Source organism: Oryza sativa, chromosome 8, assembly GCF_034140825.1.
Source record: "Oryza sativa Japonica Group chromosome 8, ASM3414082v1".
Taxonomy (NCBI): Eukaryota; Viridiplantae; Streptophyta; class Magnoliopsida; order Poales; family Poaceae; genus Oryza; species Oryza sativa.
In genome coordinates, this window is record NC_089042.1 from 16,619,442 (window position 1) to 16,688,876 (window position 69,435).

A 69,435-nucleotide genomic window follows, 5' to 3' on the forward strand; every position below is an offset into this window, starting at 1 on the left:
GTATGCATAATTAAAAAGAGTGGACTTTCCTCATAGAGTGGACTTGATATATGTGCAATATAAAAATATTATAAGAAATAGTTTGTTTGAAGAATGGAAATACATTTGAATTATGTTCACCTCTATAATGTGATGTGGACTAGGGTTCCCGATCTTCCGAAAGGTTCAGTCGATTTGGGCGGAGTCACGACACAACTTAATCCGGCTTCTGAATGAACACGCTCTTGAGCCCCACAATCGTAGCACCACGTCTCCTCTGGTTAGCACCCGTGTCGAAACACGGATGACCTGCCGAGAAGGCTAATCCCTGTTTGTGAATCGAAGAACACAAACAAGAACAAGGAAGAATACAGCCAAAATTGCAGATGAATGATTAAACTCACAAGTTGGGGTCTTACAAACCGATCTAGCGGCGAAACTGTTCTTGACAGAATAATCTAAGCAAAACCCCAAACCCTAAAGGTGACGGGGGGTACTAATATATAGAGTTTATGGTCGTGCAAAAAACCCTTGACTTAACCCTAATGAGTTCCAACACGATACACGGCCCAAAGGCCCAAATACGGTGACGCGGCACCGGAACAGATTTTGAATGTCAAATTGTTAGATCGATTCCCATTGACTCAGAAAGAATTTGGACGTGGAACCATAACCATTGGAAAGGTTATCTTCTTAGCTTTACATCCATATAAAGAACTCCCCAATCCGAGCACGTATGCGACCTGGGCACTCGTTTTAGTGCAGACTGGTCCTGAACTCCGAATCGTACTCGAAGTCGACTTGTTTTGGGCCTCCACCTTAACTTGGACGTCCTTGATGATCATCCATGCCTCTAAGTCCCTCTCCAAGTGTCTCCTTGTCATCTTCATTGTTCCTAATCACAATATAATCATTAGGTAGCAATCTATTCTCAAAATCATATAAAGGAGAATATAGGAACGAGCTCAGCTCTAAATTCAATTGTCACGCACGAACTCTTGTTATTGGTCCTTGAATGACTGATGGAGGATTGTTGTTGTTGTGTGTATTCGAAGGAGTGATGTCCTTATCATAATGTGTCCAAACAATTACATGATAAAATGGGGCTAGAAGGATGCATGGTGCTTTCATCATTTCTCATTTTCTATGAAATGCTTGATGAAAGGTTTTTTTTTTTGGGAGTAACTACTACTAAGGACCATTCTATTGGACATCATTCTATCCAAAAATGGTACCAGCATACCCTGCCTATGACCCTACGGTACACCCCTCTGTATTTTTCCCACACATCACTCGTGTGAACCCTCCCAATAACCATGTGCCCATGGTCCCTCAAATCCCCCTTCCACATGCATGATGTTCTAGCAAGCCCCTACAACCCATGAAAGCAGGCTTTGGGTCTACGTCTAGATTGGTTGTGATCAATAGCATGGGCTGTAAGCCCTAGCTGGGTTGCACATTGGCATAGCTAGGCGATGCATGGCCTCATGTCCAGGCTATCCACTAAGGTCCAATATTGCTTTATGAATTTAATGATGTTATGGATTGATTGCTAACATCCATCTCTTGAGTACTTCCTCAGTTCCTTATGATAAGATGTTTTGGGTTTGTCCAAAATCAAACTTATTCAGTTTGACCAAGTTTTTATAGAAAAGTGTAGCAACATTTGTAACCCAAAACAAATATACTACAAAAATATATTAAATGGTGAATTTAATAAAACTCATTTAGATTTTTTAGAGGTTGCTATGTTTTTCTATATATAAACTTGGTCAGTAATAAAGAACTTAGAACAAACCCAAAACGTATTATAATATGGAATTGAGGGAGTATTTGTTAAAGGGGACATACTTACAAGTATGTGTGTTTGGTGCGTGTGCACATATACGTGTCCAGGCAATCATAAAACAAAGGAAAATTTCTATCGTGTCATATCATGAAAAAAAACATACAAAAGGAGAGAACAATCCCTTTTATAGTGGGGAGCATGGGAAAATTCACGATTTGCTACCCATTTCACGGGGCTTTGATAAAATGGCTTCTCCCCCGGTGCTAGTGAGCTCCTAGAGCCTCGAACATAGGGAGAGGGGAGAGAGCTCTAGGGGAGGGGCATAATATGTAGGATCGAACACAAGAACCAAGCCTACTAGAGAGGGTGAATGGTAAGAACACCAAAAACCAAATCTTTTTGTGAAATTAAAAGAACCCTAAAACCTGATGGAGATGTATCAATCAAACTATCAGATCAAAGCTGGTCAAACCGAACCCTAGCTGCTGGTCAGACCACCCCGATGCTGCCAGTCAGACCATCGTCTTGCCACCGGTCAGACCGCCCGTCGATCTCCTCGCCAGCTTGTTGTTGTTATCGCCGCTGCCGGTCTAACAACTCCTATGTCGTTGATTAGACCATCAGGATCTAGAGAGAAACATACCGAAGATGCTCTTGAAGAGAGGATTAGAGAAGGAAGTGAGCTAGAAAAGTTTCCCAAACACTCTGCGTTTGTTCTTGACGTGTTCTTTCACATAGTGCGTGTGTGTTTTCTTTGTGATTGCAGATCTTCGGCTTGTGGCCAACACCCTATACATGTACTTATCTCGATAGACCCACCTGAAATTTTTACATTTTGGTCCTTTTTGAAAACTTATTTTACAAATAGACCCCTGAGAAAACTTAAACCGGAAATGGTCCTTTTTGGGACGCCAGAGTGGCTGGCGCCGTACCCCAACATGGCGGCGCCAGCCACACTGGCGCCGTGCCCGTGCCACCGTGGCAATAGGGCTGTCGTGGAGGTGCTGACTAGGCCGAAGGGGGCGTCAGCCAAAGTGGCGCCGCCCCTCATAGCACGGCGCCAGCATGGCTGGCGCGCCCCTCCTCTGCGGGCCCCACCAACTTTCTCCCCCCCCAAAATTTTCGCCAAGTCTGTTCTGCCTCCAGGCAACGGCTGGGCCCCCCCCCCCCGACCACGGCGCCAGGGTGGCTGGCGCCCCCCTCCTCCCCCCCATCGAAGCCCTTCTGCCTCCGGGCCTCGGCTGGCGCCGCCCTCATGGACCACGGCGCCAGGGTAGCTGGCCCCGCCCTCCCCCAGCCCGAAACCCTTCTGCCTCGCGGCACTGGCTGGCGCCGCCCTTCCCAACCGCGGCGCCAGGGTGGTTGGCGCCGCCCTCTGCCTCCCTGCAAATTGAAGATCCATATTGCACAAATGTACCAATTCACAGTTCGCAATTCAAATCACAATTCACAGATTCGTACAGACTAAAACAGGTTCCAATTGCACAAATCACAATGCCAAAAGTCCATCACATAGTCCTCACATAGTCCATCACATATTCCACACATCAAACAATGCCAAAAGTCCATCACATATCCCACACATCAAACAATGCAAAAAGTCCATTCTATATTCCACACATGAAACAATGTCAAAAGTCCATCACATAGTCCTCACATAGTCCATCACATTTTATATCACATAGTGCACCACATATGTCATACTACCAACCAATAGATTAACTTCATACAAATTACTTCTTCCGTTGGCGCCGAATTGCTTGCGAGCCCGGAGTGTACCTACATTTGAAAATCCAATGTTTAAAACATTTTAAAAACAAAATAAGGGAAATCAAATAACATTTGAGAATGGTAAGCTCATTTTACCTCTTTTTCGCTGCCCGAGTGGATCGCAAATTGTATTGCGTGGGTTGCGTCCCCTGAGGCGCGTCGGGAAGCTGTGACATGTCTATCTCCTCGGCGTCTGGTGCGACGTAGTCCTCATCCTCCTCGTCCTCGTCGTCATCATCGTCGCTAGGTGGAGCCGGCGCCTTCCCCTTTCCCCTCCCTTGCTTAATGCGTGACGACGACAAGCCACCAACTCCTTCACGCTCTTCTATCCTGATGGAGTGTCGAGCAGTACTTGGACGCGCGGATTGAGGTAGTGGTGGTGGTAGTCTCCCCGGTTGGTACACGTCGTCCAATCCAACCGACCTGCAACCTAATCTTGCTGCAAGTTTCCGGTACCTTTGACGAACTTTCTGCATTTCAAAAAAAAAAGAAGTTTGTTAGGCATAACTCAAGTAATGCAAAGTGCTAAATAAATTTTACCTCTAAAACATTGCGGAGCGTGTTCTCCGTGTCCTCACCACCCCTCGGAGATTGGAGGGCATGCCCCATTTCATTCACACTCCTGAGGAGCTCTCTCAACTGAAAGCGTGAGAAGATATATGTTGGGGTCTAGGGTGCAAATGGAAGTAACTTTGACAAATGCAAGAAAACTTACGACTCTGTCTCTAAGTGGGGCGTGCTCCATTTGATATCCAACTCTAGTCCAGACATCATAGGGATTCCGCCCCTCATCGGAGTCGCGGTCATCCTCTATGTCGGCTTCCGTCCAAGTAGGGCGGAGGAACAGTCTATATGTCCTATGCAGCCAACGAAGGTACTCTGAGAAAAGATGATTTTGGTGTATAGTCTCGATGTACCTATCGTTCCTTCCGGCTGTTCTCCATTCATCAATGTATCTATTATGCTCTAGCCCCCAGTCTTTCACATTCTTTGTTCTCACCCTGTCATACCTAGACAAGTAGAAGGTGATGAAACAATAGTGAGCATCGACAAGGGTTAAATGGTACAAAATTGAACATTGACAATGAAAGCAAACAAAGATAAGAAATATTTACTTGTGTAATTCAACTCCAGTTGAGATGTCCTCAACCGGCCAATCCTGTTTCTTCCCGAACTGTCACATGACACGGTGCGGAAGGTGGTACTCAACTGCCCAGAAACAAATCAATGGGCACTGGTACATGAAATAGTCAGAGTCTCGATTGCACATCGAGTTCAGGGTCAGGCTTGAAGCCTCATTTGTGTGGTATGGTAACCACTCAATCTACAAAAGTTGAAGAGATGTCGTTGGTTAGTATCTCAATTAAAGAAGTAAATGTCTAACTAGAAGTGATATTGGAAGTACTTACATGTTGAGGCTGCAAGCAGTCCATCTCATTGACATAATGCTTGTATGCCACATCCCGGTGAGCATGTGCAGTGGCAGTACTCTCAAAAAGGTAGGCCACTGTCTTCTCCATGTCTGGCTCATTGTAGGGCCAAGGAGTGAAGCTTTGCCTCCACTTAGGCCTTCCAACCGGTAGTCTTAACCACATCCACATCTGAATCAATAGCACACAACCACTCATGTTGGATGATGGTGCCTGACGACAACAGGCCTCACAGAGCTGTCTATATGTCCACGCCAACACTGCTGAGCCCTAACTGAAACGGCCCAGATCACCAAGGTTGGCGACCAAAGGAATCCATATCGCCGAAGCAATGTCACCCCCAGCATCAGGAAACAGAACCTCTCCCAACAAGTGCAAGATGTATGCACGGGCATAACACTCAACACGCCATGGCTCAGCATCGTCGTCAAGATGTGAGAAGTTCTGACTCAGCCAAGACAGGGGTATTCCATTCTGCTTCTTCTTCCCCCCTTGCCCCTGCTCAATGTTCAGTGGAATGCCAAACAGCTGCTGCACTTGTGCATGCCATCCAGGAGTCTCTGTCCTGCCCGTCACGGCATGCCCCCGTAATGGGAGGGCCAAGATCATAGCCACATCCTGTAGAGTGATGGTCATCTCACCACTGGGGAGGTGGAAGTTGTGTGTCTCAGGCCTCCATCTATCCACAAGTGCTGTCAACACAGGAGCGTTGAACACTGGCATTCCTCTGCTCACGACCAAGGCCACCCCGAGCAACCCGGCAGCCCTTAGGTACGGGATGTACCTATCGTCGAACACTGGGGAGGCATGAGCTCTGACTCGGAGCGGTTGAAGTACCTGCATTAGCAATTGTAAATCAATTAGTTAATATAATGTCAAATACACGCTACCGATACTTATGCACAAGTGAATCAATGCCGATTCATACCCTCCCCGCCTCGATCGCAGCCCCGCGATGACGGGCCTCGTAGTACGCCTCCAAGGCTGGGTAAGTCGGCGGTTGTCCCTCCTCGGCCATCCTACATGAAAAAGTAATAAATTCACCGTTAGTTACCAATGTGACATATATTAAAAGAAAATGAATGCGAGAACATGAGTAGGAAAACAAAATATTTACCTCCCTAACACTTATTTTTTTTTTGGACTTCTTCTTTTTTGGACGCTTAGGACACTTGGTTTTCTTGTGACCCTCCTGGTGACACAACGAGCATCTATTTTGCACCGGCGCAGCATCAAGTTGAACGCATGAAGGTGGTTTCCTTCCAGAACCACCCAGACCCGAGTCTATTTCGTTCTTAAATCGTTTCGATCTCCTCTTCCCTCTTGTTTTAATCTTCAAATTTGGGTCAGCAACAAATTCTTCACCATCGTACGATGGCCACTGTGTGGGGTCGAGGTATGGCTCAAAGCGACTTGCCCATGTGTTCACAACGGCTCTTGAAGAGAACTGATACGGCATTCGGTTGGGAGATTCCTCATCAATTGCATGAATCAGATAAACGTGTATAAGATATGAGCAAGGCATATGGTAGAGCAATGGCCTTTGGCAAGAACATGAGTTCCCCTCACCTTCAACTTTGAAGGCTCTTGCGCCGAATCTAACACCACCACGCGTTATACCACCCCTCTCTGTGACCTCGTATGTCTTTTTCTGCTTATCGAAACACCTTGTAGTGTGTTTGTTCGCCTTACTTTTTTGCACCTTCATCTTACTGTCAACCTTGGTGGACCAACGCTGCCCTAACTGGACTCGCTTCAAAGCTTCATCATGTTTGTTCACAAAGTAGTCATTGCACTTCATGAACGTAAATGATACGATGGCCGTCACTGGAAGCTTACGAACACCAACTAGCACGCTATTGAACTGTTCGGCCATGTTGGTTGTCATGTAACCCCACCAGCGGCCATTTCTATCGTATGCACGAGACCACTTATCTTTATCCAACAACTCATCTTCAAGCCATTTACGAGGACCTTCGGGAATACGCTGCCTTAGTGCCTCAACATCCCTCTCAAATATCCACTTCTCGTCAATCTGACATATCCTTAGGAGCTCTTTTGTCTGATGCTTGTCCGCACCGGCCTTGTGGAAATTAGCACTGAAGTGCCTCATGCACCACCGGTGGTGAACCGATGGCAATCCTGGAACAGGAGTCATCATGGCATTCATTATACCAGCATGTCGATCTGAGATAATACAAACCTCCCTATGCGGCCCAACCACAACCCGTCGGACAAGATCGATAAACCAGCACCAGTCTCGTGAATTCTCTTTCTCCACCAAGGCAAAAGCTAAAGGTACAAGTTGGTCCTCCGCATCAGCTGATAATGCAGTCATCAAGGCACCACCGTTTTTCCCAGTTAGGAAGGTTGCATCTATAGCTAGTACTGGCCTACAATGCTTAAAAGCCTCAATGGAATGACCAAAGCACCAGAATGCACGCATAAAAATTTTCTTGGTCACTCCATCAACGTTGACAACCCTATCAGGATGAGTATCGATGTGGTAGACCATACTGGGATTCCTCTGCTTAATGGCTTACAGCAAAGTGGGCAAACGGACATACGCTTCACCCCATTCACCGTAAATGAGCTTCATAGCCTCCTCTCATGCCCTCCAAGCCTTGCCATACTTCACCCTACACTGGAAAACCTCAAATATATACAAAGCTAACGCAGAAGCAGAGAGTGTAGGTTGCAGTTTTATGGCATTGCATAACCTATTTGCTATGAACTTTGATGTCAGTTGCCGGTGGCTCCCTGAACCTTCGGCAATAGCACAACTATGTTCCTTACCTACCCGTGATATCCTCCACGTGCCACTAGACCTCTTAGTTGCATGGACCTTCCATTTGCACCGTGGGTTTTCACATTTAACAGTGTACCTCCTATTTGCGGCAGAATTGACAACACGGTATGGACGATGGTGCACGATGGCGTACTCCTGGAGCCATAGCTTCAATGCGACCATGGATGGGAACTCTAAACCCTTTCTGAGACCATCCACCTGGAATGGTTCTGGCAACTGATCTAGGTTGATGCCGCCATCTAGTAGTGCACCATGGGCATGTGTTAGGTCCCTAAACTCAGGAATGTCCGGCTTCCTCCCAAACACCTTCTCAAACGCACGACATTCCTCTAATGCTAACTTGTCATTATTAGTAAGTGGAGGGAATGGACGGTCATCATCAGAGTCTTCAGCAAATTCAACATCATATTGCTCAACACTTGCCTCCTCGTCAACATCATCTCTATTGACTTCTACTGAGACAGAATCGTGACCACCACTCAATTCGACATCAAAGTAATTATCTGGATTCACATATTGGCCTGCTACTTCTGTCGGGTATTCAGGGTTGACTCCGTACGACGACCAATGAACACTCGCCGACAAATGTTCACTTAGATCAAGCCCCTCTTGTACTAACTCCCTTTTCATCACCCTCGCTGCATCCACATCATCAGTACCGCAATGTCTCTTTGATGGTCCTGCCTCCCATAAATCATTTCCAAGCAAAAGTCTCTTCTTCTCTCCTTCCCCCTCCAAGTCTTCTCGTACCAACTCACTCTTACTTGCACCCCCTCCACGACGAGAATAATATGTCACAAAATTCTTCTCAACGTAATGATAAGAAGGAGATTTGTTTAGATCCAAATTTTCTACGGTACGAACTAACTTTGATGCAAACACCTCTAGAGATCTAAACTAAGACTCTTTTACCAAATCAAAGTAAACTTCCCATTCCAACTGACCTATCACATTTAATATATACTTATGCCCTTGACCAACATCGTATCTCCCATAAAAACGAATCTCCACATTATCCTCGGTCCATCCAAGAACTTCTTTCACTCGTGACCTTAGTTCATCTAGAGTTGGGTGGGTGGGAAACAAAATGATCTTCAATGACATATCCTCAAACTCAACATGTCCACCAACATAAGGTTCCACCACTCTACCACCGTAGTAAACACGAACAAGTCTATCCATCTACACCAAAAAATCAAATGTAACTTTGCAACAAAAATTAAATCTTCATTCCTAAACGTAGTCCAAACCGACATATTATAACCAATGCATAACTTAAATTGTCCCAAAGCTACTACTCCAAAAAAATATTTAATCCACCTACAACTATCAACAAGTTTACTACTGCATTACACATCGAAATATTACAAATACTCTATCATACAACCCAAACCTCCGTCATGCCTCAACCATAATTTTTCATCCATCCATCCAACCAAACCATCCAAAAATTAACATTACCACATATATGGTTAAAAAAATCATGACACCAATGAGTACATTGCAAACATGTAGCACTACAACAAGCCAATCCTAAGAACAAATGCTAAAAATCACAAATTTGGGTAAAAAAGGGGTTCTAGGGTTACCCACCGATCTACAAATTCAACCAATAAAAACGAAAAAAAAGAGGGGGGAATGAAGGAGTCTACCTTTCTCTTCGATTTCCACAAAAAATCCCGCGAAAAACGGCTTCAAATTGAGTGGATTTGAGGTGGAGAGGTGAGGGGGAGAGAGAGGGAGAAGAACAGCAGCTCGCTGCTCGGGCTGGGAATGGCGAAAATGGGAGTGGGGAGGAGAAAGGTGGTGGGGCCCACGGGGTTTAAGGCACAGAGGAGGGGCGCGCCAGCTATGCTGGTGCCGTGGTATGAGGGGCGGCGCCAGTGTGGCTGGCGCCCCCTTTCTGCCCAGTCAGTACCTCCACGACAGCCCTAGTGCCACGGTGGCACGGGCACGGCGCCAGTGTGGCTGGCGCCGCCATGTTGGGGTACGGCGCCAGCCACTCTGGCGCCCCAAAAAGGACCATTTCCGGTTTAAGTTTTCCCAGGGGTCTATTTGTAAAATAAGTTTTCAAAAAGGACCAAATTGTAAAAATTTCAGATAGACCCACTATATACCAAGTCATGTTGGAAAACAAGTCTCATGCATATGACAAAAATCCTGAGTAAATAAGAAAGGAGTTCCAAATCAGAAAAGAGAAATAGAGTCCTATTTCGACCCAGTTAGGATTACTCAGACCGTATCCATACTTACATTCCTAGTTCTACTTGGACCAGGTAGGCAATTGAGGATATAAATACAAGCCATAGAAGCCTAATACAAGCAACCCTCGATCTTGTCGAGTCACTACTTGAGGAAGCTAACAACAATTAGTCGTCGACCTCCATGCCTGAGCTTTACACCGATACACACGCGCGTGCATGCGCGCACACACATATACATACATATATAGCAAAACCGCCTCCAGCCAACAGGAGTAGACATATTACCCATAATCAGGGGACCCAAACCTATATAAAAATCCATATCTCCTTTCCTCTCTTCTTCACAGATTCATTTGCATCCTCATATCAGTCAATCCCTACGTCCTCTAAATAAACCATATATGTACGGAAATTGTGATCGGGGTATAACCCGTCAACAAAAAGTATATGTCACGGTGAATAATAACGTAAATCTTATGATATAAAACTATATTGATGTCCAAAAATTAATGGTCAAAGATACAAATGTTTAACTTATGACAAACATAAAGTAAGATGAAATGAATGGTTTCTCTTTTCTGGTTTTGTGAGGCCATTGTCAACTTGTGCTAACACGTACTCTCTCCGTCAACCCAACATTGAATGGGACACGATTTATTGTATTAGGATGTGTCCCATCTAATTATAGGTTGAAGGGAGTATGTTTGTGTGTTGACTGGTGTTACATACGTGTGGGTACGTTTTTAGTAGGATTAGGTTAGATTATGTATTTATACTGACTCTAACATGTATATGTTAGAGTGTGTTAGAGCGTTGATAGTCATGTACATTGTACCTTTGATATAATCATATCATAAAAAAACAAAAAAATATGTCCGAACTGTAGCTTTAAAAGTAAAATTTAGAAAATCGCATTTTTATAGCCAAAGTTGTAGAAAACAACGTGTATTATGACAAGTGGCATATTTCCACAAGTTTTATGATATAAGTGTTTCATAAAACACAACATCTATCTATCTATTTATTATTATATACTAAAAGTACACGAAACTTCCTACAAACGCTCCTAAACCGCCAAGTGGCGCTCTAATAAATTAGAGAAATCCCTAGAAATTCTAATAAAAAACAAAACATTTAGCCTTCGGTTTTCACTTAAACTGGTGGACCCATTATTTTACACCGTTGGATCATATTTATGAAAAAGAAACAGTAATCCCTCCGTGATCTGTTGTCCCTGATAATCGCTTAGATTTATATATAGAAAAAAGAACGTGCTACGTGAGCCTTACGTTCTGCACGCGCGACGAAACAACGACTACATATACGTCGACCTCTTTCACTGGTGATCGCCCTGCACCAGAAGATCTGCGCCACAAAAACAGCCGTGAGTGCCATGAGTCCATCGATGTGGATCCATCCAAACTCTTGAGTCCCCAAACATATACTGCTCCGGTGCAATTTATCAATTAAGATTTGGTTCAAACTTTGATCTGCAAACTACTTTTGCTGTTTTTTTTAAGAAAAATCCCGTTCAAACTTCCAAGTTGTTTCGTTTCTGATATGAAACGACATCAACTAATTAAGGGCTCAGCTAAGCCATCGGATGACCCCTAAGTTCACTTGCACCAAGGTAGATATGATTTAGCATGGCACTCTATAAACACTCATAAGTCGAGGAATCCTATAGTATCAATATTATAGCCCGTGCAATGTAAATTTGAGGAATCGTCTAGCCAAAAAATAAATATATTATTATATATTATATACTAAAGGTCCATTAAACTTTCTACAAACGCTCTCAAACCGCCACGTGGGATTCCTACAAAAGCTTCTAAACCGCCACGTGACGCTCTAATAATTTCTGAGAAAAAAAGAAAAATATCTAGCTGTTTATTTTTAAGTTAAAACAGTTGACCCGGTAATACTAACCATTACATTAAATCCACCGATCCGATCACCCTTTTCTCTTGGAGCTACAGGTACGTATAAAACGTACGAACCACCACATCTGCTCCTCCCACTCAGTATTCTCTTTCTTTTTTATTTTTTTATTAAGGTTATGCACCATAATTTGTTACTATAAAAATTATTAGATCTATTTTTACATGGAACTTTAATTTATATATGAATGATCTTGGTGACATAAATAAATAATTACTTTTTTAAGCCAATCTACACATTCAATTTATGACACGCTTAAGCGAAGCCATCCATGACAAATCATTTATGATAGCTCTCATACTAACGAACGGATCAAAACGTAGAATGTTTGAGATATGTCTGTAGGGATAATCCATCAAAGAAGTAAGATCATCTATGACAAGTGTAGTTTTGATGAATTACGCATATGACCTAACAGATGATAAGTCTCCGCTTTCCTCACTTCCTCTCTCAGTTTTCTAGCTAAAGAGTTAAAAAAAATCAATAATTAGATGGCTAAATATTTTTTAACATATTTGATTTTTTTTGTTTGATCCATATTGACCATGTTTTGGTACATAATATTATACATTAAAAGTCATGAAACTTTCTACAAACGCTTCTAAGCTGCCACGTATAACCTATAAATGCTCCTAAGCCACCACGTGGCACTCTGATAAATTAGAGAAATTCTTAAAATCTCTTAGAAAAAGGCAAAAACTATTGAATTTCATTTAATCCGGTGGACCCAATATTTTTAACCATTAGATCAATCTCTAAAAGAGACGTGGGGCCTCTTCTGCTCGATGCACCACATGGGTTGCTGCCGGATGGGCACCGCGGTGGGCAACGGCACCGTCGACGCCCATGGCGAGAGCTGGGAGGTGGAGCAACTGTATGTGTGCAATGACAGCGTGCTGCCCACCGCAGTGGGCATCAACCCCATGATCACCGTACTGTCCATAGCGTATTGCGTTGCCAATGGCATTGCTGACTCCCTGTCCGGTAAAACGACTTAATTAGCTCTAATGTTGTTGCAAATTCTATCAGTATACGCATATGATTGTTATGAGCACCAGAATTATGTGCATGCGCCTTTGTCGTGCAAAGTTGTGGATTATTTGTAATTATCTCCATGAAAAAGAAAAAAAAAACACCGCATCTTTCTGCATGGTGGTAGAATTCATCGCTCTTGGTAGTCTAGAATTCATCGCTCTCGAACATATCTTTTCATCATATTAGATATGCACAATACTCATAATAAGTACATATCTTTTCATGTAATTAAAAATTTTAGTGCGCATGGAGTCGTAAGTACGGTATGTTATCCGCGGTCCCTCTTTTTCTCTTTATCTGTTCCCTCTCTTATTCCTATTTTTATGCAATGTTGGTTAGAAACCACAAATCTAAATTGATATTTTTTATCTGTTTATATCGTTAGATAATTTATGACTAAATATATGGTTAAAGATCATATTCATTATATTTCAACTTTCAAAAAAGTCACATTTTGGTTATAATTTCTGACTTTTATATATGTCATTTAGATAAATATAAAAAATATGAAAAAATAATCATATATATTTTTATCAATGTATTCACAATAATTAAATTAGATCAACAACGGTAAAAGTAAAATAAACTTAACTATGAGTGGTGTTAAAAAAAATTATTCCCCGCATTCTAAAACTATGGTAAGTCAAAATAATATAATTATATTTATCTATTATATACTAAAAGTCCATTAAACCTCCTAAAAGAACTCTCAAGCCACCACGTGAACATCCTAGAAACGCTTAAGACTCCTGATCGGTCACAGTTTTGCCCCCATCGACATTAATGGGAACACCATCAGCATGGGGGCCAAATTAGCTTGTGACTACATGTGTGATAGGGGCCAAATTAGCTTGGGAGTACAGGTGTATATCACAGATGACCGAGCTAAGAGCTTTATCTACCAATTATTTTAGAAACTTAAAAGATAAAAACTATTTAGTATTCAAACTACCATGATTGTATAAATGGCTAATTCTTTCAAACAAAAAAGATAAAATAGGGTAAGCATGGTAGGCTTCACATTTAAGATTATGCAATATAAATATTGTCACTAAATGCCCAATGGACGTTAGCTAACATAAAATCACAAACAGTGATCGTTTGGATCACGTAAATTTCTAATGTTTAATCATAAATTTTAGAGCAAAAATATTTAAATCATGACAACAATCATACCACAGTGCACGGAACAAATGAATTGTCTCCCACACTGCGAAATCAATTTAGACCCGAGAAGGCTTTTTTGTTTGAAATATATATAGTGTTACATGCACCCAAGGTATCGATTAATAACAATGAAACAATCTAGCCAACATATAGAAAAAAATAGCAGGTGCATCTCACCAAAGATACAGTAAGTTGTAAAATATGTAGCCAATTTTCTACATACTAAAAGGAACACCAAAAGTAACTATCAAGTTCTATTGATCGTTGGCAAATAGTTATACGGGCACAAAGATTTGTATGTACCATTACTTTCATAATCAATCAATGTAAAATGTCAACTTTAAGCCACTTATCCAACTTTTTAATTGAATGAACAATTGTGTTCATCGCACTCATAAACAAATGATCTTCACGGGCATTCTTTTCACATGTTCCTCAAATATGCACCCTCCTATGTGACGAGCTTGGCTCAGACTCATGGGCCACCTTTAGAAACAACTTTTGTAATGTTTTTACACAACTATTTTAGTGGAGTACTTAACCCACAAGATAGCATTGAAACTTTTATAGAGAGAACTATTTTAGTGAAGCACTTAATCCGCAAAGGTAGTATTGAATCAATCTACTCCCTTGGCTATAGGGGAAAAAACTCATTTTATGTCCTAACGATATTTTATTCTTTTTTAATTTTTTTTATGCTTCTCTACATACAAGCCATATTTCGCTTTGACACATCAATAAATGAATGTCAATGATAATTAAACAAATTTACTAAATTCCACAACTTGCATGTATAAGCTTCTAAGGTATCAATACAAAATCAATAAATTAAAGACAGCAGGATGGTAGAAAACTATATTTATGAGAAATTAAAGTTTCTTAAGATTTTTTAAGAAAAAATAAACAATGAGCATTCAATTAAGAAGGGAAATACATAACTTTAATTTAAATTCATTTTGTTAGACCTGTTTTCGAAAAGAAATAACAAGCATGCCCGTGCGAATGCGCGGGCTACCTTCCTAGTTTATTTAAATTGTGATTAGTTTTAGCATATATGAAATACTATCAAGGAACTCAGTTTAAAATTTTATATCCACCATGGTTTAAAATTTGAAGTATAGTCATACTCAATATATATAGGAGTAGAGTTTTGTGAAACTTGATAATTATAATAATATCTGAGAAAAGGTTAAAATAACTAGGTTTTATGATACTTTGTTTTTTAAAAAAAAAAAAGAAGTAGGAGCTCAAGTGGCCGTTCCCAAATTGATTTCTCGCCTCCACTCGTTTGTGGGGGTGATCCAGTCGCGCGCTCCTCCTTCCACGCGCCAAAACCCCAGCCACCACCACCATCTCCCGTCCCGTTCCCACCAAAATCTCCCCCTCCGATTTCGCGCGGCTGCGGTGGTGGTGCGTGTGCTGCTGCCACTGACGTTGCGGCGGGAGAGCGCGATCGATGTCTGTGCAGTGCGCGGTCCGGCCGCTCGCGGCGCTCCCGGCGGCGGCGGGCACGTCGCGCTCGCGCCGCGTTGGCGGGGCGAGCCATGTCGCTGTTGCTGCCGTGCCGTCTTCGCCCCGCCGGCCGAGGCGCGCTGCCTCCGTCGCGCCGGTCAGGGCGGCCGAGTCGTCCCCGCCGGCCGCGGCGCCCGCGCCGCCGTCGTCCGGGGCCGCGGCCGGGAAGGCCGTCGTCCCCGACGAGGAGTTCACCCTCGCCAAGGTGAGCCACCGGGGGCGCGTTCTTTAATTCTTGCGGTAGCAGCAGCAGCAGCAGCGACAGCAGGTGTTGAATTGTAGCGGCGGCGACGAGTTTCTGACGGCGAATGGAATCTCACTTCATGCAGGTTTCGTTCGGTGTGATTGGGCTAGGTGTCGGTGGCACCCTCTTGTCGTAAGTTGGGATTGCACAATTGTGCTTGGCATTATTCAGAATGATGAAGTAGCTTGAAAGGCTTGATTTGGTGCGTTCTTGTGATTTCAGGTATGGATTCGGGGCGTATTTCAACCTGCTTCCTGGTTCGGAGTGGTCTGCACTTATGCTAACATATGGTTTTCCACTCACCATCATCGGCATGGCATTGAAGGCAAGAACTATCCCCCATGTGACATGTACAAGAGGAGAGGCAATGAGGCATATGACATGTTGAGACATATCAATTGTATTTGTTTAGATTGTTTGACCATACTGGTCAACTTAAGACCTTCCTCAGGAAGGTGCCTTTTGGCAATTAGCAGTCATTGGCCTTTCATTGAGTTTGCACCTTCATATTACATACTTGAAAATAACTCTGCAGCAATAGAATGCAGTTTACTGTGTTGGAGTTTCAGATGAGCAGCTGTCCTTAGTTTGGAGTTTAGGTTGAAGGTTGTCAGCTTCTTTGTTGCAGTGTGCACTGATTCTTAAATTTTTCTACATGCAGTATGCTGAACTGAAACCGGTGCCTTGCACAACCTACGCCGATGCTTTTGCTCTAAGAGAAAAGTGTGCTACCCCTATCCTCAATCAGGTACTATTCAATTTCCATTATCTAGGACATATGCTCCACTTCCACTGCTCAAATTTAACTATTTATTCATGGTGTACTTGAGCTGTTTATAATCTGTTTTCTTCTTATTTGGAGAAAAATAAGGCTACATGATGAGTACAATCCTCTTAGTGGATTTCTTACCATTGGTGCCAGGGGGGATTTAAGTGTTGAAAATTGTAGGAAGAGGCGTGAGTAGACATTAGCGAATTTGTGGATTTTGGAAAGATAACACCGGCAATAGTATTGATCTTCCAGCTTTACTTACCTCTAGGTCAGGAGTGATGTTACACGTTACAGATACGGTGATGAGCAGCACCTGGATGAAGCACTGAAGAGGATCTTTCAATATGGTTTGGTAATTCCTTTTTTTGCCCTTTTTTACTAACTGGACATTGTTTTGGCTCATCTATTTTTTATCAATAATTCCATGTTCTGTTATTAGAAGTTTTGCAAGGCAAGAACTTCCTTGCTTTATCCTACTTATTGATCTGCCTTCCTTTTGCACAATCCAACTGACAGGGTGGTGGAATTCCAAGGCGTAGTGCACCTATTTTACAAAACATTCGGGAAGAAGTAAGTTCCCAATACATTTATTTTTTTCTGTGAAGTAGTCTTTCCAAAATATTGCATAATGTAAATCACACATATCATTTTCATAGTTTATATTTCATACTCGTTGGAAGAGTTTAATTACAAAATGGACCCCTCAAGTTTCACAAAAGGTTACTTTGGTCCATCAAGTTTAAAAGAAGCCACTTTAGACCCTGCTTGGGTGAGCTTCAGATTTATCTGAAGCTGATATCAAACAAACCCAACTAATCCTGTAAGGATGATTTACTTAACATGCCATCCAAGACCGGTCCAAATTGTTCACACAATATCTGCCGCATGTGAATTGGCATTTGGCACCTGTTACTTCAATGTGGACTGTAGGATGTTACTGAAACAATTCCTACAGTAACATCAAGCAAAGTTGATGATTCAAAATATTTGCCTGTAAAAGAATATAAATGGGCAAAGTAGCGATTTTTAATGGCCTAGACCCTTTTACTCTAACCAGACTACTAAAAGGATTAGTGCAGTGATTAGCATGTCAAATGTCAACTTGTTACATAATGGCCAATTTGTGGTGTTCTTGAACTATAGATACATGAAAAGGAGGCAGGAAATTTAAATATGAATATCATAAATATGTATTTTTCTTGTGGGAAATAATTCCTCATTGATGTTTCTGTGTCCACCATGCATCTAAAAATCCTGCATCCCTCCATTTCTAATGGAAGTTTTGTCCCAATCGATTGTATCATCATTAAAGTCATGACAGATGAACTCAAATGATATTAAGTCAAATTAATAGCAGATTTTTCAGCTAGCATCAAATGCTATTTCTAGATCTCCGTAGTTTTCCTTGGTCATTGTTTCCTTTGTTTAATGGCTTCAATTAGTACACTGTTAGCACTGATCTCAGGGCAAAGGCACAGCCAATGTTGGTAAGAGTGGTGCCAAAGATCCTTTGGCTTGATTTTATTTTTATTGAAATTATTGTCAACTTTTGTTCATTGGACAAGGTAGTACTAGGCCTTAGAGGGCTCGGCCCCTTCTTTTCTCTTCGAGACAAGCCTTAGGCCCTGTAGTTGATTCTACTTTACCCAGTTAATGAACATGGCCCAGTTATATGTTAATGTTTCCTAGTTGTTCTTCATCTGATATTCCTCAAGTGTAAATGATATAGCTTTTGGCTGAACTCATGATGAAGGAATTGCACAAAAATAATTCAGACAATCTTTGAAACTGTCCAAATGCCTTGTGGAGATTCCAATGGGTTATATTTGTTTATTGATATCTCCAGTTTTACCCCAAAAAACATCTTCGTGGGTTACAGAAAGAATGTCTTGTTCACTGGGTGCGATTCTTGGTTAAAGGACTCAGTAGTTTTCCCCTTGTAGGTAACTGATGATGGGAAGTACAGTTTAGTACTTGTATTTGAAGCCAAAGCATTGGAGATATCCGATTTTGAGAAGAGACAGGTGAATCCCCTCTCCTAATTTCTAAATATAATACAGCACGGCTTCCATTGTGGACTGAGATGCATGTGGTATGCCTTTGTGGTCAGATCTAGATACATGTACTAGTCTTAAGCTCTATACTAAACTAATCTCATGTTACAAATACATGAATTTTTAGCAGCTTTGGGTTGTGGAAAAGATGAGGTTCAAAAATTAGCAGTAGAAGAAAGTGTAACCCAAAACTTGATGCTCAAAAATGACAAAATTCTGTGCCTAGATAGCTCCCATAAACTATTTCTTTGATGTACTGTGTACTTGGGCGAGCTGTTCGAGAACAATACATACTGTCGTCATGCTTATGATCCAAAATAGAATTAAATATTAACATTACTGATTCCTTGCAAACATTTTTCCCACGCAGGCCAAATTCACATCCTTTTTTGGTCCTGGGATTAAGGCAGAAATTGGTGAGTTGTATTATTTTTTCTTTAGCTCCATTAGATTTTGAAGCTTGGTTTGTCTATATCATCCATTGTCAATTTATGTTTCTGATGATACAGGAAAAGGTGGTGATGATCTATATGAAGTTCGTCTTATCTCAGAAACTACTTAGGAAACACACAGGACTCGCAGTTTCCTTTTCTGCTAATATACCAGAAAAATGTTTTTTTCCCTTGTTCCACTAATTTGTGTATATGATGTTAGTATTCTCAGAGTTCTGCCATTATATGCATCATGGCTGCTTTTCTGTCTACTGGTTATAGTCTGTGTGACGGAGAAATAGCATTTTTCATGTGCTTTTGTGCACATGCACAAATGAAAATGTGGCTGTAATATGCATGTAAATTGACTGGATTCACAGAGTTCTCCATACGTAGTAAAATAGTAGCTGACATTATTTTGGAAATCTTGGAGCAGTAGAATTATCCTGGTTTCTTACATTCATAAATTGTCACAATTTCTGAAATATCGTTTACCAGGGTTAATTGAAGATAGTTTATGGCTGAACTTATGTTCACATGCAAACAAGTGAACTTTTCAGTGAAGGACTGGAACATCTGTAGAAGATGTAGAAAATATTCCTTCCTATGACAGATCTGAGGACCACAGAAGATGAACAATAACACAAACCATCTCTTTTTAGGATCTGATCTGGATCTGGACATAACTGACTGCTGGCAATGGTATATCCTTCTTATATGAGCATAATTAATTACAATCTCAACAGGACCAGAACCTGGACCAGAAGATAAATTTTTACCAGATGGCAGGGCAGAAAACTGAATGTTGCAGAAGTCAATTGTTTTGAATCCAATTCCATCTACAGAAGCTTCAGGTGAATCCAGAGTAGATTTCAAAATGACAGATCCCCTGACCAATGAAATCAGAATGGTTGTTAACAGCACAATACACAGACTGACAATAGCAGTTTCATCTGTAAACAGGCTGCACATGCAAAAAGAGAAGCTACTTTTTGAGGGTAGAAACCAGTGCATGGGGCATGTGACATATGGATGTATTTGTGCAATTTCCACTCAGGTGATGCAAGTCATATGCCTCTATGAGGAACACATGTTTTTTTTCTCTAATTTAGGCCTAAAAAGGGGCGTTTAGACTGTGATCACTCACTAAGTCGCTACTGAAGAAAATGGTTAGTAGGAATGTAGGGTGATGCTGATGCATGTCATGGTCAAATAAGGAATCTTATGACCAGCCAACTATGTTATTGTCCTTTGAAGAATAACTAACAATTTCGTGATCCCATCACTAATTGAGCTCTGCTTGATCCATACAAGATTTGCAATGCTGATGTGTCCTAGATCTCCATGGCTGTGTGCGTCCTTGATGCAAATACCAAAGGTGTTCTGCACTTCTTCATTTAACTAAGTAAAAATGTGGATCTAGATCTTCCATGAACCAGGTTGGAAAAGCTGAAAGAACGAAAAAAAGAATCATACAAGAAAGTTTTTCATCGACAACGTCTTTTGGCGTCGCAAAGAAAGTTTTTCATCGACAGCGTCTTTTGGCGTCGCAACCTTCATGAAGGCGTTGTTTTTGGAATTTCTGCTCTGTGGTGTTGTTGCAAGCCCGGTGGCGACCGGCCTCGCATAGCAGCGGCCGGTTCGGTGTTCGGCTCTCCTCTCTGTAGCTTGTGTTGGTGCGGTTGGCATGTGGTGTCGGGGCGTGTGTTTTGGTGCACATCTTTCCTCGACAGCGAAAAACTTTCTTGTAACCTTTTTTTCCCTCTATCTTAATAACATTTGGATGACCTCCTTCGGTCATCCCGGCAAAAGAAAAAAAAGAATCAATACAGGCATTAAGATAGGGATCGATTTTTTCAAGGAAAAAGAACGGCTACTCTAAGCCAACGCCATATCAATGTAATGAACAGAAATACAAAACCAAAATGCAATGAAACTTAAACATTTTCACCCCCCACATTTCTTCAGGTTTGGCATTACATTTTCTTCACAAGCTCAACCGTTCGTCTTCCCATAAAACAAATCACACTCACAATGCTGAAATGCTGAATCAGCTGTCACGATGCAGGCAGCTGCAGCCAAAAATCTACGAGCAAATTGAGAAAAAGCAATGCATGTTCTTCCTCCACGCCGTCACGTGCATCGGAGTCCGTGCACGGCGCGGCATTCAGATCTTCCTCCCGCCGGCGCACGCGCTGACACGCCGGGGGGGGGGGGGGGGGGTTGGTGAGCTAACCAGCCTCGCTGGTGCTCATTGCATTGCATGTGGGTACAATTTGCCATGCTGTTTTGTTGTTCAGACCTCTCATGTGGAAGCATGCCTCCCTCCCTCCTCCTCTGCATGCCTGCAGACTGCTACTGCTAAGATGCAGGTTTTCTCAATTAGGCTTTAGATTAATCTTTAATCTTCCTTCCCCCCAAGTGTCACATTACCCTTTACAACTATCTTCTAGTTGTCTCTAATGCACTTTTGATCTCACTTAACCTGTGGACTACTACTAGGAAAGATTGTTAACCAGATCAGCCTTTTGACAAAAACCAGGGCCAGAAGGCCATCACTTTAACTGAAAGTGTGTTTACATTTAACAACTCAATGAGTACCCAACTTCTAGCTAATCATATAAGGAGGAATAACTTTATTGTGGATTTCATTATTTTTCCAACCTTGATATGGTACATTAATTTTCTTTGTGTGTACTTGATGGTCAAGGCACACATATGAAGTTCACATGACATCAATGAGATTGATGCTATAAATATGTTGTCCAAGGTCCATACACAATATTCCAAACTCCCTTTCTTCTCCATTTCTCAAAGGAACCATGAGGAGTAGTACTACCTTTGCCAAGCCAGCTGTGGCTATCCTCTCTGCTCTGCTTCTCCTCTTCTTCCTTCTTTGCAACTCTTCAACATCATCACCCCATGAACAACCTTCTGTTCTAAGGAGTAGAAGGTTGTTGTCGCAATGCGATGGCACGGGTTCATGCTCGACACGTGTGGACGGGCTTGGAAGGTTCGAGAAGACTCCGAAGGCGGTGTTTGAGAGCTTGAAGAGAGTTCCCTCAAGCAAATCAAATCCATCACATAATTAGTTCACCTCTTGTAAGTAGCAAATGCTTTGAGTTAGTTTTCTTCAGTTTTTGTCCTCACTTCTTGGGTCCTTTTTTTGTAGTGGATGCCTTCAGGTGATCCATTCAGTTTTTAGATTTCTAGTGTAGGTGTCTGGTTATGTAATTTGTATTTTGATGGCAAACTCTAGCTACCTCAATTGCAGCCAGTCATGTACAGTTTCCAACTAAATTAATTTGTTGACCCTTTTGTAGACTGCTTAATATTACAGGAAAAAGGCATAACAAAATGTAGTGAATTTGTTCTTCTTGCACCAGATTCTGAATATTTCTGTGCATCAAATCGATATGATTGCTTAGTGTCAACGCTTCATTTCTCTCAGCCTTCATGCTAAATTGCAATAATTTTTGTTGCTAATAGCAAAAACATTTGGGTGAAATGTTAAACAATTTGCTTCCCAAAACAAAATCTGGAAAAGTGGGGAAAACTTGGAGCTGTAATAAGTTCCCAAATGGCAGTGACTCTTGTGTTTAGATTTATACACTTCGCAAGGTTCAGGAAGGGTTTACAGAGGCAGACGAGCTGTTAGATGATGAAGTGTCAGAACTAAAATGGTAGTCTCATCTGCCACGATAATCAACCACTCGTGGTAAATTCTAGATGACAACATCGACAAAACAGGTTCAACACAAGGAATGCCAATGGATGAAGCACAAACCCAATTGCCTCATTCTGATGTGATACTGAATTTGTAGTTGCTACCCACCCTGAAAACCTCAGCTGTTTGAGAATGATAGTGCGTTACTGTTTATAAATCTATTATTCAGTATCATCGTGCTTCAGAAGAAACTACAAAAATCCTTTTTATATATATATCATGCTTCTGCATAAACTAAAACAATGGCATACTGCATTACAGAAAGGTGAATAAAAACAATAGTGAGTTCCAAATACTCTGAATAATGATAGTACTCTACCTGCACTTCAGTTTCACCCTGTACATACCACATTAACTAATCACGTCAGAGTTTCAACTCTGATGAAGACAGAACAATGAACATCTTCAATATACTTCCCTTTCACATGTTTCAAAACCTCCTGCCAGACTCCATCGAGTCTAGAACCAGGCTTGTGTCTCTCAGCGCAACAGCACCAGCGCCTTCATGGAAAGCGTCGGTCTCTGTCCATCCCATGTTGTGTGAGTTTTCATTACCGTTGCTTCGTGACTCGGCTAGCAGTTGGAAGTGAGCATGAGGCCATATAGCTGCGGATGAAGAGAAACATAACACTTTAGTAAAATGTTGTCGATCAACGTCTAAATCATCATCGATATATAGGAGGGGAATGTACCATCAGCATCAAATGGATATGGGAAAAATTGCAGGTAACAAAACGAAGCAACTGTGAGACCTGAATAAGGTAGAGAATGAGATGAATTACATGTACTTATCTTGAGAGCAAGAATGTTTAAAGTGGTACAGAAGCGTTGAAACTACAGACCTATAATGCCGCCTGCAAATACATCTTGCCAGTGATGCCAGTAATCGTCAACCCGAGAGACTGCCACAAGTGATGCAACAAGTAGAGGCAGAAAGACTAGGCATAGTTTTGCAATATGCCCTTCACGTTTAAAAGCTTTAAGTTTGCCTGCTAAGTACCACGCAAGAAAACCCAGACCAGCAAAAGCCCCTAAAGTAATGAAGAAAGTATCGAAACAGATACATCAGATTATCTACCAACACATAGGGAAGGATAACATGTTATGGGTATGGCCATGAAATAGCAATCTCCAAACCATTACTTTATAGAGAACAAACTGCTGATATGGGGATGCATGATAGAACAAAAAAACCAAAATACAAACAATTTGGAAGAAAACAAGAATGAGATTAAAAAAATTAATCTGCTGGCTCCTGGCACCTGAACTCGCAAATACAACCTATATGCATTAAGAGATGCATTCAAATACAATTTCAATTGTTAAAAAAAAAAAAACTAACTGCTCAATAGCATGGGATTTAAACTAGTAGAGAAACAGTTCATAGTTAAACCTTCTTCCCAGCTTTCCTACATAGTTCCCAGGAAGCCAGGAGCACATATATACATGAGATATTAATATTGCAAGAGCAGTATCAAATAATGCTCAGGTATAAAACCTGAAACAACCACTAGACTAAACAGCAGTGATGCAAAATAACCATTGGAGAAAATCCGTGGAAACGTACATGATGTAGAGAGTGTGGGATAAACTGATGTAAATAAATGCATGTCACAACTCACAAGTACTCAAAAATAATGAGGAGCACCACAAAAACATAAGGCATAAATCATAATGAAATTTGAACCAATGAGAAAATTACTTACAGTTAAGTTACAACTTCAAAAAAAAAAAACCTAAAGCATAAGACATCATATCTAGAGTACAACTGTGCACTGTTTATTACCTGAAGAATGCCCACTTGGGAAGCTCTTGTAGCCTTCCTTGATGACACTCCTTTCTCCATGGCATATGACATCACCAGTGACATTATTGAAATTCTACAAAAACAAAAATAATTGATTACTTTTAATAAGGTAAAGGATGTTTACCTTGTTTCTGTACAATTTGCTTAATCTATGGCACAAAAAATAATTCTTTAAGCAAGTAAATCATAGAAGTAAATGGAATCCCTGTACAGGTCATATTAATCTGCATGTCCTTAACATAAAAGGTTTTATTTTCCATAACTTCTGTAAAAAAAAAAGAAATAAACAGAACTAAACCAAGTACATGTCGATAGGAATGAAATTGCTTAAGGAGAGAAATCAGAATTTACAAAAGGATATTACAGGCTTTCCATCAGGGAAACAACGCCAAAAGAAATCTGGGCGTGGGCGACCAACACCATTCTTAATTGCATCAGTAATCACAGCAGTTATAAGCACCGAATATAGAATCCCTGTACAAAGTGTCCAGTTCAGCATGAACTAAAAAAGTGAAAGTGTAATTTGATAGATATCTACATATGAGAGTACCATATACCCAGAATGCCATGGTGCAAATCATAGACATTTTTCTTTTTGAAGTAAATTCCACCAAAGATGGCCCAGGGCAGCACAATTGCAATCAGCTGGAAATCAAGAAAAACCAAACTTCCTCAGAGACATGTCATGCACCACAGACAAGTCAATAGATGATCTTATAAGAAAATTAAATCTCACAAAGCAAGAACATACTGGAACAGCCCAAAATGGAACTGTATTGCCCTTCAGTGGATATCTCAAGTCTGTCAGCATGTCACTTCCAACGAAGCGGTGAAAAGGCTCAATTATGTTGAACAGCCCATAAACAACAGCTAGAAAGATAAGTATCATCCAATCATACAAATGGAATTTTGCCACTTTAATGCCATGAGATCCTATAGTATGGCACCCTAACTGGGTATCAGCCATTATCCCCTAAAATTGAAAATAAACAGAAATGAGTTCATAGTCAGAGAAGGAAAATTGTAAATAACATGAAGGTGATGGATGTAATCCAGTGGTGTTAGGAACATGGAAATGAATAAGGAACAACAAAGGATGTCATGATAGATCATAATCATAAATGTGTTCCGAGTTGCTATTTTCTGTCTTGACAAAGCAATAAAACTTTTCAGTTGGGGTTCTCCAGAATATATAGAACGTAGATGCTGTTTGATCAAAAGTATAAAGTATTGAAAAAAAATGAAAACTACATGTTTGCAGCAATCAGAAAACAGTTAATGAAATTGCAGTATAGGGTGGAAAAAAGTGGCATCAGAACTCATGTAAATTCTAACGTATAACTGTATTTACAAAAGGCATACACCACACAAGTGAGATCATCTTATTCTGTGGGATCCAATTTACTTGGCACTTCGAAGGGCATGTACTATTTGAAAATTCAGAATAATACAAACAATTTACGATATCGATAGCCTACAAAAGGTAGAAGTTCCAAGGCTGTGGTCAAACACTTCAATGTAGCCAGCAATTCACAATAATCACCCATTTCAGTAGCAACAATTCATTCAATCTAAGCTGAAGTCCTGAACCAGCCACCTGATTGAGTACTGAAGTATGAGTGTTTTATTGATAAGATTATACTCATGGCCCGATATTAAAATTTCATCACTGTCATGTGGCCACTTTGGACTTTGCTTGGAAACAATATTCATGCAATCCCTGAGTCCAGTATTTACAGAGTATGAAGTATTCAGTATGACAATACTTAACATGACAATTAATATTCAAACTTTCACCATCAGTAATTTTTTAAATTGTTTGATTATAATTCGTTTGGTTGTACTTGTTGTTAAACTTCCATAATACTAATAGAGTTGACCACCCCACATAAGTCCAAACCTCATATCACTAAAAAATGATAACAGATCTAAACAAAAGCCTTATCATGTTATTAATAAAACAAAAGTAACAACATAATGAAGTACAAACTACCCCTAAAGCACCTTAACAATCTTTGGAAAGGGAAAAACTAAGAAAAAAAATCTCAAATTATCGAGAACTCCACACGGAGAGCACAACAGGTTCTTTCTAATGAATTTCACAGGAAGAAAAGAATAACTGACAGGCTCACTGCCCCGCTGGCGAGATACCAATGGCTCCTCCTCCTCCAGCTCGCACCGACGAGATATGTTACAGTTCTGCCAGATAAAGAAAAATAAAATCAAGAAGTAAAGAACACGGTCACCCCCCCAACCCAAGTGGTCGGCAGGAGAATCTAATCTGAGAATCCATACATGAAATAGATTGGAAATGAGAATGTAAAAAAGAAGAAGAAAATGCGTGCTGCAGACTGCACAGGGTGCTCACCTGGGATCTCGGCGCCGGAGTCGCCCGCAGCGTCGCATTCCCCGGCTTGCCGCGCGGCCGCGAAAGCGAATGGATGGATGGAGACGATGCTGAGTAGCAGCAGGAGTGCAGGAGAGAGGAGGCAACGCGGAAGCAGCATCCCGCAGCAGAAGATGAGGGGAGAAAAGTCCTTCTCTTCTCTGATGGACACGTGTCCACCGCGAATCTGATAAAAGCCATTCTCTCTTCTTAAAAGGCCTTCTTTGGACAGGACTTCTAGTCGGGAGTGGATTTTTTTAAAAAGTTCGATATAAATATTATCTCCGTCCCAAAATAAGTGCAGCCGTAGATATCTGTGCCCAACGTTTGACCGTCCGTCTTATTTAAAAAATTTGTGAAAAAATTAAAAATATTTAGTCACACATAAAGTACTATTCATGTTTTATCATCTAATAGCAATAAAAATACTAATCATAAAAAAATTTCAAATAAGACGAACGATCAAACGTTGAACGTGAATAGTGCAAAACTGCACTTATTTTGGGACGGAGGGAGTAGTTGTGAAGAATTACGAAAAATATTGAAAATGTTGAGATTCGTGATATCTATCTGAAATCAAGTTTAAATTCGACTAACACATCGAGAAACAAAAATGACAAATTTAGATGTAAATAGTACGTTACTATTCCTGCGCTAAATTTGTCCTTTTTATATCTCAACGTGTGATTTGAGTTTGGACCTAATTTTTTCAGAATTTTTCATAACCATTTGAATTTTTTTTAACAAAACAAGGAGGTATCCCCTCGAGGGATCGAAATAGTTTCCCCTTCCAATCTAATGGATTCGCTGGTACTAAGAGTGAAGAAGATCCTAAGCAATAGGAGTAAGGCTTATTCGGTTTTAATAATTTTTATAGGGTTATAGTATAATTTAAATCTTAGAATTTTTTTCATATATGCATCATTTGTTTTATAGGAATAGATCGTATCGAATTTCGGTAGTCTTAAAACAACTTTAGCCGTGTTCTTTAGTGGGAGTTGGCAACTCAAACATATAAAATAAAGCTGTTCATTAGTGTGTAATTAATTAAGTATCAGTTTTTTTTAAAAAAAAATCGATCTATATGATTTTATAAAGCAACTTTTGTATAGAAATTTTTTTAAAAAAATCACACCGTTGAGCAGTTTAGAAAGCGTGTGGACAGTTAACGAGAGAGATGAGTTGGGAAAGCTAACCAAAGACCTCAGTCTTGCACTTCAAAAGTTTTGTAACAAATACTCCCTCCGTCCTAAAAACCTAGGTTGGATGTGATTCCACTTAGAACAACGAATCTAGATAAAAGGTTATCCAAATTCGTCGTCCTAGGTAAAATCACGTCCCCACCTAGGTTAGCATTTTTTGGGACGGAGATTTTACCTCCCCACCTAGGTTAGCATTATTTCGGACGGAGGGAGTAACATTTTTTGGGACGGAGGGAGTATAGTGCATATGGCATTATAATTCTTTACTTTTTCTATTTCTATGATTTGGAAATCCTATGATGGCTCAATTTTCTTCCTCGTATAACTACTACATTGTTATGGAAATGTGGAAGTCAGGTATCACATTCTCAGATTTCAAGGAAACCAATATGCTCATGTAAAAATCAAGACAAATTGACCCTCCAAACCGCACCTCATTTGTTCTGTTTGTAACCAATATCTTGCTTCAATACAAACAATAACTATGAGCAGCCTTCAAAAACAAAACAAAAAATAACTATGAGCATTTACACAACGGAGCAACTAAAACTGCAATAAACTGGATCAGACAAATCAGCAACATTTGTAATTTACATTGGGACCAATTTCAGCACAACCAGAGCGTAGGATAGGTACATCAGCAGGGTAACAAAGAGGACTGTGGAATATGATTAAGAGTGCAAACTCCCACTGTAATTTACAGCCAACACCCACAACGAGTTTAAGTCAGCATATAACGGCCAGCACCGAGTTGCAAGGAACTCTCAATGATGAGACGATCACCTGAGATGACAAGCACAATTCTACCTGGCAAAACTCTACCTATTCTTGCGCAATGTACATGGAAATGGGGGAACCGTACGAACTAGTCATGTTGTAGAACTTAAAACTCAGAAAGGCCGAAGAATCCACACAACATCAAGATACTTGTCGCCTCATGTTTCAGCCTCTCCTACCAGACTCCATCGTGTCTAAAATAGGACTGGTGTCTCTCAGGGAAATGGCACCATGGCCTTCGTCAGCAATCTCAATGTCTGTTGGTCCCATGTTGTATGAGTTTGCAATGCCGTTGCTTTGTGTGTCAGCTAGCTGTTGGAAGTATGCATGGGGCCATACAGCTGCAAATGCAAAGGAACATGAATATACTGTAAAATATGTCGATCAAGGTCCAACATATCATCTATATCAGAAGGGAAACGTACCATCAGCATCAAATGGATATGGGAAGAACTGCAGATAACAAAACGAAGAAACCGTAAGACCTGAAAAAGGGGAAAGAAGAATGAGACGAGATCCATGCCTACTTTCTGACAACGAGAGTGTTCTAAATGGTTGAGAGAAAGGCTTCAAAATAACAAACCTATAATGCCACCTGCAAATACGTCTTGCCAGTGATGCCAGTAATCATCAACTCGAGAGACTGCCACAAGGGACGCAACAAGTAGAGGCAGAAATACTATGCATAACTTTGCAATGTGGCCTTTGCGATCAAAAGCCTTAAGTTTACCAGCCAAGTACCACGCAAGAAAACCTAGACCAGCAAAAGACCCTGCAGAAGGTGAGTGAGAACCACAACACATACGTCAGATTACAGACAACAGATCCACCAAGTAATGAAATTCGAAAATATATGGAGAACAAACTGTATATGGTGCTACATGCCAGGAAAAAATTATATACTCCCTCTCCTCTGGTCATGAAAAGCTATTGTTTTGAACACCCCTCTAGCAAAACTTTCAAAACTTCAACATCAAATCTCTTTAATTATTATTAGATAAATGAAAACTATATTCATAGATTTGTTTGACAATTTTATAGCACTATACTTTAATCTGATTATACAAATAATTTACTATAAAATCAGTGGTCAAAGTTGTATGTCAGATATCATGAGGATGTCCAGAAACACATTTTTCTGTACAGGAGGAAGTATAAACAATTATAAGAAAAAGATGAGCTACACCATTTATTTGATAGCCTCGGAGTCTTAATCATAGATACAACATATAGGTGTTAAGGGTACCAACATGAATAAATTCAATTTTTCAATAAATGTCCTACATAGTTACCAAGAGAATATAGCATTGAATTTAAACTAGTCAAGAATTTCATTTATTCATAAATGTCCTGCATAGTTACCAGGAGCACATCAGATTGGAGAGCAGTACTCCGAACAATGCCCTACATGAAGGCTGAGGCAACTACTAAAATACTCGGAACTGTTGCAAAAGAAAAAATTGGAGAAAAATCCTTGGAAATGTATGTAGAGAATGTGGAGAAACAGATGTAAAAAATGCATGTTGCAAGGCATGTAAAGCTCGATATCAACTCAGAAACATACAACGGTACTTCAAAACTTAAAAGTACCGATGCGTTGCATGTCTTACATGAAGAATGCCCACTTGGAAAGCTCTTGTGGCCTTCCTTGATAACACTCTTTTCTCCATGGCATATGACATTTGTAGTGACATTATCAAACTTCTGAAAAATGAAACGATTTGTTACTTCAATATAACCTGCAGACTACATGAAGTTTAATATCTGAGATCAGGACACTAGCACAAGGAGATTACAGGTATTCCATCAGGGAAACAACGCCAAAAGAAATCTGGGCGAGGACGACCAACACCATCCTTAATTGCATCAGTAATCACAGCAGTTATAAGTACCGAATATAGAATCCCTGCACAAACTCTATGGTTAAATTATATGGTTCAGCATGAACCAAAGATGTAACTTCAATAGATATCTACAAATGAGAGCATCGTATACCCAGTATGCCATGGTGTAAATCATAGACATTTTTCTTTTTGAAGTAAATTCCACCAAAGACAACCCAGGGCAGCACAATTGCAATAAGCTGCAAGTCAAGAAAGAATTGCATGCCTCAAACGATAGATGAAACCATAAGAAAATTTTATCTGGCATAACGAGAACATACTGGAACGGCCCAAAATGGAATTGTGTTGCCCTTTAGTGGATATCTCAAGTCTGTCATCATGTCACGTCCAACAAAGCGGTGAAAAGGCTCAATTATGTTTAGCAGCCCATCAACAACAGCAAGAAAGAGAAGTATTATCCAGTCATACATGTGGAGTCTTGCCACACTGGTTCCATGGGACCTTATAGTGTGGCACCCTAACTGGATATCAGGCATTTTTCCCTGTAAAATCAAAAAGGAAGCTTGGAATCAGCAGGGCAAATATAACTAACATGAACGTGGTCAATATGAACTAGTGATCATATGAGTGTGCAAACAGAAAGGATGAGAAAGGTTTCTTGATAGGCTGAAATCATGCATTGGTCACATTTTACCTGTCTTCAGACAGCAATAATATTTTGACTCTATAAAGCCCAGTAGTCTAGAATACCTACATCTTTGAAGCCCTTCAAGCATATTTTATCATTTATAAAAAAATTTAATGGAAAACTTCCTGTTAGATTAAATACAGTTAAATAGTACATTGTTGTTTAGAAAACGAAAGGGAGATGCAGAATTAATACAAAGTCAAACCCAGTCCTAGAAAAGAAACACGAAAAATGAGATAGAACTTTTGTGCAGGAGACCAAGTCTTGAAGTTTGAATATCCATGTCAAATCATGTATCGCTAAAAACTGAGAAGATGTTCTGCAAGTATTGGCAAGCCGCAACCCTTTTTATATGCCTCACGCCTTGACCTTGCTGTATATCCCTCACAACTTGAAAGGGCAAAGGGTATTTGAAAAAGTTTGAACAAACAAGAACATGAAAGAAGGTTCAGGATTGTAATGCCTAATAACTGGACCTGTTGTGATATCCAAAACACGACAACAAACTAGAAATTCCAGGAAGTTGATGATAACCATCCATTTCATTTCAAACCCAATTACAAAGCTAGAAAACCTATCACATTCACAAAAACTCATTCAACCTAAACTAAACAGCATGTGATTGAGTAGTAATCTGATTTTTTTCTTCTTTTTTTTTATTGATGCCATGGTGTGCATTTCTAGGTAGAATTTCCCCCTTGTATGAAACAGTAATAAGCAGCAGTTTATCATTATTAATATGTGCCATTCATTTTTTTACTTTAGTGAACAGTAAAGACTAGGGGAATAAAAACAATTCAACGGATCCATAAATCAGTTGCAGGTTATATGAGCTTATGAGCTGTTAAAAATCCAAGACAGAAGAATCAGCAGCAAATTTATAGAAAGGGGCGTAATCTGTTTACTGATGAGTCGACAAAAGATGTCTAGAGTTGACTGGATACGTCACCAGTCCAAACCACAGCCGCTGAAAAGGTAAACAACAAACTTAAACAACCTTATCCAGTTGAACCAAAAAAACCTAGCATTTCTAGCAATAACAACCTAGAAAACACCCAATAATCCTAAAAATAGGCACCCATAAACGAATGAGAATCACTGCAAAAACAACGAAATCACTAACGAGAATCACTGCAAAAACAACGAAATATTCCCAGGTAAGAGTGCCCTAAGAGATATGTGCATAAATCTCACAGGAAGAAAACGAGGATTTCTCTTTAGAACAATAATAAAAGCAACGAAAGAAATCAAGAACCAACAGCTTCACCGGTCCCTTGGTCGAGATGACTAACAACGAGCCCTACAGATCGGCGCCTCCTCCTCGTGCTCTTCCTACAAAAACAAAGGGGGGCAAAAAACAAAACAAAGAAAAAAAAATCCAACAATAAAGGTTACACCAAAGCAATCTGCAGTTGCAGGAGAATCTTCCACCCACGGAAGAAAATGAAACAAAAAAAGAAATAAAGAAAGAAAGAAAGAAAAGACGCACCTAGATAATCCCGGAGTGCCGCGCGCGAGGTCACATTACCGCGGCGGCGGCGCTGGAGACGCGGGGGAGTGTGGGGAGGGGAGTGGAGTGGAGGCGCTGGCCGGAGAGTGACGGGGACACGGGGTGAAGCCGCGGAGGGGAACGAAAAGGAAGCAACTGGAGAATTGGAGATGGGCCACGCACCGGTGGCTGTGATGCATCTGTGGCCGTCGGTTATAGACCCCACGGGCCACCGTAAACGGCAGAGGCTAAACCCCTCTCTTTTTTTTTTGGCAGTCAACGGTCAAACCCTTTTTTTAAAAACAGAAGGAAAATTTTCTTTTGCGATTAGGCATAATTAATGGTTTTTTGAGCGTACCCGTTCGAGCAATTATACTGTTTTTCACTTTGATCTTATTGATTTTATTGTAAATTTAAAATTTGCACTCTTATTTTTTTACTTGTCAAAAACACTGTTCTACGACTTAAATGTTGTGTTCAGCTGTTAGGGCTGGGAACTAATCCCTCGTGCATGCAAGACGGAACAACTCATTTGTGTATGATTAATTAAGTATTAGCTATTTTTTACATGAATTTTTAAAAAAACTTTCGTATAGAATTGTTTTTTTTTTTCAAAAAATACACCGTTTATCAATTTGAAAAGCGTATGTGCGGAAAACGAAGAAAATGAATTAGAAAAATAGGGTAAAGAGCATAACCTAAGGGTGTGCTCTTTCCAGCTTACAGGATTAGATTCTCCTCGTTTTCCATTAACACGCTTTTTAAACTGCTAAACAGTATATTTCGTACAAAAACTTCCTATAAAGAAGTTGTTAAAAAAACCAACAAATTTATTCATAAAAAAATTATATATTAATACTTAATTAATCATATGCTAATCGTATTTCTCGTTTTGTGTGCGCCTAAGCTGTCCACCACCACCGCTGAAACGATCGCACCCTAAGTTAATGCTTAATAAATAAGTCGAAAATAGGAGATAGCAAGCACATGTGTATAACCATATGTTAATTTACATCTGGGACATCCCAATTTCCCAAACACTTATTGTGGCATAAACTAATTTCTCAAGATTCCAAAGAAGACAAAAGCCAATGTTCACTCAATGGTGCTTATGATTGCAACAGCCAGCATGAGCTGTGCATTGCGCGTGACAAGCCATAGTCACGTTGCTTCCTTTTGTGTAGGCCACCGGGTAACTAGGATCCAATAAAAGCGGAAAAGAAGCCAAATTCTCAACCATGCCCTACCTCTCCAAGCTTTATGCCTGGACAGCATCATGCTTGGCACAAAAGAACAGAAACAAGAGCCTAAGCACAGTTATTAACTTATTATTAGTGGTGATCTTCCATCTCAAAAAAGAAAAGAGTGGTAGTATATCTTGTCCTAAGCTATGTCCAGCCATCCAGGATAGGGTGGTCCTGGCCCCCTTCTTCAATGGAAGACCATAGAGCATACAGCAATGTGCCTTGTTAGTTGTTAGAAAGCATACAGCAAGATCTAGTTGAGATGGATATAGTATTGGACAATGCTTTAGCTTGCTCATCTGAGAATCACTAAAGTCAAATTTCACAGATGAACAAAAATTATGACAGTATGTTTGGTCTCAACACCCACTTTGAACTTCTACAGCAAATGCATGTAAAATGTCAGTGTACCATATTACAGATTACATGCACAATGAAGCATTCCATTACCTCCAGAACTGTTCATTACAAATGCAGACAGCGCTACATGCCAACAGTATATCCCAGTACATATCAGTCCATTTCATTTTGTTACAACAACAGAAGCCAAGTATTTGAAGGATCAACATCAACTAAGGAAACAAGGTCAAAGAATGAGTTCAGCATACAATTTCTTTTGAATTTGTTATATTTCTAGGGGCACATGTAATATACCTATATTTATAGGTTTTGTATAACAAGTGGTGCACTGACGCATGGTACACCTGTTTACAAGGATACATCCTACGAGTTCTGTGGGTTTACCTATATTTTGCGCAGCTGGCCATGTCACATGGCCAACCTTGGAAAGTTTGTTCAGCTCAACTCAAAAACCATCTGAGGTGAACATATATTGTATCATTGACTCCGCATCGTATTGAAATTTCAGGAGCTTCACTGTTACATAAACTACTGATCATGGTGAGAAAGGAACTCTATGATGCATGGGTAAACTTCATCCGTTGCCTGTACAAGGGACAAACATGTGTAAATCATGAGTAAGAGGATGACAAAAAGATTTGACTTTTCAGAATTGGAGCAGCAAATTTTATTTTATGTGAAGAGACTGAGAATATGTACCAGTCGACCTCCAACTAAGTCATAGTGTGCATAATGAGGGCCTTCTGGCTTTCCAAAAACCCCATATTTCACCATGTGCTGAGGTATGAGCTTGACAGTTTCTGACAAGATGGGAGTATGATGTACAAAAAGTTAGCAATCTTCATAGAAGCAACTGAGATAGCAGACAAGAAAAGCACCACATCTTACCATAAACGGCTTCAGGAGGACAGATGAGATCTTTATCTCCAGCTAGTGCTAGGACAGGGGTCTGACAATATCGCAAATGATCTTTGTATGAGAAAGTTTCAGTTCTATTGCATAGCCCCCCTTCCCGAAAAGCTGTTGTAAGTTGAAGGACAACCTTTGCAGGCACTGTACCTGCAAATTACATGATAACAACTTAAATGAACATATCCAACCCCATTGACAAAAGTTGCTGAAACAGACATCCCATATTTATATCATAGCATAAAAGGTTAATAATGCAGTGTATTATGAATTAATTCTGGAGTACAGAAATCCTATATATGGATACTATGGCATATATACAGTGCTGTGTGTTCTTGAACAATATTCTGGCAACACCCTTTAAAGTAACATTCTGGCAAAGCTGAAATCTTAAAATGCATGACATGCAGAATCCAGTGTGACAGTGTGTAATTAAAGAGTACTCACAGAAGTTGTTAAAAACAAGCTTGGACAACAACTCCGGGTGCATCATATCCTGTGCTGATATTTGATGATTAAGCCAGGAAAAAAGATAAGGTGGACCAGATGCCCAGGGATATGCTGCCGCTAATAATGTACCCAATGGAACAGCAGGGACATTAAGGGCTTGCGCAGGATGAACCTGAGAAGTGAACTCATTAGTTTTATTCATGACAATGAAGGAAGAAAAACTTTAAAAATGAAAAGTAATAAACATCTTTATCAAGTTGAAACTGTCAATCGACTACGAACTCACAAGTGGCAGTAACATCTTCAGTGATGAATTGGATGTCGTGTAGTCAACAGAGGAAGCCAAAGTAACAATAGCCGCTAAGTTTGATGGAACTCCTTCGAAACCTTTGAGATTAAGGGAAAAATAATAAGTCGTGACTTTAAAAATCCACAACCGAAAGATAGTAGGCTGAGCTGTAAACGATCATGATATTGCTTATCAGATGAACAATTTGACTGTGTTTCTAGAATAAATATAAAGGTAAAACTTGTAAGACGTCCAACAATCTACCGTTAACTCCAGAAAGCTGAGCAAAACAAGCGCAGTAGTTGTTGATTGCCTACAGCTAGAATGTTCCCTTTACATTGGATAATTGAATAGTGGCTCCAATTCTAGCAGCAGCAGTAGAATTATACTTCCATAGAAAAAGCAACAGTAAAGGGCAGGCAAACAGTCATCAGCAAAATACAGTGTAATGTCTCACCATATTTTGACAGCATTGCATATAACAAAATTCCTCCCATTGAGTGTCCAATGGCAAGCAGCTTCCCATCTTTTACTCTACTATGTTGTCTAATATATTCCACCTGTAGTAACTGTGTGTCAAGCGATATTCCACAAAAACAATCTTATAACACTAATGATGAAATTATCAAATGGAATAATTAAAAAACACTGTTACACTGTTAGCTCACTGAATATAACAACAGTGCCAACTATTCAACAATTATAGCTCACAAAAGGATGGTGACGCCTCACCGCAGTAGGTATATCCTCCTCCAAGTAATGGTCGAAGTCCCAATTATATTCAGAATTTAGATTCATCTGAGTTGCCACAAAGTGTTCCCATGAGTCAATCTGCTCTTGAAAGTTCTTCAGAAGACGCAGACTTTCTTCTCTCATTGGACCAATAACGGCAGAGCTTTCTACCATTTCAGATAGAACCGAAATCTTATCTGTGATCTCATGAAAATTTTTATTTAAACTAGCCTCTTCCAGAAGTTTTGAAATTCGATCAAAGAAACTAGTCATCTCCATCAGTAAAGGTGGGTCATCCAACGCAACTATTCCAAGGTCATCATAATCAATACCAGAGAAACCAGAACTTTGAACTGAAGCAACCTCCAATGTGCTTGATTTATCAAGAGCCAATGTGCCATTAGATATATCATCGAAAGCGCCTGATGGAGATGAAGCAGAATTATCATGATCACGTATGCTCAGACCAGAACCTCTCACTTCGACAATCCATGTATCAAATCCCTGGTTAGACATGTGACGGGCGAATGAGGCCTAAAAATAATGAGGGGCACCATTAGTATGAACGGCACAGATAGAAAAGAACTTGTTAGCAGAACACAAGACTGCCATCAGTTGTCACTATAGTTGAGGGAGAGCGAAAGATACAACTATTAAAAGAAAAAGATAATGAGATCCTTGATAATCAATAGTACTAAACTTGTAGATAAAACTGTAGCAAGAACACGAAAAATTGAGCGCTTCTTTATCACAACCGTTTTTTTGTGGCAGAAGTTTTTACTGGTTCTCCGGGAAAGTATGTTGGTCTTGCAGAAACTATTATGGGATTTCAACTAATCCTTTCCGGGGAATTAGACGCCCTACCTGAACAAGCTTTTTATTTGGTGGGTAACATCGATGAAGCTAGCACGAAAGCTATAAACTTAGAAGAGGAGAACAAATTGAAGAAATGAAATTAAATGTTTATGCACTAAGCGAATCATTTGGGATTGTGAAGTGAAAGAAATCATTTTATCTACTAGTAGTGGCCAAATTGCCATATTACCAAACCATACCCCCCCCTCCCCCCAATTAACACAGCTGTAGATATGGGTCCCTTGAGAATCGCCTCCTCAATGATCAATGGTTAACGGCGGTTCTGTGGAGCAGTTTTGCCAGAAAGTTAATAATGAGATCATCATTTTAGGGAATGATGTGGAACTGGGTAGTGACATTGATCAGGAAGAAGCTCAACAGGCACTTGAAATAGCCAAAGCTAACATGAGTAGAGCTGAGGGTACGAAAGAATTGGTTGAAGCGAAGCTAGTTCTTAGACAAGTTAGGATACGAGTCGAGGCTGTTAATTGGATTCCCCCGTCTAATTGAAGACAACCCACATTATCTAAAAAAATTGAAGACAACCCAACAGTTTAGTTGATAACCTATACTCCAAATACAAGACTACCATGACTTGTAACCTATAGTTCTTTTGCAACTTGAACCGCATTTTACTTTCAATAATATGAGTTAGATGCAACATAACTTCATTTATTTTTCTATAAAAAAATAGATTAACTTTATTACAGCTTATAAGAAAACAAATGAAGCTCAAGAAACTGAATATTCAGCATCCTCGGTTTTTTCCTCTTTGGAATGCATTTTTTTAGTTGTCTTGATGCTGTTAATCTTATAATATGAGTTAACCCTATCTTCCTTATTCATTGGAGATCATGTTAACAGGGAGTCAGGGACTGTTTCCTCGCATGTGTGAAACAAACAAGAAAATAGTGGGCAAAAGATTACAGTGCTTACAAAGAAGCAACTTTACATGTGATATGACGCACTAAAATTGAACCTGGACATATATGGAATTATGATATAGTAAGTTCAGTAGGTCATTCAACAGTGGCAGAAAAGATAGGAAATATTACATCCGTCACCAAGACCAAGTAGCATATACACTTCCTAAAAGGCGTTGCACCCAGCGTCAAAATATGTGCCAAGTGCACCGGGTGATTTATGAAAAAAAAATGAATTTTCCATTCGGACATGGCAGGCATCACCTGAAGCATGTTCAAGCTAGAAACAATATAACCAGGGCAACTGTGCACGCATGTCATCATGCCCATTTTTGCAACAGCACACGACACTATAACTGTAGCTACCATCATCCTCACCTTTGAGCTTGCCATCACCTCTTGCATCTCCCACTCAGGTGCTTTCTCACTTAGTTTGTCACCTCCAAGCTCTAGCCATCTAAGTATCTAGTCGTTCCTAAACTATAATCGAGGAAAAAAAATGTATTTGTTCAAGGAAAATTTTGCAGTATTTGCTTATGCTGATTCTTCTCATCATGCTTAAAAAGAAGAATTGGAACATAGAAATATGTGGCTTTCATGGTGTTGACCTAAAGCCACTAATATCTTGCTTGATAGCACCCTTCAAAAACATTCTTCTCTTCAAGACAAATAGTCAATAAATTTAAGGATCTAAAAACTATTGAAGGTCAAGATCCTACTATACTTATGCCTTTTTTAACAGAACCTCATGGATGTATGTTGATAATGTGATAGGCCTATGAAAGTATGTAACTCTGTATGTAACACATCACTTTTTGTAATTGTGTTCAAGAAAAATAACTTTGTAGTTGGATATATGCAACTAATGTTTACTTTGAAAAGACAATAAGTTCCAGATTTTTCAACAGAGTTAGATGTATTGCCCCCACTCCCCAGTATACATCATGCCTGTCAATGCCATATCCATCCAACTTGGCATATGGCAACCAAATTGACCCTCAACTTACAATTTGCAGGAAAATTCCAAACAAGAGTAGTTTCAGCAAACACCATCGCTCTCTCCCCATCCCAAATCACTCCAAAAACTTGAGCCATGCATTTACATGATTCCAAGACTCTGGCCACCACTTCCTACCATCTCAGTGTTTAGTTTCAGGCGAGGAAATTCTACATCAGCAGAAAAAGAGTTGCAGTGAGAGAAATCTCTGCTCACCCCGGGGGAGAGATCGAACCCGATGGCGTTCGTCCCGACTCCCGACAGAAGCATCAGCGGGTGGTTCCTCGCCGGCGCCTGCACGAACACGGGCGAGATCAAATCAAATCAAGCACGGCTCTGGAAATTGGAAAACAACGGGAAGAAGCACCACCGGTCGTACATGAGGCGGCGGCCTGTACCGCCAGAGCGCGAGACGCCACCCGGCGCCGGAGACGGGCGCGTGGTGGAGCTCGTCGGCGGTGCAGACGGGCGGCTTCGCCGGCCGCGAGGGGGCCGCCGCGGAGAGGTGGATCGGGGGCGGCGCGTCGGCGCGGATCGCGCAGAGGACGCGGCGGCGGAGGCGAGCGGTAGGAGGAGGGGAGAGTCCCTCGGCGGAGCTCCGGCGAGCGCCGGCGCCGGCGCCGGAGATGGGCTGGAGAAGCATCGGAGTTGCCGTTTTGGGCATTTTTTGGTTTTATTTGAAATAAATTTTTGGGTCGTTATAAACGGCGCTCTTTCTGCGCTTCTTTCAGCCATCAACCTGGCATAAACACTTTAAACAGTCTGTTAGCATTAATTATATACTACTAGTGGTAGTTGCAATTTTGGTAATGTCGGAAAAAAATCAGTTTACTTCCAAAAAAAATACACTTTATGTAGAATTTGGAGTTAACACCTTAACCTTTGCAATTAAGGTGACACATGATGTACGTGCCTTATGGTTTATAATATTGCACCGTTATCTTTCAGTTTCCACGGTAACATTATACGGTAACTCTATCATTTTTTTCGTGCTAACCATGATAATATCGGGAAACGGTAACCCCTACCGGAACAGTAACGGAAAACTTAGTATTAGGTGTAGCCCATAGCCATTCAATCAAAATACGAGATTTAAACTGTTTGTCGCAACAAAAGTATCGTGGTTTAAAACATACTAGTATATTGTATACTTCGGTACATAGACGATCTCAACTCCCAAGGTAAGAAAAAAAAAAGAAGTTTTCTTGTTGTGTATATGCGACACCTATTGTGTTAATTGAAAAGATATATATCGTCCCCCGCAAAAAAAAAAAAGAAAAGAAAAGATATATATATCGCCCATTTTATATTAAATTTTAAAAGCTTTAGTATTAGCATCTTTTTAGTATGATATATGCCAATCACATGTCAGATTATATCACATTATAATTTTATTGGGGTAAAATAATTTAAAATAAAACTAGTGAATAAAATAATTTTAAAGACTATATAAACATCAAAAATGTCAAATTTTTAAATTGGATGGAGAATTAAGACATAAAAACAGCGGCTCTTTTTGAGTTATTGAATTGGAGAAAAAAAATAGCAACCATTTTATATATTGTGTCACTAAGAGTACCTTGTTTCGTTAGAATGGATATAAGGGCATGTTCAACTATTGAGACCGATTCAGGCTTATAAGTTATCCACGTCACACAAGATCTCTTAGTGCTCTCTAGTCATCTCTTGCAACTTGTTGTAGTTTACCAACGTTGCATTGTATATTATGTCTACAATATATGACGGAAGTCACTTATCCTCTTTCCTCATCCTCATGCATAATAAGATAGTAAAGCCTCGTAGGGCTCCGTTTTTGTCCTTTTTTGAAATTTTTTTTCTCCTCGATAGTTGTGGTATGTGGTTTGCAGATGCAGAAGCTCCTCGATTGGGTGAGCAGTGGAGCCGTTCCTTCTTTCTTTGTCCGGTTTCCCTCACTGGTTGTGCCGGTCTCACGCTGCATGCGCGCCACGCACTTCCTTATCATTTTTTTTATCCTGAGAGTAAATGACGTGTGATGGTGTTTATGCAAAAAAAGCTCCTCTTGTTTGAACGGAATAGCACGCACATCCTCCCACCGACCGACACCCTATTCCATTTTATACGAAAAACCACTCGTCTTTCAGAAAAAATACAACACGAAGAAGGGAAAATTCTGCCTACATGGATAGCGCTGTTAAAACGAAAAACACAAGGGTTTTTCCCAAAAACAACCGCATCTACCCTCTCCCATCCCATCCCCAAACTCTATCCTCCCCTACCCGTCCCATCTCCTCCCACGGCACTAGAGCGCCTTCGTTCCTCCCCCACCGTATGGCCGCCATGTGTGTCAAAGCCGGCAATTACGCTCTGTTCTCCCCCTCCCCCTCCCCCCACCCCCTGCCTCTCTAGCCGCCGGCAATGGGGCCGGCCGTGGCGGCGGACCTGGCCGCGAGCGCCAGCCGTCCCTCCCGCCGCACGGGCACCGGCGCCGCGGTGACCTTCGCACCACGCCGCACGGACATGGCGGCAATGGTGTGGTTTCGGCGCAAAGGAGCCAGTAAATCTACATAACAAATGTATAGATCAACCAATTTAATACTTTGAGTCGTCGATAAAAATCTTGACAACAAAAAATCTATACATCTAGTTATGTTTACGTGTGATCTCTTATGAGGGATGCCAGCTAAACTCGGGAGGATTTGTATACATGTTTAGACCATACTCAAAGTAATAACCCTATGTTTTCAGCGCCATGTGATCTTTATTGATATATAGATAATATGAGTATAAAAGGAGGGTATGTGTTCCTAGCCCTATCTTATAGTCTCGAAAGTTCCGATGAGATAGTGGTTAGACGATCACAAGTCAAATTTCTCGGGCTCCTAGTGGATCTTGGGCTTGATCTTGGCTGGACGGGTTGTGGCTTGTCTTTCAATGTTTACTGTACAGCTGTATCCTAGAAGAACTCACAAAGGTATTGTTGGAAGTTTTCGGTATAGTCCTGGTAAAAGTCCAAGTAGGTCTCATGTAGTCTTTTCAAGGTGGGCATGATTTTCTTTTATGAATACATCAGTTCATCTAAAGAACTAGCACTGATGTGCAATCATTATTGCCAGGACATACACTTATCTAGTAGATGGAAAATCTTCTAGTAGTGATGATTTTTAACAAACCGGTACAGATAGAGCAGCACTGCTAATCTGTTTTAGTAATACTTCCTCCGTTCTAAAATGATTGGCGTATTCCACCATGGCAGTGAGACCAAGGAGCACTGACTCCCTTTCTCCTTTGATTCGTACTCCAAGCTGTGCATCGAGCAAGGTATGCTGCGCCGGCGCTTCATTATCCCGCGCATTACCCCATGCCGTCGTCGCTTCGTTGCCCCATGCATGGCTCCACGGCGCCATCGCTTCACGGGTCGTGCTCGCGCCCACACGCCATCCAATTCCTTCGCTCCATCCGCACGAATCACATCGTGTCATCCCAGCCGCTCGACGACCCTGCGTGACCATCCCGCTACGGCCACGATGTCGCTTCCCACTCCGGCCGCGAAGTCGTCTCTCGCTCTGGCCGTGGTGGCCGCGATCCCTGCGACGGCGCCTCCTGCTTTGTCTGCTGCGACCGACAAACCATCTCCTGCTTCGGCCATGTCTTCATCCATCGCCGCCTCCATGTCTTTCCAAAGGTGGGAGAAGAACAGAAAACACCACGGCTGGGTTTTGGCATACGAAACACCGAGAGGTATTCGTTTTTGAATTTTTTTGAGAATTAATATTATTTTTATGGAAAATCGCAAAAGTAGTGGTCAACCGGGAAAAATCGCGAAAGTAGGTCCCTGTCGAACGGGTGCAGTTCGATAGGTCGCCTATCGAACGGCCAGAGCGCGACTGGCGAGGAGATCGGAAGGCTGCCGTTCGACAGGACCTGTCGAACAGCCCCCGTTCGACAGGAAGGGCTGTGTCGAACTGCCCCTGTTCGATAGGATATCCGTCGAACTGGCGCAGTTCGACAGGGTCGCGTTCTCCATTTATTTGTAATAAGTTATTTTTTTTAATAATATGTAATTTATTTTAGTGTGTAAGAAAGGAAAATATTTTTGTAATGTTATATGTATATGATTTAGGGTTTTGATAATGTTTGGTCAGAAATTGTAGTATTTATTTGTTGGATATTTGAATTATTTAGTTTCATTATTTGTATATTTGAATGATAATTTGTCATGATTCATTCGAAGGGTATGCTACTGAGTAATTATCCGAAGAAGTTTATGAAATAGTACTGATAGTACTAAGTTAATCGTAAAGTGTTTCTCAAATAGTACGGACAGAACAGAAATGACTAAAAGTTTAATACAAATAGATAAGTCAAGGACGATCAGTGCCCTTCGCACGCTTGCTAGGTCCTCCCTTCTTCCTATGCCTAATCTGCTCAGTGGGATATGTCAAATTATCAGGGGGGAGCCTATCTCTAGCTGCCTGCTGTGGTGTCACGTCTGGCCCCTGACCGGCCTCCGTCTCCTGCGTCGGCTGTGTGACCTGAGGTGCTGCGTGCCAGTAATCCATCCCTACTTCCCCCTGGGGAGGATCAGTGGAAAAGAAGTCCTCAATGAATGCTGTGCGAGGGGAGTAAGCAGGCATTCCGTGATGCGTCGACGCCGAACCGTACTCATCGTCTGTTTGCACAAGAGGGAGAAACCAAAAAATATGACGTAGTTAGTAACGATACATATAATTAGAAACTAAAGCGTGTCTATCATCATCTGCTTGCATAACTTCTTGAACAGGTCCATCAATCTCTTACTCCTGAATTGTCTATAAAAATTAGCCCCAAAATGTCGCATGCACCATCTGCTATGTAAATCTGGCCATGGCACGGACTGTGTGACATCTTCTTGAAGCTTCTGTATCGCTGATAGCAAACCGGCGTGTCGGTCATGCAGAACACACACATTTAGTCTGTTTTCAACAACACACATTTTAATGTGCCGCAAAAACCATAGCCAGCTTGATGTGTTCTTGCTTTCAACAAATGCAAAAGCAACAGGAACGACATGGCTATCCGTGTCGACTCCGATCGCGGTTAGAATTGTTCCTCTGTACTTGCCTGTCATGAAAGTGCCATCAACACAGAGCAAAGGAATGCAATTTCTAAAGGCCTCTATCATGCACCCAAATGACCAGAAAGCCCGACGAAGAATATTCTCCCCATATTCATTCACCTCATCGAGAATAGCCATGTGTGTGCCCGGGTTTCTTGCCTGCATCACCTCCAATAGTGGGGGAAGATTGTGATAAGAATCCTCATGAGTTCCAAACCTCATCTCCAATGCTTTCTGTTTTGCCCTCCAAGCCTTGTCGTACGATATCTCATATCCGTACTCTTTCTCAACGTCATGCATTATGGTGAAAGGGGACAAAGATGTTTTTCTAACCACCTTTGAATATACCATTTGTGCCACAAATGCCGCTGTCAGGTTTCTGTGCACCAGACGGGTATTCTCCAATAAACACGTATGTTGCTCAACCCTCGAACCTACCCATAAAGTGTCATGTTGTGGCTTGTAACCATGCACTCTCCAAGGACATCCACCCTGTATGCACTTCACGTCATACGTCGTCCTATTTGAAACCTTCACCCTGAACTCACGCTTCTGGACAAATGCCCACCTCTTCACCGCATCTTGTAAGTGACCTTTGTCATGAAACATCTGTCCAACTTTCACCTGCTTACTATCATAACACCAGTGGGCATCTAAACCATCGTTTACCTTCATACGACTCATTGATATGGTCGTCCAATCATCGGGTATGTTAGTTTCGTTGTCCCACAGTGTTGTATCTTCTCCTTCCACTACAAGCGCAAGGTATTCCTCGTTTTCCACTTCCATCTGATCCACTACCACCTCATTCTCCTCCGCTGCATCAACACGCATAGGCGAATCCGGTTCTTCATCGTCCGAGTCGTTGGCCTCACGATTAGTACCACGAACAATGACCTCTCCTTGTGTATTACCCTCTACTACTTCTTCCCCTCGACCTTGCTCAGTCCGCCAAACATTTTCAGCTTGTCCACCTTCCAACGGAGTTTCTTCCACCACGGCATGACTTGACTCCCCCGATCGATCAACACATGTTGTCTTCTGCACCACTATTGCCAGGCTATAGCCTTTCTCCCTTACTTTACTAACAAACTTCCTCCAACTCCCAGTTGACGCAACCTCCACTACTCTCCACTGCCATTCATGTTGACCCCTCACTGGCCACACGGTATTTATGACAAATTTATCGTGCACTGGATCTACCCCAAACATATTATACAACCACCCTAACACGTCGTTCAAACCCATATGCTCCGGTGCATTCAGACTAGTATCATGGAAGGCATATACAGTCAAATCCACCCCGCTATCACATATTTGTATAGGAGCATCGCCATAATACAGACGAATGGGCATATCACCTGACATCCTGATAAAACATGACAAATAGTCTCACGTTTAATCATTTAATCATTCGATAATTACCCTATTATAACTTATACTATATTGCCGTGTACTAATTTACAACTATTAGTAACAAACAACTAGTTTAATAATCCAAATAAAATATAACACCTTTGTATCTATTTTAACACACAACATATCAATAATATGTACTAACTAAGAACTAATTTAACCGTACAATTACTTAAATACCTCTACCAACATTTAGCAATAACAAATATGTGCTAACCATACATACTAACATCGAACAATACGAAACAATTAACAACTCTTAAACCAATTTTTTATTAAACTTTCATATGCATTGTACTTAGGGATTACTAATGTATACCTTAACTTCACTGCTGGAGGGCGTCGCCAACCCTTTCCTCCCGGCCGGCGCCTCCTCGGCCTCCTCTCCGGCCTGCTATCCCCTCCCCTCGCTCCCTCCGGCGCTCACGGCGACGATGTGGCGACTCTCGGCGGCGGCTGGCGATGTGGTCCTCAAAACAAATCGAACTCGCGGCCTGGGTGGACGGGGCTTTAAACCGGCTTGTCGAATGCCCATTGTTCGACAGGGTCGGTGGAGGGCCCTGTCGAACGCCCCCGGTTCGACAGGCCTCGCGGCGCCGGGTGGTGGGCCCTGTCGAACTCCCTCCGTTCGACAGGTGAGCGTGTCGAACGCCAGCCGTTCGACATGCCTTTGTCGACTGCCCGTCGTTCGATAGGTGCCCTATCGAATTGCACCCGTTCGACAGGGACCTACTTTCGCGATTTTCCCCGGTTGGCCACTACTTTTGCGATTTTCCATAAAAATAATATTAATTCTCAACAAAATTCGAGGTTTTTGGCATACGAAGCGGCGAGGATAAGAAAACGAAGCGCATATGCGAGATGTGTCGGGTGCTGCCTTTGAAGTACGACGATGATAATTTTTGGTTTTCTACAATACGTCGATTATTTTTAATCGAAACAGAGGGAATAAATCAGTACTAATAGGGTGACACTCTTATCAACACTCCTAAATGTTGTGTTAGGCCCCTTTTTAGCATTACGTTTGAATTGAACAAGCATTAACAAGTTGGTTAATCTGAATTCAATTAAAAACGTTTGTTCACGTTCGCCTCAATCTGATGAATGCGGGCTTTTCCGGAAAAGCCCTGTTCCTGTTACTCTGTTAACAGCAGGAGTCAGGGACCTTACTTACATCCTGCCATGCACGTTGACCGTAAGACCACATGCAAACAGGTAGTAGTCGTTCTACGCTGGCCAAAAGGTCTCACGGTCAACCAATTAGCGCAGAACAGAGTTGTGAAACAAATAAATAGGGATTCACTATGCATCCTTTCAAAACAAGCTTGGGAACTAACAGTGCTACTGCCTCACTCGTCTAGCACAAGCATCGTCAGATCACATGAATTGTTGCATGCTCAGTGGACTCTAGCACGGGCACAGCAGTATCTCACAAAAGCAGATTAAAGCATCCAAAGCTTAATATATGATTGCAGAGCGATGAAGCATCAAAGCGCATTAAGAAAAACAATCCAAGAATGGTTTGCGTACTCAGTTGGAGCTCCAGTTTCATAGCATCGTTCTACAAGGGAGCACCCATCCCTACCGTCATAACGTAAAATGTTTTCTTCAGTTCACCAGATCCATAAAAGACGGGATGCAACAGAGAAAGGAATTATGTAGAGGGGCCTTCGATTGCTCTAACTTGTCTCGGCTTTAGCGTCCGACTCCTGGGATTTTCCGGCTTCAGCAGCCTTCTCTGCGTCTTGAGGTTTAGACACTTCTTCTAAACAAGGGAGCAACAAAGTCAAAAAAGATGGCATGAGGACTTTTAACAAGCAAGATTACAATTAAAAGGTACTAAGATATATAAAAAAACAAAGATAACTGGCACTCTTATATCAACTTAATTGACATAACATAGTTGTTTAAATTGCTTATAATTGATGCCTAGATGTACTTCAAGTCTGCAATTTCTTGGAGGTACTTCAAATCTCTAGATTTATGTACAATATGATGAATACAAACTGATTTGCAATTTCTTGGGAATGTGCTTCAGTTCTCTAGACGTAAGTACAATATGATGAATACGAGTACACGCGACACTAACCTTAATCTGCACCTAGTGACACTAACTTTACATGCATCAAAAAGTTTCCTAACCAGTATGTAAGTATAATGGTTAAGAAACTTTTGATGCATGTGATTAAGGTTAGTATCATACCTATCACAAAATCAATGCAAGTAAGAAACATATCAGACTAATTACCACCATAATAGTTACAGCATGAACAACATAATTCGGGCCAAACTATTCCAAAATGTGCAGGAGAACCATTAAATAGCACTTTTACTTCTACAATCACAATATCAAGAAACAGTCCTGTATGATGAAAAAAATAGCTTTATCCTATTGAGTTGCATTTATATGTGCCAAGCATGAAAGGTGCAATATTTTGATCACTGCTGTTAAGAGTACGAATCACACAATTGCAGATTTTTCAAGAATTGGCCTTTCAATTAATGGCATTTGTCACGTGCATGAGTCATATCACTCATCTGGTCAGGCAGTTCAAACTAAACCATACTAATCTTACCAAACTGCAAAAATAATGCTTCCTTAATTTATATTTTCACAGAATCATATTATGCTATCATATAGCTAATAGAAACAAGTGGATATTAATGAGAATCTGTGGACACAATAAAGGAAGACAAACCTTCATCGTCACTCTCGTCCTCGAACTCATCCATGCCACCCATGCCACCCATACCGCCCATACCACCCATGCCACCCATCATCTCAGCCATGCCACCCATGCCACCCATACCACCCATGCCACCCATCATATCACCCATTCCGCCCATTCCACCCATTCCACCCATGCCACCAAAATTCTATAAAAAAAGACATAAAGAAAAACATTAGTTTAAAAAACAATATATGCATGAGCAAAAAGGAAATCTAGGAATAAACATGAAATCTGAAAAGAACTAATTACCGAAAAGTCCATTCCATCCACGTTGACATCAGCACCTAAAAAATAAAATATATGCATATCAAAACGTTGGATAAGGAACAAGGGCTTATTTACATTAATAAGGCCAGATTAAATTTCCTGGAATATCTATATAATTAAGTTAAAAAATAATATATTATAAGAGCAGATTAGGTCCCTAAACTGATATTAGTTTTGGGGCTTGAATGTGGAATCTAAACGAGTGAGACAATGTAGGTTTATATCCAACATAACGAGTAATAACAGTTTGTCCTGCGCATGATTTTTTTTTACCATGACCAGTTGAAAAACAAATGGAATGCCTTAAAGAGAAACATATATGGAACATTCTTCAAATTCAAACATGTCATTATGTGCTATGATCAAATGATACTCCATTCTAACATGTTAGGCGCACTTGCTTCATCTCACTTGTTCTCATTATGCTGCTACTAGTTGCGTCAAACATGAGAAAACAAGTCCACAGTTTATCACCGCAAAAGAAGTGCATAGCTTACCATCATCATCTTCATCAACCCATTTGTCCCAGTCAACTTTCACAAAGTGTGGTGCCTTTTGATCATCTCGAACAAGCTTCTTCCACCATTTGGCCTCAGCTTTTTCTACAATACAGAATATGGACCTAACACCTACACTTATTTTGCTCTCCTGTAGAATCAAAACAAATAAACACGGGATAAGGAACCACGCATTTTAATATAGAGGAAACTGCAGTCATATAGCTATTGCACGAGCATGTATTACCTCAACATTTACTTTGTCGTTCAACTCTAGCTTTGATTCGTATAAGTTCCCATCAGTTCCAGCTGTAGCAGAGAAAGAGAATACACCTTCTGGTTCCAGATTGACCTTAGCATCCTTAGCATCAGCTAATTGTACAGTTATGTAAACCTTGTCAATCCTCTGAGCCCACTTCACTTCAGGGTGCCGACTACAGGAAACAAAAAGAAAACCATAAAAAAAATTCAATTCTGAGCACCTTACAAGAAGCAAAAGAATGAGGGTTAGATCCCTTTGAGGTTAAACTCCAATACAAATACATCAGCAGCCTACAAAAATCCACAAGTTTACTGTGTGCCAGTAATATCCATGCTATATGAACAAGTGACAAGTACTCCCTCCGTATCATATTTGACTTTTTTTCTAGTCAAATTTCTTTAGGTATGACCAAATTTATAGAAAAATTTAGCAACATCTACAGCACCAAATTAGTTTCACTAAAATGTAATGCTGAATATATTTTGGTAATATGTTTGTCTTGTGTTGGAAATATTGCCATATTTTTCTATAAACTTGGACGAACTTTAAAAAAAATTGACTGGAAAAGAAGTCAAAACGACTTATAATGTGAAACACAGGGAGTATTATACAAAATACTGATAAAAATGAAAGTTTTCTTAATGAATATAAAATGGTGGTGTCTGGTAATCCTATCATAAAGCAAAACCAACAAAGAATCCTTAGAGAATACCGAGACACAATTGCCATTGGCATCAGTATCAGAGTTACCTACAACTGAACATGAACTAACACTTACAATGAGAAAGCACTAATGCAAAAATGTATTACAAACCAGATTTCAATCTCTTAAAAATATCACAATCGATAGACAAAACTACAAAGGCACAGAAATATCTACTAATAAGAGATATCTAGGAATAAGAGATAAACTAATTGCCTCCTAACAGTTATCAGAAGCTGCACGCACCATGGCATGAACCAACTTAGAGCAAGTTTAATAATAAAGCCAACTATGAACTTATAGCACATATTAGAGTTGACATGCATAGTAGATAAGCTATAAGCTTATCTATATTTTTCTTCTCCTCTCTATCTCATCTATACAATTAACTTATCCATCTTAAAGTATGTGAATGGTTAGCTCTTACATGAGACTGAGACCCAACCCTCTTCATTTTTCAAACTCTCTCTTCCACATAAGCTTACATTTGGCTACTTGGCTTATAGCCCACTATTAAACTTGAGCTTATTATTACTTTATTATTAAACTCCTGGTCGTCAGTGCGAAGTTATCCTCGTTAACTATAGGACTATACGAGCAGATGATCACCTCCAATTAACCAAATAAAACCCTGGCTAGCTCAATAAACCACACGAGCTACACCTAAACAGTAGCTGCCGCACAAGCATAATTAACCAACCCGACACAGTGGGAAACCAAAGCAGAGAGATCTACCAACACACCGATAGCTGGGGGCAACCCGCGCACGTGCGCGGGGACATGGCCGTGAACTGAGGCGCACCACCAAAAACCATCTAAACTTCCTACGGCCAACCCCCAACCCCCCAACCCTAGCAACAAACAGATCCCACAGAAATCAAAACACGACGAACCCTAGCGTCAAGCCCACGCCCGCGGAAGGGACCCCACGGGCCCTCTCGCGCTGCCGGGGATCTTCCCCCCGCGTGCACAGCGGCTGCCCCCTCCAGATCTAACCGCTCCCGGCGCTGGACGGCGCGTGCGGGCGGCGCGGAGTATGGGTTTCTCCGCCGAATCGGGAGCCGAAGTGATGATGGGAGAGGAGGAGGAGGAGGAGGGGAGCAATCGCTCACCTCATGCTGCCGTTTACCGGTGGAGGCGACGGCGGCGGCGGCGGGTGAGGGCCGAGGGTTTTGCGAGGTTTTTTGGGGAATGGAAGATGGAGAATGAAGGAGTGGAGAGGAAGTGTCTTGAAGTAGGGAAACGGAGGCGGTGCTGCGAGGGGGATGGGCTGGGCTTGGCTGGGTTCTCGTGGGCCTTGACTTCGCTGCAACCGAAAGAAGGAAAAAGTCCACAAGGACTCCCTCGAATATAGGATGAATCTGATTCGTATCCCTTACCCATAATACCAGATATCTTGACCCTCTTAGCTATTAAAACTGATGCAATATGAATCCTTTGGTGGTTTTGAAGGTGGTTTTCGTTGATGTAGCATCTAAGTATCGCATTGACTTAGTCTTCGTCATCTACGTGGCATTAAAAAAATAAAACATAATGTGTGGGGCCCATGGGTCAGACGACGGCGTGAAACCAACGGGACCAAGGCGGCACCTAGCGAAAGAAGAGCATAAGGCGGCAGCTACCTCGTCAGCGGGGGAAGTGCTGGCCACGCACGGCCGGAATCATCTAGGCGTCGTTGGTCTTGCCTTGGCCACGGTGGGGAGGCGAGAGAGGACGACGGTAGGGAGGACTAACCGATGGTGGTTGGGGAAACGAGGATGATAGCAAGGAGGCCAAGGCAAGGGGTGAGAAGGGTATGCAACAGCAAGGAATGCTATGATTTCCCAGCGGCGTTTGCGGTGTTATCTTCTCCAAAGCCCATGGCCGCGGCTGCGGCGTGCTCAACAAAGAGCCACTTGGGCATCGACTGGAGAAGGAACAACGGAAGTTGTACCCAAGGGGGACAAAGGGCTCCGAGCGTCATCGTCGTCCGTGATTTGGCTCCCAGGGTGCTCGACATTGCGAATGGCAATGGCATTCGCCGAGCTTGATATCTCCCCCAGCACCAAACCCTTCCTCCTAGCACCAATGCAGATTTGGCAGGCGAGCGAGCGATCCCGTCCTTCCTGCTAGTCCTGGGGCCTCGCGGACCGCAGACAAGCTCACCACCACCTCCAATTTCTCTTCCACAGGGCACTAGTGCGGTGCCAACACTCCTCTACCTATCGTCGTCCTCTCCAGCCTCCCTGCTGCCTACTCGTCCTTCTTGCTCCTCCCAAGGGCTCTCCAACTACTGTAGCGTCCCTTTCTACCGATGAGGTCTGTCGGTGAAATGGGCCCAGGGGTACACACAGTAAAGGGAAATATCTTTCCCATCTAGTCGCGTGGCCACGCGGCCTCGTTTCCCCCCGCCCCTCGGGTAGCGAGGTGGCTAGGGGGCCTCGGGGTGCGGTGGCCAGGGGGCCTCGGGGTGCCACGCCACACCCCTCGGGCTTTCGGGGCGTGCTACCCCGGGGCCCTCGCCCGGCCACCACATGGTGGGGAGAGGAGGCGAGGCGAAAGACGATGCTCCGCGCCTTTAATGCGCGGCGCCCCAACCGTCCCGCACCGCATTCAATGCGGCGTGGGGGGACGTGCGGCGCCGCTCGATTGACCCATGTCAATCGAGCATGACCGGCTTGTGACTGGTCACAGGCGACGGGACGGGGGGCAGTGCCCCCATGTTCTGCTCTGTGTCAGGCGGAGTGGGGGCATGTGTGCCCTGTCCCGTCGGCACGCTGCTAGGGGCGCCCCACGCGCGTGATGAACCGCCGAAGTCTTCATGCAATTAATAGGGAATGACAGGGATGTCCCCCGTGTCAGGCAGAGGACAGCGCTGGGCCCCACCTGAAGATAGGCGACCATGTTGCTTCCGGTTGAAGCAAAGGATAGCGGTATGATTAGGACCATGTGGGTCCCCCCTTTCCGTGGAGGGGTAAGTGCAAACGGTGCATGTGGTATCCCCTTGAACTATAAAAGGAGGACCGTTACCACTAGGAAAAAGGACGATTGGAGGAGAACTCAAGCTCGAAGGAAGAACAACTAGGTTCCCATCGGAGCTTGAAATCCCTTGTAAAAACTCACCATAATCCCACACACAGGAGTAGGGTATTACGCTCGGTAGCGGCCCGAACCTGTATAATCCTCGATCTCCCACACAGTCCCGACAGCGATCGAGCAACTAGACTGCAAGCGGAAGTAGGCTCCTGTCATCGTGCCATTTCCCCCGGCCGAACTCACAAGGGGGGGGGGTCTCACGACCACCTGCTAGGGAGGATCACTCCTCGACAAGGTCGCTGCTGCCTCCGGTTCCTCTTTCGTCAGGCATCGCGCATGGCGCCACCACTCCCTCCCCTGTCGTCATCCTCTCCAGCCTCCCCGCTACCTACCCATCCTTCCTGGTGCTCCAAGGGGCTAACCGGCCCCGCTGCATTCCTTCTCGTTTACGAGGTCACCACCACTTCCGGCCTCTTCTGCCGGGCATTGGTGCACTGCCCTTGGTCCCGCCAAGGCGCCAATCGTCGCCCTGACCACAAGAGAGTGGGAGGGAAAAAGAGGAAGAAAAATACAATTGTTGACCTATGAGTCCCATGGTTTTAATGTTTTTTTTTTTTATTATAACATGTCAATGCAACACATGGACGTCATGTCAGCAATACAACTCTCACTATTACCTTAGGAGTAATTTTGTACAAGTTTTAATAGCTGAGGGAGTCATTATACCTTGTTTGACGGTTGAGGGATATAAATCAAATTCGATATATATATATATATATATATATATATATATATATATTTAATGTAGTCAAAGTGGACTTTTTCCGTGAAAGAATGGCATAGGCCTACTCGTGCTACACCAAGGCTCCGTTTAGTGGAAACATATAACACAAACTTCGCATGTATACTCCCTGCACACAAACTACTAAATGTCACTTACGATTCTCGAAAAGTTTACGCATATAATTTCTAATAGGGTTACACCTATGTGTAACTCAAACTCATTATATTTTAGCCTAAAAAATCTGATGTTTTTAAGAATATAAATATTTAGAATTTCTCTCTGTATATATGATGAATTTAATAATAAAGTTTACACGTTGATGTAATAGTATTGAAAATACATGTGCATTTTTTTCTAGAGTTTTATGTGAACACGATATATACACGTGAAAACTTGTGTGCATATAACAAATTTGCTATAATAAAATGGTAAAAGTTGAAAGTATAAGGGTGATATAATTACGTTTATACGAGTTTAACAGGCTAACTTGCGAGTAGAGCCAAACTTAGTTCCTTAAGGTTAAAAGAGTTGAACCGAGCAGGCTCGTTTTGATTTTTTTTATTTTAAGAATAAATTTCACTTCGGGCCACTTTTTATTACTGATGTTTCACTTTGGACCACCCTTTAAGCAATATTTTCACTTTGGAGTGGGTAAACCTGCCTTTGTTTCACTTTGGACCACCCGACTCTCTTCTCAAGCATATGAACGATCTCGATTACATCATCTCCTACTCGTCAATGAACTGCCACAGCTATATGTAAGACTATTTCTTCGACATATTAAAAATTGGATGTAGATCGATAAAAGAGTAAGGGTGGTCCAAAGTGAAATAAAGGTAAAAATACCCGGTCCAAAGTGAAAACATTAGTCCTAAGGTGGTCCAAAGCGAAACATCGGTAATAAAAGGTGGTAAAATTAACTCTTTTATTTATTAAAATATTTACATAAATAATTTTCTATTTGAAAATTTTACAAAACTAGTCGCCCTCGCCGCCCTTTTACAAAACTTAGTCACCCACCGCCCATCGCTCGTTCCATGAGTTCAGATCACCTCACTAATGTATGCATAAATAAGTGAGTAGGCGATGACGAATGACCTTTAGATAACCTTATTCATGTATGCATAAATGTGTAGATGATGAAAGACTAATAAGCGCTTCATGCGTGCCTGCGATGTACACATTTATATGGATGAATACAATTCATAATAGAAGATTCCGTTCTACATATGGATATGGTCTGTTGCATCCATGAATTTCGAAGTATTTGAAGATGCACCCTCAGTGAGTTGATAACCACCATTCACATGGTTCAAAAACACGAGTGCATTTGAAGGGAGCCACAAAGATGATACTACAGTTACACAACATAAAAGAAAATCCCGAAAAAGTGTCCATTTATTGCAGAAGAGGAGTCTATGTTTATGATTTGCTAGCAGCTTCTGCCTGTTGAACTGTGGCACCAGGTTGAGCAGAAACTGCTGCTGCAGCAGCTGATGGAGAATACACCTTAGCTCTACGAAGAATCTCGGCAACAACCCAGTGCTTCCTTTTGCTCAAGGGCCTAGAAGGATCAAGCTTAACCTGGAGAGAAATTATCCAGTCATCATCAAAAAGGTTTTTCTTGGAGATAAAAAATTAATGCGCTCTTAGGTCGCACTTTGTGAACTACAAAAGGGGGAGATTAGTCTCCAGCAAGCTGATAAAATAGAAAAGTGCAGTAGGACAGCTCAAGATCACTAATATATTCGTCATAAGAGCAAATATGTTAGTCCCAACATATTTTTTTTTCTAAAAAAAAAATCCCTGTCACAAACTCACAGGGTAAAGTTGAACTTTTATGCTGTCTTTTTATTTATTTATTTATTTATTTTAACAATAGGTGGTGCAATCAATAGTCAGAACATAAAAGTTTCTGTTAAATCCAGTCCCTTGGTAATGTGGATCTTCGGGCGCACAAAACAAATTAATTTGAATAGGCAAAATCTTATGATGTGAATATGTTAACACTGTTATCACATTTGCATAAAGCAAAACTAATTAGAAAGTGGCATGTTAACATTATAACTATGCTTTGCAACAAATTATCTTTCAGACCTCCGTCCATGCTTTGCCAAGTTGCCATATCACATAAGATATGAGAAAATTCAGAGGCAAAAGATTATGCCACTATTAAAATCTAGTACAACCATCATTGTCAAAATTCTCATGGAAAGATTGTTTTGCATCTGATGAAGTAACTAGCTTACTGAAGTTCAGAGCCCCCAAAAGGGGCCTCTCTTGTCTGGAGTTGACACTCCTGATTAAAGGGTTGGCTTACTGTTTAGTGTATCAATTACGCCAAGAATTAAACTTCAGATTGTGCCTTAACTTTCAGTTGCTAATGTTATAGATTGAGGCTATAAATACTTGACATATCAAAAAGCTCTGGTCAAGAACTATTATGTGCTTATGATTAACCCTCAAATTTCTGAACTATATGAAACAATGTACATAACTAACACCAAAATCAAATTACAAGAACACAATATTTAAGATAACTTATCACGGTGGAAAAAAAACACAAACTGTAACTCAAAGAGTACCACTATGCAGTAGTGCCCTAGTAGCTCATATATGAACATCATAAATAGAAAGCAGTAGCATATAATCCAAACAGTTGTTCACTGCCGAGAGTAGTAAAATACAAAACTAATACTAATTGAAGTTGTTTTCAGAAATACTATCATGGCATTGTTAACGAGCAGATATGCAAGCAGACAGAGAAATGTCAACTCTTAAGGATTAGGTGCCATGACATGTAATGATGTCAACCATATGGTTGCAACCTCCCTACAGGCATCAATTTAACAGCTGGAACTATACAGAATAGGATAACAATCCACAATACTGTAACAACTAGTTTTGTTACAAGTCAAACTCCTTCAAGTTTAACCAAGTTCATAGAAAAATGTATCATCATTTCCAATACCAAACAAATATATTATAAAAATATGTTCAATGGCGGATATAATGAAATTAATTTGGTGTTATAAATGTTGCCACATTTTCCTAAATGTTTGGTCACAATTAAAGAAGCTTGACTTAGGACGAAATGAAAACATCTTACATCCTGAAACGGAGGGAGTAGATTATAAAAATAGCTCAAAAAGAAGGCATCATGTGCACTCTATATATTATATTACCACATTAATTGAAGGAAAAAGTAAATATTTACACCATTAGATTGTTATGAGTCCAGAGTATAACGGTGTAGATTGATTATTGGATATTATAGGCATTTGAGTCGTTGACATAATACAACTCTATTCTATGTAGGCAAAATCTGGTCAAGAAATACAATAGAATCCAACTCCAGTTCCAAAGCAATTAGGAGTAGTTGTTAAAACAGATCAGTAGTCAGTATTCATGTACTGATTTTCTCTTTCCTTTGAAAGGATTCACTCAGGGATGCTCAGAAGCATACAAATTAAAAAAAAAAAGGTCTCTGACCCGGTTCAAACAAACTGGCTGGCTAGACAACATCACTTCCATGTACATACATGGTGGTTCTGGACTTCCAGCAGCCATGCACATTGAGAGAACAGAGAAAGGCAGGCTAGATATTTAACAAATGAAAAAAAGTTTCTGTTGACATTTAATCAAATTTTGCTAAATGGCACAATCAAATTCCAGCTTCAAACATAGTAGTACAACTAAATTTTATTCATGCAACAAGCATAATGAAAGGCCCGCTGCTAAACTGGCCAATGCCGCAAACATGAGAATTGTGTTATTTTTGTGCAAATATAGTTCAAGACATAAGCATGACAGGTGCAATGGTGAGCTATGCAGGTAACCTACTGATCAGTTAGTTGAGCAGCTTAAATATACAGTTGAAACTGAAGAGAAACCCCCAACCCAATCTAAAAGTACAATGCTTCAAAAATTCAAGTTATAACTAGCAGCATTCTGGATGGTGCTTTTGAGGAGTGACGAGCAACATGACAAGTAGCAATTTAAGCTACCAAGGCATCAATTACTGTGTTAACTAGACACAGCTATCAAGATAGCAACCTCCTAGAAGTAGAAAAACATATACATAAAAACACATGGCTCAGGCAGATAATGCAATCAGAGCAAGGCAGGGCAAGCAACACATATTTTGTTGGCTCCAAGTGATGCAACAACAGATTTGACACTTTAAAGCAACTACAGCATGACTCGAGTCAAAAGACAATTCAATAGCTGGATTACTGGGCAAGAGGTGATCAGTAGGCCTCTGGTGGTACAATTGCCTTCGGAAGTTATATATAATCATGTAGAATTCTTGGATCAAACTCGCATTTATATTTGTAAGTTACAATACGCCATTTGTGATTTCATATTTTCATGTATTTCTTATCTTCCAAAACCGGGATAGAAATTGACTTGAACATTTCTCAGTATTGTGCGAAAAAAAGGCAAGATCTTTCATTTACTCCTTTCACTTCTCTGTGCATAAGGGAATAAAGAAATTTTATAAGTCAATGGTGGTGGCAGTGAATCAGCCACCACACCAACTCTACAGTAGATCCTTTTATCAACACATTCCTGAAGTTCTTTAGTATTACAAAACAGTCTTTCTACATATCTTATTCCGCCTCTAAAATACAAATTTATAATTCGAAGCTTTACGATAATGAAATTGTCGCATATATATGCAGTATAAAAGTAATTTTATGACCAGAGTAATGTAAAAGTTGTCAAGTGCTTCATGTAACTTAAATGACAAGTTATATATAAATGAAGGGTGTGTTCAATGAAAAAAAAACTCACAATCATTTGTTTGAAACAATATTACGAGCATTTAGCTGGTGAATGAATAAATTTTAGATGATATAGCATTATAGCCAAATGAACGACATCACACCAGAGAAATCAAATGCTCGCATCACAAATCAGCATGGATTAAAAAAAAAGAAAAAAGCTGAAACAGAGAGAGGGGGAGTGGAGAGGGGAGCTCGGTTACCGACCCGGTCGCCGATGTTACAGTCCTCGGTCTCATCGTGCGCCATGAACTTGGAGGTGCGCTTGACGTAGCGGTTGTACATCTTGTGGTGGAAGAGGCGGTCGACGGCCACCACCACCGACTTCTGCATCTTGTTCGACACCACGATCCCCACCACCGGCTTCATCGTCCGTCCCGCCCCCACCCCACCCGCGGGGAGACCGCCCGCCGACTGGCGATGGGATCGGCCGGGGACTGGCGGCAGAGAGGGCGGAGGAGGCCGCCGGCGCGGAGAGGGGGGCGGCGGCTGCGGCTCGCCGGCTGCGCACCGGGAGCGGAGACGATAGGCAAGCACGACAGTGAGTGAGGAGGGGGGCGAATCGGTTCGATTGATTCCAAGGGAGAAGCTAGGGTTTATGACTTGGGCCCAGGATGCTCCGATGTTGGGATTTTAAGTTGGGTGGCCCGCGGGCTTAGATGTTGTTCTAAGGGGCCCAATTGGGGAACGAAGCCTGGGCGCCTCCGCCCTTTGTGCTGTTCGCCGTACATGAACCAGAATAGATTTCTAGATCATACTCCTCCGTTCCTAAATATGTTCTAGATCATACGCCATTGATTTTTTAAAATATATTTAATCATTCGTCTTTTTTTAAAAACTTTTTTGAATAATATTCAAAAGCTTGAGTAGTAGTATTATATTTAACAATAAATCAAATGATAGAAAAAGAATTAATAATTACTTAAATTTTTTAAATAAGACGAACAATCAAACATGTTTTAAAAAGTTAACGGCATCAAATATTTAGGGACGGAGAGAGTATATATTTTGATTTTTCATCTGTAAAATATTGCATTGCATCAAAGATTTGTGTACATGTAGATTTAACTTGTAGTTATACCCAATTACATTGCATTTATACTTAGTTACATAAAACTTATATTAGTTATAGTGCATCAAAATTATGTTTTTGACAACTATTTTTTCTCTAGATTTATGATTTTTATGTGTTTATCCTTTTTTTTCATTCAAAATGGGTTCTATACATTAGTTCAATATTCTGCAAGATTTAGAGTTCCAAATTTGTTGAAAGATCAATAGATTAGTCTCTTTCCAGAATGGTACACCAACTTCTTGCAAAGGAAGGAACACTACTGATCTTTCAATATATATGGGCAAAATAGAAGTACTCAACACTTTATCGGCTGCATTTGGCAAAATCCTTTTTTTTTTCTTCCGAGAAATATGGTACAAACATATACAAACACAAGTACACAACATATGCGCTCTTACCCTAAATGCAAACACTCACACCCTAGTCATACAAGTACCTTCGAAAGACCGACCGATATATCTTGAGATTGACGAAACCACGGACGACTCACTATCGACGGGTATGTCGTTTACCATTATAAAATAATAAGCTATTCCCATCAAATAATAATAAAAACTATAAATATGAGCACCCATGTCAAGTCTATAACTTCAATTGGGTAGATTGGTCTAAAAAAAAACCTAATCGATTGAATTACGCTTACTTTGCAAAATCTTTTTTTTTACTTGCAAAATAATTAAGGGAACATCAACGTCTTGCAAGTGGGACCTCCTTAGTTGACATTTGCCATAGTCAAACAAAAAGGATCTCACGTATACAACACGCACCGATTTTTTATTGAAAATTATACCACGTACGTAGTCATCTAAGCAACTTGGGCCTCCTTCATAACAAAAGGAAATTTATAAGTTTTTGCTACTTTGGAATCAGGGTAAAACTCTAAACAATTTTTGGGACATACTAGGATTTTTATCATTTTTTGTAAAATCGCTCGATTTCCAAGGAGCAATTTTTTTTTTTACAAACGGTACCACGAGTCTACGTAGTGAATTAAGGACTAGCCTAGATGCTTTGCGCCGTGAAATTTTTTACCATAATAACGTGGAATAAGTAATAACACGATGCTAGTACAATTTGGAGAGAGATGGTGCTGTTGGTGTTTAGGATGAAAATGGTCGGAAAAACCCTCTACCATTTTTATTTCTATATTTCTTTTTTTCCGAAAACGGAATCGAAACGGTATAAAAAAACGATAACGATATCAGTATATTGGAAATGGAAACGTCGAAACAGAACCTAGCGATGTTGGTTGGAAGAAAATTCATATTGGAAACAACAAAGTGAGGCATAATCACATATTTAATTATACATGAAGATAACTTTATAACTTTATTCTTACATCATTACACTCCACATAATACCATTATATGATGATTAATGATATGATAATATGTTCGACGAATAATATAAACAAAGTTCAATAATACTTTAACATCGATAAGTTGAAGAGACCAAAGTTCAACAAAGCCCACATGCCACGCCCTAGGGTTAACCGTGTTTTCCCCTAGCCACTTCCCTTTTCTAATGGGCTACAAGTCCGCCAGGCTTCCAACATTCATGAGCTTCCGATGGGTTGGACTAGCTGAGCCGTTGGAGAACTTTCAGAATTTTCTCAGAATTTTGACGGAAATTACCGGATAAATACGATTACCAATAAAAACGGTTGAAAAAACCTCCATCCCACTTCCGCTATCATTTCCAGAAGATATTACCATTTCTATTTCCAACACTGATAATTGCCGATACCGACTAAAACGGTAGGTGCAGACCAGAAATGATAGCCGGAAATTTCCATACTGTTTTCAACCATAGGGCATTTGGGTGAGGGGACTAAGGTGCATTTAGGAGAAGAGAAAAAGATAATGCACGCAAAATGAGGTATATCGTTAGCGTGTGATTAACTATTTTAAACTAGAAAATGACTAATATAGTTTTTTGCAAAAAAATTCTATATTTTTTTTTTTCAAAAAACACTGATTAGCAGTTCAAAATGCACGCGCGTGAAAAACGAGGAACTTTCTCTCCTCTGTTTAACACACCGATGTTAGACTTACAGTATCAGTTTAGAATAGGCTGAACCTTTATATATCTGGTATTCGAAAGAAAAAACCACATGCTCAGTTGTAGTCATCTTAAGTCGTGGATTTGATAAGGATCTATACCATATTCTTTACCCCCATCTTTCTAACTTCTACTCACTTGTTTTATACGCACATCCTTCTCAAACCACTAAAGGGCGTGTTTTTTTTAAGAATATATAGAAAAATTACTTTAAAAATTATAGTAATCTATTTTCAGGTTTTTTAAACTAATACTTAATTAATTATGCGCCAATGTATAATACTTAATTAATTATGCGCCAATGTATATTTCATTTTACATGATGGAGAGAAGGGGTTCCGAACACAACTTTAATTGTCCGACACCAATTATTTTTCTTGGTTGTCCAAGTACTCTGGCTTTCCATTCTAAAATATAAAATATAAAGACACTATTATTTTTCTCCATGTCTTATAATATATGGCACGCAGTCATGTATATAGTACTAACTAGCTCATTTAAATTTGCTTTGTTTTAAATCATCTACCATCAAACTTCCAATCACATAATTATTTACATGTTTCGAGGTGATCCAATTGATGAGGTGATTAAATTTACTTTTTGTTTTTGTGTTAGTGGTGGTTATTTTTTATATTTTGGGATAAAAGGAGTATTTGTTTTTTTTTTGAAAAAAAATACACTCTAGATCCAGGGGCTTAGCCCCCGGTACTTTTGTTATAGCCAACCATTTCTCTTGGCTTCTCTCTTGAATTCGCCTTTAACAAAAGATGGTCCAGTACAGGTGATGAGAGTGTGAAGAGATCTATCCTTTTCCTTAAAAAGAAAGAAAAGAAAAGAAAAACAAAGAAAGAAAGAGTGGATGCCCCCAACCCAACCAAGCACGTGCCAGCCACGCCGCCCCCTCACCCCATCACCCATCACCGGTCGCTCTCCACGCCAGTACACATGAATCCTCTTCCTCACTCCTCATTGCTGCTGTTCACCCAGACTCGCACAGTTCATGCTCATGCGTGGAGGAACGGTCGTTTTCTTTTGCTCCTTTTGATAGAGGCGCTACCGCTACCTTACCCTTACCTAGCTAAGCTAGGGTCTCCCTTCAGTGACAATGATCAACGATGGAGTAATTCCAACGCCATGAGATCCGTGCTGTTTTGGGTGGTATAATTGGACGTGTTTGGTTGCCTACAAAAGCTTTTATCCCGTTTATGTTTCTATCTTGTTTTGTAATTATATGAATAGGAAATGCATGTGAAAATAAAAAACGGTTTTGTTATATATTTATCAGCAAATTTTCTAAAAACATATTGTAACTTGCATGTAATTATAGAGTAAATTTCACGAAAATAGTACTTCAACCAAAATATTAGAAAACTACAGATTTAAGGTCTTCTATCATAAAACTACAAATTTAGTGCAGTTAGCCGATGCTTATTTCTCGGATACTGTCATTGTCATTGTTCTTCTCTGAGAAAAGAAGTTGACGACCCGTGGGCTTTCACCTCCACATGACATTGCTCCATCAGGCTTTCACCCATTGCAGATGCTTCTCTCATGATACAATCCGCTTCCTGCTGAGCCTCCTTTCTTCTTGATCCACAGAAAAAAAAATGGAGAACTAGCGCTGACAATTTATCGCGGAAGAAACAACTCACCGAACCGAGAACACTAACTAATAGAATAGTACTACTAACTTGTACTAATAGATCCCGCAGAAAAAAAAACTTATACTAATAGATATCAAGAAATAGAAACAAACTACAAGTCTATATAACATAGAAAACCAAGCAGCCATGATGGGTACGTGTGCGATGAATCCCGTTCCCCCTCCTGATCTTCCTCTTCATGCCTGACTCGTTTTCATCACCTGAAGCTAAAATTTCTCACAAAACTATAGATTTAGGATGGAGTGTAAAAAAAACTAAGCAGCAATTTTATCACAAAACTATAGGTTTAGTGCTAATTTATCCCAAAACTATAACATTTATAGCTCCAACATAAAGTTTGCAATAGGGATTTAAACTCTAGAATTTGTATCCTTGTGATAACTTCAATATGAAATATGTACTTTTAAGATAACTTATAATATAAAATCTATAGTTTTGTGGTACTTGGTCTTAAATATATAGTTTTGTGATAATTTTACCGCTAAGTCTGTAGTTTTTTGATACAACATCTCAAATATGTAGTTTTGCGTAGTTTGGTCAAAATATCTATAGCTTTGTGAAATTTACTCTATTTATAATGTAGCTTGTATGCAAATTTCATATATTTTGAACCATTAGATTTACTCTAAGATTCATGCTAGTGGGAAAGAGAAAATCGTAACACACACGGGTGAGGGGATTTGGTCCCATGACTTCCGCTTTGCAGAAATAGCTCCACATGGTGGGATTTTTCAAAGTTATATCCAAGTTATACTATAGTTTTATATTATAATTATACTATAATTACATTTGATAAATTTTGATAAAAAAATTGTCAATAAATATATATATAGATAATCCCAATAAAAAAATACCTCTACTAAGTTAAAAACGGAGTCGTCCTCCTTCCATCCCCTCCTCCCACCACCACGGTGTGTCCGTACGCTGAAAGTAAACACGACATCCAATGTTTTATCTTTAATCACCCTTCTAGCTTATCTCTATTTATATGAGCCTGGCCCATTACAATTGTTACAAAATACTCCATCATAGCATATCCCTATTTGTTCGGTTTGGCCATGATATTATCGTTACTAGTTTAAAAAAACTTAGGTTCCATGAATATCTCACGTTTGGCCGGAACTATCTAGAGGTTTAGGCCCTGTTTCTTTCAGCTTGGGATTATTATAATCTAGATTATTGAGTCAGATTACTATAAGCTAGATTGTTATAATCTGTAGTAGAATAAGCGGTTAGTTGTTTCTTTCCTAGATTATTAGAGCCTAGATTATTGGGTTTGCAAGTCTAAAGAGGGAGTGGGGTGGTATTGTGGGTAATTTTTCACCCAATAATCTGGAAAAAGCTCACCTAAATGAGCTTATCAGATTATAATAAGCTGGGTTCCAGATTATAATAAGCTACTTCAATAAGTTGTCTGTTTCTTAATCCCAAGCTGAAAGAAACAGGGCCTTATATATGTTCTCTTTTAGAAAAGTTTGTCATTTTTAGCCTTTTAAAGTCCATATATATAAACGAACTTTTTTTTACTACATAATTATAATCAGCTTTTGTTTAATTAACAAATTTAGCTACACCCCAAAACCTATGTTACAATGACACTCTTTTGTAACTGTGGAGAGAGAATATTAACTACCTCCGCTCTAAAAAAGGTAAAGTTTTTAATGTATTATTATCAGATGTCAATATCTTAAATCATTGATAGATGACAAAAATAATATTAGTATTAAAAATGTGAAAGTTAAATTAGTATTTTTTTTATGAAAAACTCTGTCATATTATTTATATTTTAAATATTTTCTATAGATATATAGTTTGAAAAAAAAAATCAAAAAATCGTGAAATATATAGTAGTAGTATGCTATATATATGTACCTAGAGATCAAGTAATAAAGTAATGAATGATGGATAGAGTAGTACGGTGCCATCTCGAATAAGAACAAGGTAGGCTCAAATTTGCCCGAGAGCTTTAGCCAATTCAGTGGCACGACATCAAGATTGAAGAGATACAACACCTTAATACTCCCTCCGTTTCACAATGTAAGTCATTCTAGCATTTCCCACATTCATATTGATGTTAATAAATCTAGACATATATATCCATCTAGATTCATTAACATCCATATAAATATAGGAAATGTTAGAATGACTTACATTGTGAAACGGAGGAAGTATCTTCTTATGGAAGGTCATAATTTTACGAAACATTTAATGATGGCCCCAAAAAGATTATACATTAAATGTCCTTCTTCGACATTTCATTTCAAAAGGAGTACTAATGATTTTGGAGGGAGAAAGGACAAAGGTCAGATAATGTTGGACATTATGATAGATTTAATCTAATAGTCTCTATCATGTAAAAGTATGTATATATATAAATATATCTATAAATTGAAATATTCTATAGAAATTTTATCAAGGAGTATAAAAGCATGGGAGCACATTCATGTTATTTTAGAATCCATACTATTCACATAGATTAATTTTGATCATAATTATAAGCCTTATAGGTTAGAGCATAGGGTTTGGACATATGAAAATAATATAGCCAAGTTTCTGTAAACATAGTCCAAACATATATGCTCATATACATACACGCGTACTCACCCATATGAATGCACATGTGCACACTTATTTCTAATAGCACATTTAAGAGATTAGATCATTGGACCAGTATATGTCGAGATTATCATAACCTACAACGAAAAAAAAATGAAGAGTTGGCTGGCATATGTTGAGAACCTCGCGAGTTAATAGTTAATCGACATATCATGAGTTAACCTCACGCTTTCTTAGATTGGACCAACACGTACATATTGAGGGTAACAAAGTCTTGTTAAAGAATAATTATCTGTAAATTTAAGCACCCGTACTCTTGGAATCACTTAAACCCCGATGTGCAATTTCAACTATAAGGAAACCAACTAGCTTAGTCCGCAACATGGTCAGGTGTTTGTTATAAAAGCTTTCGTAACATTATATATTTATTGATTGATGTAATAACTTTTAATTTATGTGAAAGAATTAGGTGGTGAAAGTTGCATTTCATTAATTTTGAAAGGTCTAACATTGTTTTGGACCGAAGAGAGTACAACAAACCTATTCCATCTGTTCTAACTATAAGCATCTCTACAATTTACTTACCACAGTTCAAGTATTTCAAAACAATTGAATATACAGAAATTCATTCATTTTCAGTTAATCAGGCGTTTGAAAGGGGAATGTTAGTAATTTAAAATTCAAAATTAGGCTACCAAGGTGACAAAGAGAATGGAGTAAATTGCACCCACGGTACAAGAACTTGGTGTAGATGCGTGCGATTTAGTGTAAGAACTTGAAAAATGAGTAGAATTGTATATAAACTTGACAACCACGTGCATTTTAGTCAAAAATATTGATACACACCTTGGATTAATCCTGGTATTATAAGCTTAACTGCTAGTAGATCATTGGATCAATTTCGTGTTTTGCCATGTTCATAACCCAAGATAATGAATATGTTGATTAATCAAATCGCTCGGAAATTATGCTATTTGCATGCACTTAATTTTGATAATCATATATCTTTCGGTTTCAAATCGATAGATTATTTTATTATTATAACTAACAAATTGAAAGCAATACATAATACATGTAGATCCTTGTCGAGATGGCATTATTAGCTGCTTTTTTTATATTGTATAAAAAGTATGGTGTGGAATATTGATCTTTTAACCAAAATGCATGCACTAGCCAAGTTGTTGTACCTATATACTCATTTTTCAAGTTTTTGAACTAGATCGCACCCACCTACCAAATTTATTTACTGTAGACGCAATTGACTAAATAGGGTAAATTGGCTTAAACCTTAATATTTGCTAAACAACCTAAAAACGGATTAGCTAAAATTATGTCGACACATGCTATAGTCGATTTTTTTAGCTACTTACACAGTAATTACACCTCACTTACACCCGCTTACACCTAACTTATATATATAATTAGTATGTAATTTTTGAATTTACATATGTAATTTTAGGATTTACATATGTAATTTTGATATTTACATTATAAATACACTAAAATTATATACGTAATTTAGAGACTTACAATATAAATAAACGCCGACTATTTTTTGGTGAAAAATACGGCGCCATAAATATAGCTACACCTTAAAAAAAAGCTTATATTCTAATAAAACAGATATTAGAAATAATTATCATGAAAGGCATAATCTCCTCGAAGAAAACCCAATTCCAATCATCAACCCATCGAATCGATTCCACGCTTTGCATGTGTAGACCACACCTTTCATCCTCCACCGTTGAGCCATCATTTCCGCCTCACCCCTCCCAAACAAAAGCCCCCAACCCGATCCACCCTCCCCCTCCATTGATCACCCCCGTCCAGTGCCAGTCCACTCCATCGCAGCCGTCCATCATCGTATCCCGCACGAATCTCCACGCGCTCACCGCACACGGGAATCCCACCCGCACGGAATCCAAGTCCCATCTAAATCACGCACACTGAAACAGATAGAGAAAGAGAGAGAGAGAGAGGGGGGGCGAGGCGGCGGCAGCCATGGCGACGCTGCCGCAGCGGTTCAAGCTGCTGGCGACGCGGTGCGCGGCGGGGGCGGCGGCGCCGAGCCCGTCGCGCAGCCCCGCGCCGTCGTACGCCGGGGCCAGCCCCGGGTACCGCCTCCGCCGCCGCCGCAGGCGCCGCGGCGGCGTCGACGGCCGGCTGCGGCGCTTCCTGTCCCGCCGCGTCGGCGTGGGCGGCTGCGGCGGGGGTGGTGGTGGTGGGGGGAAGGAGGCGGCCGCCGCGCGGGAGCAGGAGGAGTACAGGAAGCCGCTCGTGGGCCGCGGCGGCCGCACGCTGCGGGATCTGTTCGTCGCGTCGCCGGAGGCGGCGCGACGCCGCGGCGGCGATGACGACGAAGGTGGGGGCATTGGCGGCTTCAGGTCGGGTCATGGCGGCGGAGGCGGAGGCGGCGGTGGAGGCAGGAGGTTCGGTTCCGGCGGGCTGCGGAGCCTGCTGATGCGGCGGAGCTGGCGGCCGGTGCTGGTGGCGATCCCGGAAGGCGAGGGCCGGCCGGAGCTCGCCGTCATCGAGGAATAAATAACGAACAGCAGGAGCAGCAACGACGGAAGAGAAGAGATCAAGAAACCCTGAAGAGGACATGGATTCCTCCACTGTCCCCATCTTGTTCATCTTCTTGCTCTGTTTCTTGCGTCTTCTTCTTCCTCTCTTTGGTTTCTTCTTTTCATTAGTTTTGATCCACTTCTTGTTGTAGGAGATTT

General features: G+C 40.6%; 8 protein-coding genes across 16 annotated transcripts in view; 2 read left to right on the forward strand and 6 right to left on the reverse strand.

Moving 5' to 3' along the window:
- Positions 1-3,314: 3,314 nt before the first annotated feature.
- Positions 3,315-9,565, reverse strand: LOC107281880 (uncharacterized). 2 transcript variants are annotated; one of them, XM_066303330.1, is made up of 8 exons: positions 9,430-9,565; positions 5,897-5,987; positions 4,948-5,805; positions 4,654-4,862; positions 4,254-4,548; positions 4,079-4,177; positions 3,635-4,008; positions 3,315-3,547 (listed from the first exon to the last, which is right to left on the reverse strand). In XM_066303330.1, the coding sequence occupies exons 5-8, from the start codon at positions 4,281-4,283 to the stop codon at positions 3,502-3,504; spliced, it is 549 nt and encodes a 182-aa protein (XP_066159427.1). In that variant the 5' UTR covers positions 4,284-4,548; positions 4,654-4,862; positions 4,948-5,805; positions 5,897-5,987; positions 9,430-9,565; the 3' UTR covers positions 3,315-3,501. Both variants share the same exon structure in this region; 1 of them encodes a protein (XP_066159427.1).
- A 5,922-nt stretch (positions 9,566-15,487) lies between these two features.
- Positions 15,488-19,562, forward strand: LOC4345365 (uncharacterized). Its single transcript, XM_015793145.2, has 9 exons — positions 15,488-15,841; positions 15,966-16,012; positions 16,103-16,205; positions 16,542-16,628; positions 16,921-17,004; positions 17,169-17,222; positions 18,596-18,676; positions 19,077-19,122; positions 19,216-19,562. The coding sequence occupies exons 1-9, from the start codon at positions 15,581-15,583 to the stop codon at positions 19,266-19,268; spliced, it is 816 nt and encodes a 271-aa protein (XP_015648631.1). The 5' UTR covers positions 15,488-15,580; the 3' UTR covers positions 19,269-19,562.
- A 3,494-nt stretch (positions 19,563-23,056) lies between these two features.
- On the reverse strand, positions 23,057-27,264 carry LOC4345366 (lipid phosphate phosphatase 2). Its single transcript, XM_015793094.3, has 9 exons — positions 27,040-27,264; positions 26,796-26,870; positions 25,423-25,644; positions 25,229-25,316; positions 25,036-25,145; positions 24,651-24,744; positions 23,707-23,895; positions 23,557-23,616; positions 23,057-23,470 (listed from the first exon to the last, which is right to left on the reverse strand). The coding sequence occupies exons 1-9, from the start codon at positions 27,256-27,258 to the stop codon at positions 23,295-23,297; spliced, it is 1,233 nt and encodes a 410-aa protein (XP_015648580.2). The 5' UTR covers positions 27,259-27,264; the 3' UTR covers positions 23,057-23,294.
- A 1,521-nt stretch (positions 27,265-28,785) lies between these two features.
- On the reverse strand, positions 28,786-33,244 carry LOC4345367 (lipid phosphate phosphatase 2). Of its 7 annotated transcripts, none has more exons than XM_066303854.1 (10): positions 33,058-33,244; positions 32,836-32,900; positions 32,474-32,535; positions 31,201-31,422; positions 31,032-31,119; positions 30,833-30,942; positions 30,647-30,740; positions 29,620-29,808; positions 29,462-29,521; positions 28,786-29,377 (listed from the first exon to the last, which is right to left on the reverse strand). In XM_066303854.1, exons 4-10 carry the CDS (start codon positions 31,414-31,416, stop codon positions 29,202-29,204), a joined length of 933 nt encoding a protein of 310 aa, XP_066159951.1. In that variant the 5' UTR covers positions 31,417-31,422; positions 32,474-32,535; positions 32,836-32,900; positions 33,058-33,244; the 3' UTR covers positions 28,786-29,201. The 7 variants fall into 7 exon arrangements, with proteins under 7 accessions (XP_066159951.1, XP_025875869.1, XP_066159953.1 ...); XM_026020084.2 differs by having other exon boundaries at positions 32,828-32,900; XM_066303856.1 differs by lacking the exon at positions 32,474-32,535 and having other exon boundaries at positions 30,647-30,737.
- Positions 33,245-34,728: 1,484 nt separating this feature from the next.
- On the reverse strand, positions 34,729-40,536 carry LOC4345368 (uncharacterized). 2 transcript variants are annotated; one of them, XM_015792892.3, is made up of 9 exons: positions 40,196-40,536; positions 40,033-40,110; positions 37,042-37,545; positions 36,767-36,869; positions 36,307-36,407; positions 36,018-36,192; positions 35,550-35,720; positions 35,361-35,461; positions 34,729-35,246 (listed from the first exon to the last, which is right to left on the reverse strand). In XM_015792892.3, exons 1-9 carry the CDS (start codon positions 40,478-40,480, stop codon positions 35,190-35,192), a joined length of 1,575 nt encoding a protein of 524 aa, XP_015648378.1. In that variant the 5' UTR covers positions 40,481-40,536; the 3' UTR covers positions 34,729-35,189. The 2 variants fall into 2 exon arrangements, with proteins under 2 accessions (XP_015648378.1, XP_015648377.1); XM_015792891.3 differs by having other exon boundaries at positions 37,042-37,575.
- Positions 40,537-47,636: 7,100 nt separating this feature from the next.
- On the reverse strand, positions 47,637-51,977 carry LOC4345369 (Uncharacterized protein Os08g0359500). Its single transcript, NM_001403543.1, has 6 exons — positions 51,883-51,977; positions 50,053-50,239; positions 49,806-49,956; positions 49,291-49,325; positions 49,009-49,186; positions 47,637-48,074 (listed from the first exon to the last, which is right to left on the reverse strand). The coding sequence occupies exons 1-6, from the start codon at positions 51,885-51,887 to the stop codon at positions 47,989-47,991; spliced, it is 642 nt and encodes a 213-aa protein (NP_001390472.1). The 5' UTR covers positions 51,888-51,977; the 3' UTR covers positions 47,637-47,988.
- Positions 51,978-55,714: 3,737 nt separating this feature from the next.
- LOC4345370 (30S ribosomal protein S17) lies at positions 55,715-59,925 on the reverse strand. Its single transcript, NM_001403542.1, has 2 exons — positions 59,564-59,925; positions 55,715-56,153 (listed from the first exon to the last, which is right to left on the reverse strand). Exons 1-2 carry the CDS (start codon positions 59,723-59,725, stop codon positions 55,992-55,994), a joined length of 324 nt encoding a protein of 107 aa, NP_001390471.1. The 5' UTR covers positions 59,726-59,925; the 3' UTR covers positions 55,715-55,991.
- Positions 59,926-68,672: 8,747 nt separating this feature from the next.
- The window catches only part of LOC4345373 (uncharacterized), an 809-nt gene continuing 46 nt past the window's right edge, over positions 68,673-69,435 (forward strand). Inside the window, exon 1 of the mRNA XM_015793640.3 lies at positions 68,673-69,435. This exon is cut by the window's right edge and continues 46 nt beyond it. Within this exon, the coding sequence (XP_015649126.1) occupies positions 68,714-69,253 (540 nt within the window). The 5' untranslated portion in view covers positions 68,673-68,713 and the 3' untranslated portion in view covers positions 69,254-69,435.

What these genes read in the sequence shown, in the direction of transcription:
- LOC107281880 (XM_066303330.1), bottom strand. Translation starts at nt 4,283, where the DNA reads ATGGAGCACGCCCCACTTAGAGACAGAGTC. An exon ending in CGCTCCGCAATGTTTTAGAG is followed by an intron (nt 4,009 to 4,078) that starts GTAAAATTTATT and finishes TTTGAAATGCAG; the next exon opens with AAAGTTCGTCAAAGGTACCG. An exon ending in ACTCGGGCAGCGAAAAAGAG is followed by an intron (nt 3,548 to 3,634) that starts GTAAAATGAGCT and finishes TTTCAAATGTAG; the next exon opens with GTACACTCCGGGCTCGCAAG.
- LOC4345365 (XM_015793145.2), top strand. Translation starts at nt 15,581, where the DNA reads ATGTCTGTGCAGTGCGCGGTCCGGCCGCTCGCGGCGCTCCCGGCGGCG. An exon ending in AGGAGTTCACCCTCGCCAAG is followed by an intron (nt 15,842 to 15,965) that starts GTGAGCCACCGG and finishes CACTTCATGCAG; the next exon opens with GTTTCGTTCGGTGTGATTGG. An exon ending in CCGATTTTGAGAAGAGACAG is followed by an intron (nt 18,677 to 19,076) that starts GTGAATCCCCTC and finishes TTTCCCACGCAG; the next exon opens with GCCAAATTCACATCCTTTTT.
- LOC4345366 (XM_015793094.3), bottom strand. Translation starts at nt 27,258, where the DNA reads ATGGCTTTTATCAGATTCGCGGTGGACACGTGTCCATCAGAGAAGAGA. An exon ending in TTCCATTTTGGGCTGTTCCA is followed by an intron (nt 25,317 to 25,422) that starts GTATGTTCTTGC and finishes CTTGATTTCCAG; the next exon opens with CTGATTGCAATTGTGCTGCC. An exon ending in GTTTCCCTGATGGAAAGCCT is followed by an intron (nt 24,745 to 25,035) that starts GTAATATCCTTT and finishes TTGTTTTTGTAG; the next exon opens with AATTTCAATAATGTCACTGG.
- LOC4345367 (XM_015795458.3), bottom strand. Translation starts at nt 31,416, where the DNA reads ATGCCTGATATCCAGTTAGGGTGCCACACTATAAGGTCCCATGGAACC. An exon ending in GTTTCCCTGATGGAATACCT is followed by an intron (nt 30,741 to 30,832) that starts GTAATCTCCTTG and finishes TTCATTTTTCAG; the next exon opens with AAGTTTGATAATGTCACTAC. An exon ending in TCCAAGTGGGCATTCTTCAT is followed by an intron (nt 29,809 to 30,646) that starts GTAAGACATGCA and finishes CACCTTCTGCAG; the next exon opens with GGTCTTTTGCTGGTCTAGGT.
- LOC4345368 (XM_015792891.3), bottom strand. Translation starts at nt 40,480, where the DNA reads ATGCCCAAAACGGCAACTCCGATGCTTCTCCAGCCCATCTCCGGCGCC. An exon ending in GGTTCGATCTCTCCCCCGGG is followed by an intron (nt 37,576 to 40,032) that starts GTGAGCAGAGAT and finishes CATTATTTTTAG; the next exon opens with GCCTCATTCGCCCGTCACAT. An exon ending in ACTTAGTTGGAGGTCGACTG is followed by an intron (nt 35,247 to 35,360) that starts GTACATATTCTC and finishes TCCCTTGTACAG; the next exon opens with GCAACGGATGAAGTTTACCC.
- LOC4345369 (NM_001403543.1), bottom strand. An exon ending in TGGATGGAATGGACTTTTCG is followed by an intron (nt 49,187 to 49,290) that starts GTAATTAGTTCT and finishes CTTTTTTTATAG; the next exon opens with AATTTTGGTGGCATGGGTGG. An exon ending in GGACGAGAGTGACGATGAAG is followed by an intron (nt 48,075 to 49,008) that starts GTTTGTCTTCCT and finishes TCCCTTGTTTAG; the next exon opens with AAGAAGTGTCTAAACCTCAA.
- LOC4345370 (NM_001403542.1), bottom strand. Translation starts at nt 59,725, where the DNA reads ATGAAGCCGGTGGTGGGGATCGTGGTGTCGAACAAGATGCAGAAGTCG. An exon ending in ACTGTAACATCGGCGACCGG is followed by an intron (nt 56,154 to 59,563) that starts GTCGGTAACCGA and finishes ATTTCTCTCCAG; the next exon opens with GTTAAGCTTGATCCTTCTAG.